The 60,948-nt window shown below is 42.3% G+C and overlaps 4 protein-coding genes across 11 annotated transcripts in view; 2 read left to right on the forward strand and 2 right to left on the reverse strand.

Moving 5' to 3' along the window:
- Positions 1-1,944, forward strand: part of mettl16 (methyltransferase 16, N6-methyladenosine) — a 31,444-nt gene extending 29,500 nt beyond the window's left edge. For all 4 annotated transcript variants that reach the window (XM_027280728.1, XM_027280727.1, XM_019259449.2 and 1 more), the window contains exons 9-10: positions 656-829; positions 1,011-1,944. In XM_027280728.1, coding sequence (XP_027136529.1) covers positions 656-829; positions 1,011-1,643 — 807 coding nt within the window. In that variant the 3' untranslated portion in view covers positions 1,644-1,944. The remainder of the gene's footprint in view (positions 1-655; positions 830-1,010) is intronic.
- Positions 1,945-3,913: 1,969 nt separating this feature from the next.
- mnta (MAX network transcriptional repressor a) lies at positions 3,914-19,381 on the forward strand. Of its 2 annotated transcripts, XM_010751293.3 has the most exons (6): positions 3,918-4,436; positions 8,376-8,970; positions 9,272-9,313; positions 9,574-9,685; positions 16,220-16,412; positions 16,497-19,381. In XM_010751293.3, the coding sequence occupies exons 1-6, from the start codon at positions 4,364-4,366 to the stop codon at positions 17,315-17,317; spliced, it is 1,836 nt and encodes a 611-aa protein (XP_010749595.1). In that variant the 5' UTR covers positions 3,918-4,363; the 3' UTR covers positions 17,318-19,381. The 2 variants fall into 2 exon arrangements, with proteins under 2 accessions (XP_019131929.1, XP_010749595.1); XM_019276384.2 differs by lacking the exon at positions 9,272-9,313 and having other exon boundaries at positions 3,914-4,436.
- A 1,295-nt stretch (positions 19,382-20,676) lies between these two features.
- LOC104935458 (septin-4) lies at positions 20,677-60,221 on the reverse strand. 4 transcript variants are annotated; one of them, XM_019276373.2, is made up of 12 exons: positions 59,851-60,221; positions 56,328-56,335; positions 27,264-27,360; positions 27,054-27,140; positions 26,826-26,949; positions 26,561-26,695; positions 25,650-25,767; positions 25,369-25,470; positions 24,570-24,666; positions 24,322-24,484; positions 23,929-24,028; positions 20,677-22,291 (listed from the first exon to the last, which is right to left on the reverse strand). In XM_019276373.2, exons 1-12 carry the CDS (start codon positions 59,900-59,902, stop codon positions 22,223-22,225), a joined length of 1,152 nt encoding a protein of 383 aa, XP_019131918.1. In that variant the 5' UTR covers positions 59,903-60,221; the 3' UTR covers positions 20,677-22,222. The 4 variants fall into 4 exon arrangements, with proteins under 4 accessions (XP_019131918.1, XP_027136332.1, XP_019131920.1 ...); XM_027280531.1 differs by lacking the exons at positions 56,328-56,335; positions 59,851-60,221 and adding an exon at positions 55,337-55,378; XM_019276375.2 differs by lacking the exons at positions 56,328-56,335; positions 59,851-60,221 and adding an exon at positions 41,421-41,524.
- Positions 27,367-30,379, reverse strand: LOC113746099 (homeobox protein MOX-2-like). Its single transcript, XM_027280532.1, has 2 exons — positions 28,894-30,379; positions 27,367-28,117 (listed from the first exon to the last, which is right to left on the reverse strand). Exons 1-2 carry the CDS (start codon positions 29,122-29,124, stop codon positions 27,740-27,742), a joined length of 609 nt encoding a protein of 202 aa, XP_027136333.1. The 5' UTR covers positions 29,125-30,379; the 3' UTR covers positions 27,367-27,739.
- Positions 60,222-60,948: the final 727 nt, after the last annotated feature.

The following is a 60,948-nucleotide window of genomic DNA, read 5'->3' on the forward strand; positions in this document are numbered from 1 at the left end:
AATCTGCACAGATTTTGATGCTTAGCTTCCAGTTTTTTTGTTTTTTACCAATGACTGGTGATTTCTTATGTTCTTATTTAACTGTTGCTCAGACCTAATTTCTAAAGTATGTGTGCTATTTTATCTGTTGTGTCAGTGTATACCCGTGACACTCATGACTATATTGGAAATGGAAGATATTGCCAGGGAGGGTCAGTGTTGAGGTAGAAAATCCCAGGTGCAAGCAAAGGCTATAAGACTTGACAGCTTTGTTTTCAAAAGAAGAGACCAAACGCAGATAAATGCTACACAGTTGAAGAGTTGATAAAAGTTTCTGGGATCTGAAATCAAAACCAAATATCATTGGCTATGGCTGGCCTTTTTCCAGATGTAGTATTTTGGACTACTTTTATCACTTTGTGGCTGAAAATGTAAACGATAACAAAACGGTGTGTGGTCTCTCACCCAGCTGCTTGGACTTCATTATCCCCCTAATATGTGACTTAAAAACACACAAAAGGTCAGTTGAACCCAATGAATAAGAGAAATGAATGAAAGAAAAGAAAGTAGTTGATTGATCTGTCAAACTAAAAAAAACTTTTATGTAGCAGTTTAGATTTCTGTCCCTGTGTTACAGATTGTTGGTTAATTTTCTCTTCTCCCTCTTTTATCTCAGTCTCCTCCCAGTAAGAAGCGTAAACTGGAGAAGACACGGAAGCCCCTGTCGTTCACACTACCGGAGGCGGGACTGAAGGAGCTCCAAGCCAAGGCCTTGACTTTAGGCCAGACTGCCCATGGTCCTGTGGACAGCATCGCTGCTCTGCTGGAGAAAACACTCACTGACCTGCGGGTAAGCTTTAGAACTGCACCAGCACAGTTTTACTCTTTCTCGCTGGTACTTAGATCTAGTCTCTGTCTGCTTCTCTGTGCCCCTTGACCTTAACAACACTGAGCTTTTGTGTTCAAACATCATACATCTCCAGTAAACTTCATCATTAGTCTGACTGTCTTGCATGTGTGTGGCTCTTTAGGTGCTGCACAAACGTGTCCCATGCAGGAAGCAGGAGCAGAGCCTCTTTCTAACTGCTGTGGAGAACACTTGGATCCACGGACGACAGAAGCGTCGTGAAGGGGCGCGTCATTTGCGAGAGCTTCCCAGGGCGCCTCAAGGAGTTGGAACCAGCTCTCAAACCACCGTGGCCACAACCCCAGCAACTCAAAACCAGCCTGCCTCCACGCAGAAGAGCAGCACGCTAGAGGACGGCCAAAACAAAACGACGCCTGCAGAGCAGGTTGGAAACAGCTCATCTTCAGATGTGACAAGTAAAGATGCAACACACAACCCAACTGGTGAACAGAAAGAGGTCTTAGAAAGTGTATCGGGTGACGATGTGGACATGGAGTCCTCTATCACCACAGAACCAGGGCAGGAAACTGGACCAAAGGATGAAACTGCTGCTGCTGCAAATGAGCCGCCCGCTAAGCGACCCCTGAGCCCCGGCACTGTCGAACACTTCCTGTTTAAGTGTCTGCTCAATGTGATGCTGGAGGAGGGCGACGCAGTGATTGAGATGCACTGGGTCGAGGGTCCGAATAAAGACCTGATGAACCAGCTGTGCACTTACCTGAAGAACATGCTTTTAAAGTCTGTCGCAAAGTCCTAAATGAAAAACAAAGAACAACATGTCCTTTTTTCTTTTTTAAAACAGTGTTTTCAGACGTGAAATGACAAGTAAAACTGTTATTTTTTTAGAGATGATTATGAAGTGGCTGTTTTGTTTTTGTTCATAACTACATACAGCTTTTGAGAAGTTTGGAAAATGTTCAGTTCACTGTGACTCCTGGAGATTTATTCTAGTCAGTAAATGAGTCTTGTACCTGGCAGTTTACCTTTAAGGTCAAACATTTATTGTACATCAGTATTTTGTTAAACGTTTACAATAAATGTAAATTTTTCTAACATCATGGTGTGCATTGAGTATTTTTGATGATACAGTACCTTTAATTGACCACATGAGAGCAGTGTTTCTTCAATGAGAGACTTCCTGTCAGGCTCTTTTGTATTAAGATTAAATCATTTAATTACTGCTTTATTAGACATCAGCTTTATTAATGGCTTCAGCTTGACAGTTGGCACGTCTTAAATTTACACACTGCCCACAGCCCGTGTCATTCAGGATGTTCCTGGAGCCCCCTCAGTCTTTCCTTTTTAGTATTGTAATGCACTATCATTACTGACATATTTCCTCACTGGAGTCAAGTGAATAACAGGAAAGAGACCTAAATAGCCAGGGCCATGTGGTATGTGTGTATACGTGCGTTTTCGATGTGTTGCAACTTGCAAGCAGACTTGTACTACGTGTATCTCAGTTTGGCCAGGACTTTGACTCCACTAGCCTGTGGGTGTGTGTGTGAGTCATGTGAGAGCAACATCAATATTAAAAACAGGCACTTGAACAGTGTCAGATTAAGCAGCGCTTCTCTCTTTGATGCTGTTTCACACATGTTTGTAGGTACTTATTTCAACATGCTTACAAATGGCATGATGCTTATAAAGAGGAAGTTTTATTCATAAGTAGACTGTGAACTTATAATTCAGTCTAGCTATTGTTAAATTGGTCTGTATTAAGAGAAATTACACAAATAAGTCAACTATAGCTGAAATGATTAGCTGATTAATCAACAGTGGCAGTTTATTGGCTCCTGAACTGTTTCACAGCATTATAAACTGAATATTTTTGGGTTTCACTGTTGGCCGGCCAAAAAAATAATAATAATTTTAAGATGTCACCTTGGCCTTTGGGAACCTGATCTGTCACAATTTTCTAACATTTTATAGAATGAATAAATAATACATTTGCTGAAAGATTAATATAAGATAGAAAAATCAATAGTGAAAATGAGTGCTTTAGATGAACATAACGTGTTTTGATAACAGTTTTTATTCTACTTATCCAAATACAAAAACTAAATAGTGAAGTTACTCATAATGCAGAGGGGGGCCATTATAATTATTAATGCAGTGCAATGTGCACATCACTTTTATGTCTCATGAGGTTTCAGGTTGGCTGAAGCCGTTGCCAGTTCATCACCGGGCAAACAACTAGTCACCTATAAACCCATGCATGGGGAAAACATGTAACCTCCACACAGAAAGATGCCAGCTTTATATGTGGATTCAAACCCAGAACCCTCAAGCTGTGAACCAACCACTGTACCTCTGTGCCACCCACTTTTATGTTGCTAATCTTTATTATACTACTGTATATACAAAGTAATCGCCCCACTAAGGGATCAATAAAGACTGATTATAACCTATAACTAGATATTTAAATCTGCATCTGCAAAGTAACTAGTAAGTGAAACAGTGAAGTAAAAAGTGCCACATTTCTATGTACAATTTAATGTAATAGTATAAGTACAGTAGCAGAAAATACTTAAGTAATTAGTTACTTAGAGTGTAGTTCTTGGGTAAATACTTTCTTACTGTCTATGTACTTGTAATCGACTGTGGATTGATTAATCGCGGGACTACTTCCGATATATTTTACATTCATTGACAGTTTAAGGCTTGGACGCGGGAGGGCTTGTTGTTCTTCACGCTGATTGGTGGCTGAACAATAACGAGATGTCAATATACTGTAGTCATGGTTACTTGTAAATTACAGAGAGAGAGAGAGAGAGAGAGCTCTCACTTTACTTTACACACCTGACAGATTGAGCCGGTGTAAAACACGTGTGTGTGTGTGTTGTGTATATATATATATATTATATATATATATATATATATATATATATATAATATCTATATATATATATATATACACACACACACACACACACAAGTTAAATAAAAAAGCTAACGTTTTAAGGGTAGTGTGGCTAAGGCGGTTGCTAAGCAACACATTACAGACGCTCGTGCTCGCCTGTAGCTAACTGTTTATTAACGGTCACTGTAGCGTCGGTTTTTACTTTTTAACTCTAACGGACGTGACTCGACAGTTTATAACACCGTTGTTAATCCCATCCAGCTCGTTTTATCTGTCTCTCTCTGTCTCTCCTCCGGGTTTTGTGGCGGCCTCTCTCCGCCGTGCAATGGGAGGGAGCGTGTCTGTCTGTCGGTGGGCGGTTACAAACGCTGCGTGATTCACAAACCTTATTTGTTCCCACTACTTTGAGCGCCATCTTGTTTGTAACTCTCCCTACGTAAGTGGTAGAGTTTCTGCTGAGGGGGTATCCGATTACCCGTTTTCCAGCTTCAGACTGGGAACCTCTCCCCTTGTAGTAACTCACTCCGTAGGGCGCATACTGCATACTCGCTTTATCCGCCTTTCCCCTCTTTTTGAAAAATCAAGCCACAGTGTTTTCCCCAACTTGGACAGAAATGAGCATCGAAACGCTTCTGGAGGCGGCCAAGTTTTTGGAATTGCAAGCCCAGCAACAACAGAAAGCACGTGGTAAGTTGGTATTTTATTTTAAATACAATTTACAGGTTTCCCAGCATTTGGTAACTATGGGATATTACATGTCAAATACTCAACAATTGGGTGAAACGTGTTTCTGAATTAGTTATCCCCTGACAAACCTCGTTTGTAGTTGATTATCAGCGCCGTTCATTAACTAATAACACTATAAAAACATTTTTTTTTTTGCTTTTAAATGAAACCATGGCCTGCTGTGGACGGTGTTTTAGTCAGTTCGTGACATTTTAGTTTTACTTTCACATTCATTTTTATGCACAGGCATGTTGTATCATTTCTCTAAACCTTTGCTTTGCTTTCATGTCACAGTTCACCTGCGTGTTAATTAACCCTGAATCATAGCTGTCCACACACATATCGGTGCTGCTGCAGTATCAGGGGGTGACTGCATTGAAACCTGCTGCATAGACACACGGTTGTTACAGTGGTTAAGCTGCACAGTAGCATCACTGTAAAGTTCACACACATTTTTTTTTTTTACCTTCACGCTTTTTGCTTGTCTTTGAAGTTTAACACTGACTGCACGCATTGCTGTGAGATATTTAGAATAAAAAACAAAACAAAACACGGAGCGTAAAGGGCGGTGGCGCAGGGAATGCCAAGCTCGCTTTACATAATGACCTGACATCGTCCGCTGGGGATCAAGTGACTCTCAGGCTTTCCCCCCTTTTACATGCATCTGTGCTCCTCAATCATCCACGATGCTTAAGCCATGTGTTGTGAAGCAGCACAGTGTGTCTACATGTTTCATGTGTTTTATGCATGTTACACACACACATACACACAAACTCCCCGAGCCTCTCAGACGCTCGTGGAAAGCTTTGAAACGTCTGTCGATGACGTGTACCATCCGACCACGCCTCCGTGTGTTAACAGCAGGAGGGAGTAGTGGGTAGTCACGCCCCTTTCACCACGTGCGTGCTTGGGCAACCCCTCCCCAAAGATTGTTTATGAAGAGGATGGGTCACTACGGTCTGCAGACTGGAGAGAGACAAACCTCCAGCTCTGCAAAGAGGGTTGTGAAATACGACATTTATGTCTGTAGACAAAGAAACGCAGTGTGTGATGTGCTATATTTATTGCTTAGTCTACCACGTGTCCCTTTTAAAGGTCCGTTGTGAGTATCTATTGGCAGGAATTGAATATAATATCCATGTGTATGTTTTCATTAGTGTATAATCATTTGAAATTCAGAATTATTGTGTTTTTGTTGTCTTAAAATGAGCTCCCTATATCTACAGTCCTCTTCCATGCAGCCATACAAAGCATTCAAACCAAACCCTGATCTAGATGTGACCTTTTTGTTTTTCCTACATGCTTGAAAAAAGAAGAGGGTGAGGCGTACGAGAGTATTAATTTGGTTACAATCTGCAACTTCTCTGCTACTGTAGGTGCCACTAAATCCATCCAAGAGTACCATTTTGTTTTTCCTGCAGTTTTCTGTGCATGTGTCAAATCTATTCTTTAGTATAGCATCCCCAAAAACTATATTAGTATTAGAACAAAATTGTGCTTTTGACATTAAAAAAAATAAACAATCATGGCATAGTGTCTCCTAAAATAAAATAAAATAAATACAAACCCAACAAGATAACAAGCAATGGTCACTCCGGTAGTCCAAAGTAATCAATGGGATTTTTTCACAGCAGCCATTTTGACACAAGATAGTAGGTAAACAGCAGTGTTACTAATTAAGCTTAATTAAGTTAGAATTTTTTTGCCACCAGTAAGAGAATATGCAACAATAAATCTCTGTCTATTCCATCGCCCTGTCAGGAGTATTGCTGTATGAATGCCTTCCCACTATGACTTTTTTTATTAATTTGGGACAATCCCCAAAATGTGCGCGTGGTCCCAAACCTGTTTACAATCCCTCCAGCATAAATTACGAACATCCACTCTTTAACATTTTGGAGCCATTTGTGATATTCAGAAAAAAGCTCAGAGTGAGAGCTCCTGTTTCCTTCTTCTCCCAGCTCCTCCCGCCATGCTGCATTGGGAGAGCAGTCCTCCTCCTCCCACCTCCTCCTCCTTTGCTACTGTAGAGCAGGTCACTGTGTGGAGAAAAGTAGGCCAGTGTTTCCAATGTGCTGCTGCAGTTATATAATGTCTATAGAAACCCTCTTGTTTTTATACGTGTTTCATAGGATTTCTCTCAGAAAAGACACTACTCGGTCACGTGTGTTTCTGCACCACAATATAAAATGATCACTCTTATAACAGAGCGTTTAATGTCCTCTGAAAGCTGCTGGCACCGTGCAGAACATCTTGTTCTTTTCTATTTTTTATTCACTTTGAAGGCAGAATTTTTCAGTGCAACGCGACTCGTGTGTAGAAACGAGGGACAGACTTGACTGTTCAATACGATACTATTAAATTGTTCTCCAGAGCTATTTAAAGCTGGAAATGTGCCAAAATGATTGTTACAAAGACAGATCATGTTCAGAAAGGTGCGTCACTGTCCCTATAGACATCTTCCTATGAACAACATTTGTTGCTTTGTTCTGCCATAGTTTGGCAAAGCTTCAGTGGAAGGTTTGTTTGTTTGTGTGTAAAAGCAGGATTATAATGTTCCTGAACTTTGAACTCTTAACTGTTGGACAAAAACAAAATGTAGCTAATCTGCGAGGGGACAAAATTCAGTAGTATCCACCACATAGGAACCTGAACCCAAATGACACCACGTACTGACTTCCCAACATTCAACCTGCTTTAAATCCTAGTATCTGATTACAAAGGCATACATCTGCCATAGTATTGTACACTACATCTCAGAAAGATAGATACTTTATTGATCCTGAGGCAGCATGAGACACACAGTAAACATTAAAATTATACCTCTAAAGATACATTTGAATTGAAATTTAATAGACAACTGTATAAAAAAATATAAAATATAGATTTTTTTATAGAAATAAGAAATATAGGTGTAAAAACTATATACAATTAAATTAGACTGTAGTAAATTAAGTCATTGTCTGTACAGAGGTAGCGCAAATTGAATCATGACTTGCAAAATGTTCAGAAAACACAGCGACTGAGTGTGAAATTGTCATTTTGTTTTGAGGCTGCAGTTAATTTGTGATGTTGAATTATTTTTGAGTTACTGAGAGGTGTTTCTAGTCCGTCCCATTTAGATCAGTGAGAAACAGAAACCTGCTGTGAGCTACTGACATCATGTCACATGACACGTTGCGTAATGAAGGTCAACAGTTTCTGAAGCTAAGACTTTACTGTGTCACACTTTTTACTGTAATTAGGATAATCAGGATGAATGTGGTAGGTAGCAGGCATTTGGTTGTGTTTTTTCTTTAATGTTATTTACCAAAGGATTGTTTTATATTCACAATACATAAGTCCATCCAGACAGTCGTAACTGAAACTAGGCCGTTTTTTTCCCTCTTAAATCAAGCTCACGGTTCTATTTTTGATTGTTTCTCTGTAATACAACTGAAATAAAGGGTGTTCATATTTTGTGGTTTGGTGTGGAGAAACATACACCAGTTGTTTTTGGTAAAAAGAAAGTAAAAAATTGAAAAACAAAAGAGGTGAGATAAACTACAAGGATAACAAAGCACGACCTGATGCTGTTCAAACCAACAAAATAAGTTTAACCAAAAGAAAATTAAATTACAAAGGCGACAGGTTCAATACAAACATGAGCTCCACACAAAAACACTAGCTTCTCCGACTGTCAGGCGGTTCTAACTCAAATAACGGGTATGGTCAAATTGAAGACTGGGGATTGGTAGGTCAGGGCAGGTGCCGCTCAAATCGTGGTCCTCCAGGTCTCCAAGACACGGGATGATGGTGGCCATTGCCTTCTCGGCTGGGACCACACACCTAGATTTGCATACAAAGTGTACATATAGAAACTGTTATTTGTTGTGTTAACTGGGGTCCTTTCCTCCACAGAGGATGAACTAAAGGAAAAGCAGCGTCTGGAGCAGTTGGCAGAGCAGAGGCACTCAGATGTGAAGTATAAGCCAACAATCCACATCAACAATGTTTGTAAAGCAGAGGATCTCCACACTGAGTGCCGCCAAGCGCCCATACCACCCTCTCTGCCTCTTCCCTCCATGCCCATCACCGTCATCCCCATCCCAGTGGTCACCCCCAACCCTACAGGCTCACCCACTCTGCCAGTCGCCACGCTCTCCCCTCCGGCAGCAGCACCACCTGCTGCTACTCTGCCACTCTCTCCACAACCCAAACCCGAACACCTGAACTCTGTGCTGACCGCTAACCACAAGCAGCTGATACAGAACCACCATCATCACCCACAGCTCATCGCCCAGACTAACACTAACACTAAACTACAGCAGCAGACACACCAGCAGCTGGTTCAACGCTACCCTGGTTCCATCGTCTCACCTCCCCAACAACACGCCTTACTCCCCCAGTCGGGCCCTGCTGTGCTCCAGCAGGCTCCTCTACAGAACGGTCCCATCAGCCGGGGGAGTCCTCCTGATGACGGCCGGCACTTAGACAACAAGAAGAGGCCTGGAGGGTGAGTCTGAACCTATTAACTTATTTACACTAAAACCTGCTAATTTTTGTCAATCATTACGTAAGTCTATAAAATATTGAAGTAGTTTTGAGCTGTAGCCTCCTAAAATCCCCACAAATCGTTTGTCCTGTGATGATTTGAAGTTACGTTATTGTTATTTCACTGCTAAAAGACTTTAAAATTGGACTTGCACTACCACTACAAAGGAAGAAAGTCCTTCTTTGGTTGATTTTGATTATTCGTGTCACCTTGCCCTTTTGGACACCAAATTCTTACTGTGCTCTCGTTTGTGCTCTTACAGGGCAGGCACAAGAGAGGCGCATAACAACCTTGAGAAAAACAGGTGGGTTCAACCTGTCTACCATAGAGAGAGAGAGAGAGAGAGAGATCTGAGGTTATTTGTATTGTTAATGTTGAATAATACTTCTCTAGTTACATAGTGTTTTTCCCGAGTAGCTTTGGTGCGCTTGTGGATTAATTTTAATGCTAAGCTTTTTTTTTTTTTTAGTCAGTAATTTTGCTGTGTAATGTAAAACAAAACAAACAGTGTCTCTGCCATTTCCTGCTGTCTCATATCTCCTCTCTGTGTCTTGTGTCTCTCAGACGGGCACACTTGAAAGAGTGCTTTGAGACGCTGAAGAAGAACATCCCCAACATAGACGAGAAGAAGACCTCCAATCTGAGTGTGCTAAGAAGTGCGCTGAGATACATTCAGGTAAGCTGCTGGTTTCTGAGGTTACGGCTAAGTACAGTCCATTTACATGGTTTGTAGCATCTTTTCCGCTCCTGGTGCATCTCTGTCTTCTTCTCCTCGCCTAAGCATAGATCTCCAAAGAGAGTATGCTAGCGTTGCTTAGCGCCAACAGCTGTTCTCAAATGTAAACAAGAGAGCCGTGGTGCTTTTTTTTAAATAGGCCATCTGATATATGATGTAGTCCATGTAACAGAAAAAAGGCAAATCGCTAATCTCCATAGTGCCAAGTCCATGTTTGCACAGAACGGATGAACACTGATGTTGGAAAAAGTATATATAAATATACATATGTATACAATGTATGCCAGAAAAGTGTTCAGAGCTGCTGTAACTGGCTGCCACCCACACAGCGACCATGGCAACAGAAGTTATGATATGGATATAAGATATATGTATAGAAGAACATGATCGGCTCGAGGTGGGTCAAGGACAACTTGTCTGTTCGACTGTGGCTTAACACTGGTATAAACTCAAGTCCAGCTTGCTAACAAGTGCTCAGCAAAGACCTATAGCTAAACATCTGTTCTATACTATAAACTGTATACTGCCAGACCTGAAACACTCGTGTTCAATTTATTGTATTCATCATTAAACAAAATATTCCAGCACCTAGCAACTGTCAGCACATAAACTTCAGCCTGCGTACTGTGTTTGTTAGATGTTTGTGAATCTGGTTAAGACTTGTTTGTACAGGTTTATTTACACTCATGAATACTATTGAACAATGGAGCCTCCGTTCTTTTGAAGCCACGCTACAATATGAGCCCGAGTGTCGGGTACAAGAGGAGGGGCATTTTGTAAAAAAGACATAACTAAACATGCTCCTTGTAATTATCAGGATTTGCATAAACAGTTCTGAATTTACTGAGATAGTGATGTCTGGGTCTATTTCTTTTCCACAGAGCTGTGGTTGTTTACATCGTGTAGTCACTTTTATTGTAGTAGAAAGGGTTCTTCTTCCAGGGCTGAAATTGATTTGAAAGAACACAAAGTACAACAACAGCGGATGTCTGGTCGACTTATCATTGTCTGTCCCATATAAACATTTACTACCAATAGTCAGACTAAAGAAGTTTTGAAAGCCTCTTGGGGAATATTTTCAGCATCATCGCTTGTATTCATTTAGCTTTTTCTTCTTCTGTCTGTAGATTTCTGTATTTTAGATCCTGCTTTTCTTTACTGAGGAATCTCTATCACATCTTCATTTGTACCATGTCAAAGAGACTCTGTTTAATATTAGAAGTGAGTGCCATGTCCAGAAGTGACTCACCATGTGTTTGAGTCACCGTGAGAGTATCCTGGTTGTAAACAGCTGGTGCGAGGGTCCACCACTGGCCTAGTTTAACTCTTTCAGACTGTGACGGTGCTGCCGAGCATGTCGAACAGTGTTTACCGTGGCTCGTTTTCCCCCTATAGATAGATACTGTTGGGTGGCAGTTTTAAATCTGAGAGTTCACCCATGGGCCTAAGTTACAACCCGAGAATGCCATATTGTCATATATTTGTATTTGTGCCATAATTATATTATACAGGTGCACAATGCAGCCAGTGTTTTATTGCATTTACATTTGTCTAGTGATGACTGGGGTTTGATGTTAAGCTTAAGTACAGAGTAACCGACCCTGTAGTTATTCGTATCTTTTATTATTTTATAACTGTGGTGCAAATGTAAATTTATGAGAAGACGATGTGCTGCTGATTTGATTCTGTGAGCAGCAGCAATTTGGTTATTCCTCTGTGCGCATGGATACTGAGGGAAACTAGGACAGCGTGGGTGCGGAGCTTGTCACCCAATCTCCCTCCCTCTGCCCCCTCACTTTGTGTGATTAAGCAGCACGGCGTCTGCCTTTCTTCTTACTCCCATCAACAGCTGAGCTGGACAAGAGATATGTTTAAAGCAAAAAGACGGAGGAGAGAAATCATAACTGCAGAAATGTCCAGCCTCATCATGTATTTCTTCAGTGGTCTGGTTGGTGTTAGACTCAAACTGGAGGTGATGGGAAGCCAAAATACGACAACAAACCCCCCCCCAACAACACGTGTATTCACTGTCATCTTGTCATGGGTGCTACAGTCGCATGTGCTGCCTGCGTACACCAGCTCTCTGCTTGAACGCTGCCTCCTCCCTCCCTTCCTTGTCCTTGCCCTCCTCTGGGCTGGCAGCAGAGAAACAGTCTGCACATAAAACACAGGAGAGCTTAGGAGGTTCAAATAAGAGGCTTTGGGCTTGGCATCACATTTTGTTTGATTTATCTCGCCTGTTATCTCAAGTGTCAGAGTCACTCGCTTAACCAGTGGCTATTTATTCAGGTTACACTTCCTCATACCAAGTGACTCAGCAAATCTAAGCAGAACATGGAGATTATTATTATTTATCTTTTTCTGAGCGTGACAGTGTGTTATCTATACGTGGAGTTTCACCTTAAATGTATTATACATCGTTCCTGAAGGCTTTTCCCCTGAGCCTGTAGTGGCGCTGTGAAAGCAGACACTGTAGAAAAAAAAATAAAAGCCTTGATGCGCTGGAGCTCCTCCTCTCTACTCCCCCTCCTTCCATCCTGCCTCTCTGAGCTTTTAAGGCCACATGAGCAGCAAGCACATGGCTAGCCTGAGCCGCGTGACGTCACCCCCCCATGCTGAGGCCCCCGCCCAGCACTGCAACAGGCAGGACTCGCCATACCACCAAGGCTTAGCTGGCAGCAGCAGGGAGGGAACACAGAGCGGTAAACACAGGGCTCGGTTTACTCCTTCGCTCGCGCTTCATTTCCCCACTCAAAGGCGACTGAACTTGTTCTTCCTCTTGCTCGTGCCCCCGAGTGCCGTGTAGAGGTGGAGGAATGTGGATTTAAAGATTTTTTAAAAGATTTTTGGCATGATAATAAAATGACATTTCAGTGTGCACATAATGGCTTCATTAAAAGCTTTGCCTTTAAACTGATTGCTTTGACATTTCCTTCATTTGGCTTTCTTGTCAGTTGAAGTCACTGCTCGTTTGTTAAGACCATGAACGTCTCAACAACTGTTAGATTTGCTGTAGTGTTTTTTTTTTTCTTGCAGTGTTTGTACTGTCGACTCTCAAGTCTGTAGCTACGATGAGGTAATTAGGTTAGTTATGACCAGCACAAGCTTGCACACAAGAAATGGTGGAGGGATTTCCCCCCCCTCCTCACACATAAGCCTTTTATTGTTGAAGTCAGGCACCACGTGAAGTTCTCCTGCTTGAAGGCACGATAAGACAAGGGTTTATGGTTGCCACACTGTCACAAGACCTCTATGCAGAAGCGTGATCAGTCAGCCAGGCCGAGCAGCATGTCTGCAACGTGGCCTCCCGGGCTCCTGGCTCTTTAAGAAAGCCCAGCCTTGTGCCGTCTGCTGCAAAAGTGAGTCAGTGAGTACAGCTTGTATTGCTCTCTTTCAATCCCCCGCTATCTGCCGCCCTCCCTCCCTCCCTCTCTCATTCTCCGTGGGGCCATGTGCTCGGCACTCGCATTGCTTGTGACAGCGCTCGAGCACTGTTTACCTTCCACACAGATACACACATAATGCAGCCTATCCCCTGTGCTGATCTAGATTTTCACAAGCAAACAAGGCCGAGGTGGAGCATTCTTCCTCTCTGGAAGGAGGAGGAGGACCTGGAGGCTTGTGTGGGTGGGGGTGCAGCCATGTGCAAAGAGACAAAAAGGTACTTGGCACCTTGTGTCCTACCAACCTGGTGGCATGATTACCAGGCTGATGAAAGCATGTGGTGACAGACTCGCTGATCAGGTTTGCGTAGTTAATCTCAGACTAAAGAGACGACACACAGCGGTTGCTCTCTCCGCCATCAGCACTGTAACAGGGAGAAGTTCAGTGGGTCTCAGTGTTTGTGGAGCGTTCTCGCTCTCTCCATGAGTCATAGTTTGTGGCACGCACAGTTGTGGCGCCACTCACGTAATGTTGCCTGCTAATACGCGAGGGTAAAAAGGGAGGCAGCCAGCCCTTTTTCGGTCCACGTGTCACATATTTTGTACACCATTACCATCTCATTCTGCCAGTCCTTTTGAGATAGGCGCCTCAGTGTTTGTGTCAGAAAATCGACCCCCACCCCCTCTGCAGGTGAATAATCGTTTTCATAATTACACCCAGCTTCAGTTTTACACTGTCGGGGGGAGAAAAAAAAAACTAAATTACACCTTTGGCACATACAGGTGTGTGTGTTGTCTTTTAGGTCCCCGGAGGAAACCTTAAGGAGGTTTTCAGCTGTTTCCATGACAACTAAAGATGGGGAGGGGCGGCATTTCAGTACCTCATGTGTTAGGACATAGGATACTCTACTACAGCTCTTCTGGTTGACAGAGAGTGGCTGCTGACACATCTGTGTCCAGATGTCCATGAGTGTAAGGAACACGTTGAGTCCTGTTCATCAGGCTCTGAAATTGAGTTTGTATTTATAACATTTAGACACAAGACAATGAAAATACAGTAACTTTATTGTTTGAACACCAATCTGTGACTTGGTGCAATACACTCAACTACCAACTTATACAAGTAATGAGACAAATAGCAGCCAGCAGTGATTCCTGCCTCTTCGTCTTTAACACTACTAAATGAATACTTTTATTCTAATTTGCTGTTTGTTCATATTCGTATTTGTATTTAACTAGGCCAACTTTACTATACCAATAAATCTGCTGCCCTGATATTACTTTATTGCAGATATATTGGTATCGGCAGTGGCTGTACCTCAGTATCTCTGCTTGGGTATTTATTATTCTGATAACTTTTTAATTTTACCAGCTACATTTTCACACAAATACCCACTACTCATTCACATGGGCTCTTTGCTTTAGTTTTATTGCGCCTTAGGGGGACTTGGTGTCTTTTTTGCATCATTTTCCAACATCAAGACCAGTACATATCACATAAGGCTAATGTAAAATGACAAAAATAAATTTTAATGACTTAAGACGAAACAGACAAGAAGCTGTTTTTGTATTTGACATTTCAGTAAGCTTTGCACAGAGAAATATCCTTCTGAAAAACCAAGAGAGTACTCTTATAGTTTGAGTACATTTCAAAGCCTGTACCTTTACTTCAATACTTTGCTAAAAGTAGAAGTACTGATACAGCTACCTTATTCAAGTATCTGTCTTCTAAATTAAACGTTCACCAAGTTAAACAGCTCATTTATGTGGATTTAAATGGGCTTTATTGTGTCCTTGTCCTATCTTACTTCTGTCAAACTAATATGGGAACAGGACTTCCTCTGAGTTTGCGTGAGTGACTGAAAACTCCCCCAGTGGGATGCAACCCAAGCCAGACTGCTTGGCCCGTGCATTTCTAATCCTGGATAAGGACTAGAGACAGGTGCTGAAGTACACAAGGCCCGCCTTTTGTCCCCCTTTGCTATTTCTGTACATACAGCATATATTGTAAAGTACATGCACAAGTCTAACAACTCAATCGCACGTCTACTCTCACACACACCTAAATGCACGGTGTCATGAACACTAACAGGAAGTCCACCCTTTGAGGAAATGGCTTTATGATCCTGAGTCATCAGGTTGATGGTAACAGATTTCACAGAGTGTCATTTCCCTGAGCCTCCAAGGCCAGAGCCTGAGCCGGATAGTTTAACCGAGATGAACCTGACATGCGATAAACGATGTGAAGTGTTGATGTCAAAACACTAATCCCCAACAGCATAACTCAGTCCTGTCCATACTGACTTCGCCAGCATTTATTCTATACAGGAATAAGTTCTTAATAGTTTATATGCACTGTGTTTCCTTTGTTATAGTTTTCATACATTTTCCTCCTGTTGCCGTGCACAGGGAAGTCCAGCTCAGTTTGTTTGGCTTTGCCTTATGTCAGCTGACGGGTTAGGGGGAAACTGGGTCACAGAGAGCCACTGCCTGGAAGCACCACCTACTTTCCATACTCGTCTCCTCCACCTCCTCCTTCCCTCCTGCTTCAGTGGCTCTGTTATTTTGCTCCCTGCACGCAGGCTCTTGTCGCAGGTTTATTTTTATATCATTATTTGTTGGGCCCTTTCCTTATTAATCGGTCATAAAGACATTGAGCATTAATGCATTCTTTACGCTGAAGTTTATTGGAGAGTTGTTTTTGACTAATACATTAATTAATAGACAATCTTTCTCTTCTGTTAGTTCTTGACTGGAGCTTAATATTTAACTGTCAGAGGTCTGGTTCACATGGTATCAGGTGGGGGAAGAACAGCATTTTTATTACAGATCACCTGTCTGCTCTGTAAATCACCTGCCTTTGTCAAGCTCTATTTGAGGTGAACGTAATCATTACAGTCTAATACAAAACCACCAACAAAGGCCGCAAACATTAGCATGGAGTTGAATCAACGCGTCCTTGACATATTGTCAACAAAAGCAAAGCTTCCCAAAGACAGGATTAATTGTGGGGTTGTTGTATTAGATTAGTACATGCAAACCTAATAAACTATCATGGAGTCACTTAGTTTTTTATTTTTTCTCCTCTCAGACATTGAAACGGAAAGAGAAGGAGTACGAACACGACATGGAGCGGCTGGCCAGAGAGAAGATAGCCACGCAGCAACGATTAGCAGAGCTGAAGAACGAGCTGAGCCAGTGGATGGATGTGATCGAGATCGACCGCGTTCTCCGTCAGACTGTACAGCCAGAGGAGGACCAGGCCTCGACCTCCACCGCCTCAGGTAGGCTGATAATCAGGTTGGGGTTACTGGAGGGCTGCTCCTGTGTGAATATGGAGTTAATTGTGCCCTTTGTTGGTGTTGCAGAAGGTGAAGACGTTATGGATGAAGACCTAGAAGATGAGACGGCGCCGAGAGCGCAGGCTGCCTTACCCACCGTGCCTCAAACCATGAAACCCGAGCTGCACAAGAATGCAACACCCACTCAGACCCCGACCCTGACACCCTCCACCACCACCACTACCTCCTTCATCACCCAACACATCTCTATCCAGCACAAAACTCCTCTGCACCAGCCTCAGCTCCAGCCACTGCCAGTGACGCTTCCACAGCCGGTGTCCAAGCCTGCAGCTCCACCCACACTCACAGCCACGGCATCCTGCACTCCCGCCACCCCCAGTCAGCCCCTGATCCCCACCCAGACACAAATGGTGACCATGCCCAGCCTACACCCCACAGTTATCGCCCACGCTTCAGTGTCCCATCCCTCAGTCATCCAAGCAGTCAATCACGTCATCCATGGTGGGGGTCCCAAACACATTGCACACCTGGCTCCCTCCACCACCACCAGCTCTGTCCAGTTAGCCCCCGGCCACCAACCCATCGGCCACATCACCGTGCACCCGGTGGCTCATCTGAGCCAGCATCTACCTGCCCTCTATCCCCAACCGGTGGCCGTCACACAACCAGCTGTCGTCGGTCACATCACCCACACCATAAACCACACCCACCCTCAGATGAATGGCACCGCGCCTGGCCAACCGGCTGCCACCATCGTTGGTAAACAGACAGCTGTGAGCACCCAAATGGTGGCCCACCACCCTCAGCTGGTGGGTCAGACGGTGCTCAATCCTGTGACAATGGTGACCATGCCCTCCTTCCCCATCAGCACTCTGAAGCTGGCCTGAACACTGCCAACAGGACCACCATGCTGGACGCGGAGACGCCCCCTCGATAGGGGAGAACCACAGGCCTCAGACCAGGTCATTGACGAGGCTACAGTGAGGGCAGGAGAGCTGCTGGACACCTCGCTGATCCACAAGAGTCTCACTATCATTCAGAAGCACTGCAGCTGATATAATCGCCGGGAACATTCCTCAGACAAAATGCAAACCTCTTTCAATACTAGTCAACCACAGCGACCTGGATGATCCTAAATTTAGGACGTGTCAGGCTGAATGTGGTTGATAATCATGTTGAGAGTGTGTGTGGCAGTGTACAGTGGGTAGGTGTGTCGTTTCAGACCTCCGTTGTTGCAGATAATGGAGCAGTTAGTCAATTTCACATGAGATTTACAGCTTCTTACAGGGAAATGTTGCGCTGCGTCCATGACAGCAGCCTGTTACAGTCTTAATGTAGGTTCCCGGGCTGGTAGCTTGTCTCCCCCGCTATCACTGTGACTGCTGTGGATTAACAAATATCAGATCATGTACTCGAGAGGCTACATTGGGTTTTGAGGGCTGTGGCAGTGTAGGATCAGAGTGCTCAACCCGCCATAACCACCAGCACATTAGGAATGTGATTTAGAGGAGCTCCTCCTCTCCATCAGAGGCACATGCTGCACGACTGAAGCGAAACCACGGACTGAACTCGCGCTCCTGAACCGGAGCTGCAGTCCTCAGTGATGGTGCATACAGCAATAGCTCCCTCTGCTGGATTATTGTGTTCAGTGTAACACTACTATCCCCATGACGATGAGTTTTGACAGGGTTTCGTTCCTGATCTCTAGTTTGTCCTTCAAACATACTCACGAGTGTACACTGAGCACAATTACAAAGTAGCGTTTTAGGATCAAGTTATGTTTTTGTCATAGCTGCTAATATATTTTAAAATATCTTTCGCCAAATAGAATCACTTTGTACATTGACATGCCTCTCCCCACACACATACACACACCACAACAGACAGTAGTGTGTGTTTAAACGTCTGAGATAAAACCTCAATGTCAAATCAGATGCTACACAGTGAACGGAGTTGAATGTGAATACATAAAAGGTCCATTAAATATAGTAAAGCGGGTTTCTATGGTGACTCAAAGGGCAAATGGTTGTAGGATGTGTGTTTGCATGCTGTGAATGAATTTGTTAATTCAGTGATCGTGTTTGAAAGTGAGGACCCATGACAGTGCTGTCTGTCTTTGTCAAGTTGCAGTAGGGATGTACAAACGCTCTGTCATTCATAATTTCGGGTTGGGATCACTATGAAGTGATTTCTGCCACAAATTCAATCATTGTCTGTGTTTCTTTTCTTTTCTTTTTTCTCCAAAGTTAGCACTGTGAACATTTCTATTAGTTTCAATGAGCAGCAGACCTGCAGTTAATCATAGCACTTGCTAAAATGGCAACATGCTGTGCTCTCCTAATTTAATCTGAATGTACTGACCTGTGAAAGGATGTTTAGTATCGCACTCATCAGAAGTTAAGAAGCCCTTTTTTAAAAAAACAAAAAATAAATAAATGTGACTACTTTCAGTATCACGTGTAAGTAAAGTGTAACATTTAAAACCAACTTTGTATTTTAAGATTTACTGTTGCTTGTTTCATCTGGAGAATAACTTCTGTTCAGTGTAAAATTGACAATATAGATGTTTTTTTTTCTGGGACCATGTACAGTGCTGTATATCAGGGGGTGACGACTACACAGACCTCTTCCCACATTGATATCACATTTGGCCACTTTGGAAAGTATTCACCCTTTATTTTTTTATGTATTTTGTTCTGACACAGTATGATTATTTTATGCAAATTATCCTTATCAAATGCATTCTGAAATCATATTGTAACAAAACAAAAAGTGTAAAAATGGACAGGGATTCAGATACTTAAAGAAGCAACAATATACTCGTCTGTTTTCCCTATGGAGAAAGTTTAAGTTGTGTATATAGCCTGTAAATGTTGGGCTGCATTTAGATCTAACTGTATCATGTAAAAATTTATAAAAAAAAAGATACTTAATAAATTGTATTATGTTTACAAATGACCCTTGTTTATTGCTTTTAACCAAATGGTACAAACTCTAATTTATATTGCAGAAATACAAAAATGAAGAACAGTAAAATGGAGGTTTTTATGGTTATTTAGAGTAGATATTTTACTTATTTTCATGAGTTCAGAGAAGACTGAAGTGATGATCACAAGTTGACTATTAATTGACTATTTGTTGAAGCTCTACTGTTTTAATTTAATATTTTCTCTAACTAGAAACCATAGACAATGTCACACATAAGCTCAGTTTGGCAAATTGGGTACACCTGGCTTAAACTCAGTGAGGTAATATTTTGTTCACACCATTTTAATGGTACAGTAAATATTACAAACACATCTCTGTATGACACAATACAGTTCAACAGCTAAAAATTTAAAGAAGAACCAGTAAAGTGTCAGCAACTGTTGACTCGTGTTACAATGGCTAAAAAGCAAATCTATTTTATTGCTAATGATACAATACAGATTTGAGAAGAAGAATTAAAAAGGTTTATCTGAACAAGGAAATGTTCGACAAAAGCTAGTAACTAGTACTTAACTACTGCCGTTACCTAGCAACACACAGTGTGTGCCTTCAAGTCAAAACTCTGGAAATAAAAGTCTGGGTACACCTAGCTAAAACTAATAATGCTGAGACAAGCTGCCACCTTATAAATCACCTTAGAGCGTTATTTGCCGTAATACTTGATGAGAAAGATGTTTAATTTGCTAATTAGTATAAAAAACAGGCTAGCAGAAATAAAAAAATATGAGTAAGAATTGACTTACAGGTTTTTTTTTTCATGTAGCTTCATCTGTGGCCTCTGATGGCGTTAGATAACCGTCCTCAGTTTATTCACACTGAAATATGTGCACATTGCTGCAATACAGATTTGCTTTGGGAAGAACAAACACGTTTATCTAAACATGTCATGGGAGACAGCCGTTACCTAGCAACACATGACGGGGGCGGGGCTACACAAGTGCCTGCCAGACAAAACTCGGGGAATAAACAAATCTAGGCCAGATTAAAATCAAGGCACAAAGTTTTTACAGCATAAAGCAAAACCCAGTGTCTGATGGAGACATGAAATTATACTTGTATTTTATTACAATATTAGAATTTGTACATATTGTCCTCCCCATACGCATTTCATTTATAAATTTATTACATAAATATACTCCAAAAAGTAGAATAACAAAAGACAAATTTAATATAAAACAAATTCAGAAACAAAAGTAATACCTGACTCCAGGACAAAAGCTCGAGGAATGTATTTTTTTATATACATAACAAAGGTCACACAACATGGCAGAGTCATTTAATTTCCAAAAAAGGGGGGTTCATACTTGGAACATAAAAATAATTAGCAAGAGGATCAAGTTTATACAATAATTTGGATCATTACTCTTGGCTTTGACTTTTTTTTTTTTTTTCCAAAACAATTTTCTCCATGTCAGTACAAAAAAGAAATTCACACTAAAGGAAAATTCAAAATTTAGGACAGGTTTGTCATTGTTGGCTTTGGTTATAAGATAAACATTAAGGTTAGCACACATCCAACTTATGAAGGTATAATTATAACCAACCAAAATCGAAAAAAAAAAGCCCACCTCTTCTCAATATATTTTCCAACAATTAAGTAGCTACATATTTCCATTGCCTTAATAATAACCCGGTGATCACTTAATTGATCTGCAAATCGAGTAACCTTCACAACAACACATGCAAAAATAAATACACCACATGGCGACCCTTCCCTCGGACACTCACCTCATGCAAACTTATGGGTCCTGTCTTATCAAAGGTGTCATCAGCTCTCACATGTGAACTGTGGATGGTCATGATCAGCCCTCATGAGATGAACTGACTTTGACACAACTCTGTTTTTGGGGAATCCTCCAAACAATAAAGCTTTGTCATGTAAAAAGTTAGACTATTTTTAAATGTCGATATGGCAATCGGTAAGCATTGCAGTGAGTTAAGACTGGCCAACATTGAGCGGTGCCACTAACATCCATGCTGTCAGGCAGCAGAGGTGGCGACTATGATAAACATGCAGACGAGCCGATAAAAAATAAGTTTAAATGGATCAAAACAATCACTCACATAAAGATTAAACTGACAGGAAGCTCAGCTGAAGGGAAACAATCATCCATACATGTCTATCAGTGTAGAAGGGTGTCGTTAAATAAAACCAGAAACACATACGAGATAAACAGTAGAACAAATGTTTGTGAGTGTAATATAGAAAATTAAATTATTACAGTATATATGCATGTTGACCTATAGAGATAGTAAAAATAAACACTTGCACCAGAAAAATGTGCTTAAAATATCTGAACAGGTCAGCACATGTAGACCTTATATCAGACCTTATGTAAAAAAAATAAAATAAAACAACATAAAACAACCCTGTGATCAAGTGGCTAAATGAAGTTCAGATATTGAAAAATCACTCTGCTTACCATTACAGACAACTAAACAAACCCTCAAACTAGAGATGAGTTATTCAAACCGACAACAAACCTTTTTAATTAGTTTAAAGTTTTGACAGAGGAGAAAACAGTAGAGTGGAGGGTCGAAGTGTTTTGCAGCCGTGGTTTTAAATAATGAGGGAGACTCTGGAGAGGATAAAGGGAGTCGTCGAGCTGCAAATGTCAGAACATCTTACCACCTCCTCGCAGGTCCCTGATCCATGTGTAACGTGCTATTGATGAGGTTGAGTGGTGTTTGGGTGGGCACGTAGGGATGTCAATGTCCTAGAGAGGAATAAAGGTTTCCTGGGTGTTTCTTTTTTTTATTTTTTATCCCAGTTAAAGAGAGAGAGTGTGACTGTTGTCCTTATGTTAATAGGCGTCTTTCTGAGCGTGCATTTGATCCTGGATCCTCTGCAGCATGTCCTGCATCCGCCGCAGCTGTGAAGAGAGAGGACACAAGTGTTAGTTAATCCCACGGCGCAGCTAATTATGTACACACAACAACAAATCAATAACACTCGGGGGATCAGTTTGTTTTCTCTTGATCACGTGACCTGTGCTGAATGGACTAAAGCTCCTCCACCTTCACTACACAGTATTTAATATTAGAAAATCAGCTTTTCAGGATATGAATATATAGACATAACAGTTTCCTGGAGAACTATTAATCACTTGGAGTTCTTTAGTTTTAGGGAGATCAAACTGAAATACTTGTTGTTTTAGATTGATCGTTGATTGAACATTTGTTAGAAACACTGAAAGCGCTCATGTTAAGAGTCTACATTCGTGTTGGGGTGTGATTGTGCTTTTTGTCGCACACTAGGTGTCAAATTCTCAAAATATTCTCCTTTCTGCACTTTGCCAACACACAGATTCTGTAAAGGTTATTGTCATTATCGATGACCCTGACAACTGACATCAGGAAACAGCACCCACTGTTGTCCAAACAACATCCAAACACCCCAGAATATTCATTTTAATATATTTTAAAACAAGACAAGCAACAAAATGTCACATTTAAGAAGCTGGAACCATGAAATTTGATGATCAAAATAGCGGCAGATTAAGTTTCTGTCAATCGACTCGTAGATTAATCGACTAATTGTTGCATGTTTAACCACTTTCTAATGTTGGTAACACACACACAACAACAACAAACAAAAAAACAACTGAGAAGAAATTATCTCTTTATTGCTCAAAATAAAACAGCTTTAGTTGGGGAAAGGAACCGATGTATCATCTGCTCAGTTTATGCCTGATCAGTTCATCTTTAGTTACCTTAACTGGAAAGTAATCACAGTGGCTGGGCTCAAACTGTATGTGAAAAAATTTAAATATTAGGAATCTAAAATCTAACTATCTAATGGTATTTCCTCTATTTTTTCTGTTGAATTTCCTGACAGAGAAACAATTTATATTATATTTCCTAATACTTTTATTTAGCCCTTAAACATAATTATTGATGCATTTTAACAATATTAGTATGTTAGCTTAGGTGTTTGCACTGCACGTTTAACCTGCCATGGAACAAGTTGTACTAACACAGGGTTCATATTATGAAACTTAGGGTGTTTAGCCTGGGAATTTTTGGGAACAATGACCTCCAAGGATTTTCACTTCAGCTTCAGGTTAAAAGTGTAATGTCATCATGACACCACGAGTATTTAACATATTCAGAGATTCCAACAGGATGTAACTCTAGCTTTATGAGTACGTGCATGTATGAAATAGACCCAATCATGCCTTCAGTGCATGATTTTTATTCCTACCCACAACTCAAAGGTCCAAAGGACGTGCAGGGACAGAGGAGGCGAGGTTTGAATGTCTAATTACACCAGTTCATGTTTTGTGAGGCTACTCATTGTCAGTCCCAGAAAACATGACCCGAGTGTGCGTCAAAGAATACTTCTGTGAGCTACAGACACTCAGAGGGCTTCATCGCCTTTATGATCTGAGTGTGTCTCTGGGTTGGGCTGAGGGTCTGAGTGCTCGTGGTGGTCAGAATTGTGTTCAGACGCTGAGTGCTCGTGATCATGTTGGTGGTGCGAGTCCAGTTTGTGGTCGCGATGCCGTACCTCCTCGTCTTTCTCTCGGATGAGCTTTTCTGTGTCGTTGTCCGCCACTCCAGGCACCATGGGGATGGGGAAGTCTGTGCCGCTCTCCCTGGTTAGTTTACTGCAGAGAGATACACGTTGTCGAGAAGTTCAACTTTTAACGTTTGAAGTTTGTTTTTTGGAAAAGGCTCAAAATTACTGTTGACTTTACTATTTTTTATCACAAGAGGTGAGGCTAAAATGCTTGGTGAACATGAATATATATAAACATACTTTGCATCTGTGGAGATATTAGTGTCCAGACATCAATATCAGACCCCAGGTCAAGTCTACTTTTTACAATCATCATCACTAGCTCAAAAACTATCATCTCCACAACATGCAGAGTAGTCTTCATCAGACACTTGAGCGTACTTGCGGTTGCGTTCCTTCACAACCATGCGGGTCATGCTCTGGATGCAATGGGCTCTGTAGTTCTCATAGTGAGTCTCCCGGGTCACGTCCTTCAGATCTTGCATATGCGTGCGAACGAGCATGTTCCTCAGCTTCACGAAATCACAATGCGCCGAGTTCTCCACTGCAAACCACAACTTGAGGATCAGTTTCAACAATATATATCAAGCATTCTTCAAAAACTTGTGATGTGAGGAGGTCGGGCTTACCCTCTACGATGCCCCAGGGGTAGAGACGGCCTCGCACCCTCTTCCCTTTGGCCTCCACCACCGTGTTGCTGCCAATTACTGCAAAGGGGATGCTTTCCTTGTTGGGAGAACAGAAAGGATCATGAAATTAAAACAGTGTTTGGCAGTGGAGGGTGTAGATGATTGTTGAGGAAGGAGCAGAGAGTGGTGCATTGCAGACGTGTTTGTTGTTGTTATTGTGCACATTTCTGCTGGCTCTCATTTGAATCTATACATGATATTTTCTAATCATAAATAACTTCCTTAATTTCTAATCCTTCTTATTCATTATGTAAATCCATCCATCTTTTATTCCCTTTCTTCATTTCTCTGCTGCAGCTAACACAGTGCTCTTATCAGAGGCTACTCAAGGACAGAGAGATGTACTGGCATTCTGACAGTGGCCTTGCTGTCAGCTTATGATGCCAGCAGAGCAAAGAACGGTTGATTCATCACGACTGTGCAGTCAGTTGTGGACAGACTGCCAAGGTCTTTTATTATATGGTCTGTATATTCATTTTCACTTCATTCAGTTAACTGGATAATCTTTTGTGGGCTCAAAACAAGCTGTTTTGTAAATTTAAATCCTGCTAAATAAAAAATAAATGTGTCACGGTACACTTTCTATAAGTGTTATGTCTAATGGCTTAAATGATCCATGTGAGCACCCAGGTTTCCAGATGCAAAACCCCCTTATTCATACACAGCAGGCGAAACGAAAAAATAAATAAAGAACACTAGAAAGACAAAACAAACGACACCTGACAGCTCTGACTCTCACCTTCAACTCGGTATCCTGCTGTTTAAATTCTTCATCTTCGTCAGAGTCACAGTCGGGGAACTGGTATATCTTGATACCGTACTGCTCAATCTCTTCTCGGATCTATGGGGAAACACACAAAGGAGAAAGTCCAGAGTGAATATATGAATTTTAACTGTAAGAGTGCCAAGAATTTGATCGGTAGTGATATAAGTGGAGTTTATTTGTTCACTAAGAATCTGATAAATGAGTTGTGTGAGTATCTGCTTTGAAGCTACAGTTTCATTTATATACAGACTTGCCTTGATTTTCTTTTTCTTGACCTCAGTGGGGGTGAGTGTGTCTGCTTTGGCCAAGATGGGGACAATGTTCACCTTCTCATGCAGAGCTTTCATGAATTCCACATCCAAAGGCCGGAGGCTGGAAGAAATACGAAACATATGTACGCATTGAGTACAAAGAGGCACGATACTACCCTCAAGGGAGCACAGAGAGCACCATCTGATTATTTGCAGATTACAGATGAAGCCTATGGTTTTGAGGTGATATTTTGAACTGTTAGATATTTTGTCTGTCAGTAAGAGATGTTGTGATCACGAGTAATTTATCTTGGTGATGTTTGTCTATCAGTAAACATGCTCGTCTTTAGCAGACTGATTCGGTATATGAACATACTATTTAAGACACACAATGATGTCTCTGATCAGGATTGCTCTTTAAGTGACCTCTCGGGGTGGAGTAATGCCTGAAGCTCATCAACAGAGGGCGCAGTCTCTCCATCACTGTGGCTTTAATAGTGCACTGCAGCATTACTCTGGGTTTATGGTGTGTTTGTTCTTTAATGGGCACGGTGAAACGGAAAACAGTGCATGTGCACAAATGCGGTGAAAAGTACAACATCAGCACTCGGCACAAACAATTGATTAGAGCGAAAGCGCTGCAGCTGATGTAAATTCACCCGAAGGCAGCTGAGAACTGCTTTAACTCTCAGCAGGAGCTCGCTGCATAAACAATTCATAGAGCTGAATGCACTGCAAGTAAATACTGGTGCACTGCTAGATATTTACTATAAATCTCAGTGAGTCAGGTGGATGTGTATGAGCCTGCAAGTTGCTGTGATATACTGTAATGTAGGTAAAGTAAACGAGCACAGACAGGGGTTAATATCCCCCATTATTTGGAGACTAACTAGAGCACTGCAGATCTGTCATACCCGTGACCAAACGGTGAGATGAAATAAAGGCAGCAGTGTACGCGGTTGTCCTGGATGTTCTTGCGGTTGAGGCCACTCTCGTCCCTGAAATATTGCTCAAACTGCTGGTCGATGTAGTCAGCCACCGACTTCCAGCTAAAACAGAAACACAGAGGGACATTCAGGCTCTGAAGAAAGGCTAAAATGGGGTTATCCAAGCTGTATTCTGTGAAGATTCACAGCTTCATATTGGTATTTTATTTATTAAAGGATGCCTGACACGTACCATTCAGTGTTGTTTACAGCATCCCCAAACCCAGGGGTGTCCACGATGGTGAGCTTCAGTTTGACACCCTTCTCTTCTATATCCACTGTGTGTTTGGTGATTTCTACTGTCTGCGTTATTCGCTCTAGGGAGAGGACACAAACAGACCTCTGTTTTAATATCAGTTATCACATACCGTAGGACAAATATTTATCAAATCAAACTTTTCGAAAGCTGTGGGAATCTTACCTTCTGCATTGAGCAGCTTCCTATCTTTGTAAAGATCTGTGAGAAAGAGACTGTTGACCAGGGTGGACTTTCCCAGGCCAGACTCGCCTTCAAACAAAGAACAACAAAGAGAAAAAGGAACGAGGTTTAAGACTTTGTGAGAAGAAATCTCTTCAAAGTAAAAGGTGGGTTTAAGATCAAATTTCTGCTAACGTGCAAACAAGGATTTACCTGCCACCATAAGCGTGAAGTCAAATCCCTTCTTGACGGACTTGCGGTGCACCTGGTTTGGCAGAGTTGCAAAACCCACGTATTCCTTGTCCTGGTCCTAAAGAGTGCACACAGGGGTGAAATAATACATCAGAGAAGCGTGCATTGCCATGTAAGCATGACTGTTATCAGTCACTGTAAAAATCTGGTTGTCCTTTTCAAAGAATTTTAACTTTCCCACAGTTTTGACACAACAGCAAAACAAAAGCAAAAAGCAACGCTACCATCACTGAACCACAATCACAGCCTGCTCCACCAGAAGAAAATAAGCACGACTCAACTTTTTTTCCCTTTACCACATGAAACAACCTGTTAGTTTGAGACTTTTACACAATCTTGCACAAACTCTGTCACATCCTATGAACTGTATTCATCAGTCTGAACATGACCTGTTCAACACACCGCAGCACAGTAACAACATTAGCTCGAAAGCAGAGCTAAACCACACAGATCTCGTTTCCCCTCTCTCCGGGTTTCTTGGCCGGGCCTCCTTGCGTTACCTCGTTATTGTCGTACGGGTCAAACCGACCCCAGGGACTCTTGGGTCGGGTGGGACTGATGGGGGATGACAGGTCAAACTCCACACTCCTGCTCTGTGGTAAACTGGGGTCTGAACCTGAATCCGACTGCGCTCTACCCGCCACAGGGGGCCGCAAATATGATGGGGTGTGGGGGCGGTCTTCGCCCTCAGCTTCCCTGTCTGCAACGTGAGGCTCGTGGCCATGATGGTGGTGGTGGTGGTGGCTGTGCCCTCCTGGGTGGTGAGGGTCTTGCATAATGTTCTCCACCTCTGAGTCGTCTGATTGGCTCGAATGCTAGAGAGGCGCCATGGTTGAACGGGATGAATGAGGCAAAAGATAGAGGATGGAGAGGCAGAGACGGGCAGGGGAAAGGGATAGAGATCCAGAGGGCAGAAAATGCACTTTTAGAGACGGTCCTATTTTATTTTGACGTGAAAGTGCTTAACTGGTTATAATACATGTTGACAAGCCTGCCAATAAACACTGTAAGGTGCAGTTCAGCTGGTAATCACTCTCTCTCTCATAATTAATGAGGATAGATCACGTTAGAGGTGATAATAATGCCAGGCATCTTGAACTTGTCATCACTTAATGAGCTAATGTGACGCCTTCTTTATGGTTGTAATCAAAGGACAAGGACTATTTAAGGCTTTAGCTACATAATTTTCACACCTGGCTGCCACAAGACCGAAATATAAAATAACAGTGAAGCTTTGCCTGAAAGACGATACGCAGCTGAAGTGGAGGCTGCTGTGCATATTCTGGACTCTAGTTACAACCCAGTCCCACAGACTATAGTCTCCCTGCTAGTCGAGCACAAAGATAAATAATGCACTGGCCCTCCGAAAGCAAATGAGGCCATTTGAATTCAGTACAGGACACGTGAACTATGTTCATGCACTATACATTAGCTGAGGGGTACAGGGGATTTCTGTGGGAGGAAAAATTAAGATACTTTTGGTCTGAATGAAAAATACATGTTGCTTTTTGGATAAAGAGACAGTCGAGGCTCAGCTGACCAAACCATGAACCATGACTGAGTTCAGGAGGCTTCGGGGTGTCACTGGTACCTGTTCAGCATCGTGGTCCCTGCTGTGAGGGACCATAGGTGAGGCAGGGAAGGAGCCCTGCTCGTCTGATGAAGAGTGAACCTCGTGGTCACTGTCCTCCATTGCAACTGGGGCTACAGTGCACGCTGCAATCTCCAACAAGAAGGGAGCAACACATGGAGGAATGAAGGAGGGTGCGTCATGTGAGGAGAGGAAGGAGAGCGGGGCCGCCATGAGGAAATCACGGCACATGTGGTTCAAGAGCCACAGAGCAACGTGACAAGAGGAGTGAATGTGTACAGGCAAGACAATGAGGAAGATGAAGAAAAAAAAAATCAAATGATTAAATAAGGCCAAAGTTACAACATATGAAACAAGAACATACCATTTACCGCAGGAAATGGTATGATTAGTCGACTGGTTGCTTGAGTAACCAGAGAGATGATTGAGTGATCCATAATGACATTTTAAGGGCAGCTGTTTCTACAGTCTTCCAGTATAATGTTGACCCAATCTGGCCTCTTGCCATCACAGCACATCCACCAGTGCCAGCAGACAGGATGATCTTCTCCAGCTATTGAAAGTTTGATGAAAATTCATGCACTGGAAATACTTAAAGTCTAATGCTAATTTTCCAGTTTGTGTTCAGCCAGAGTTAAATAATCTTCTCATGCTGAGTCTGGTTTATGCCCTCCGTCCTTGGCATACACTTTTAATTATACCGGGATTTAGAGCTTTAGGGCAGAGGAGCGATTGATAGTTTCACAGTTTAGGAAATCAGTGACCTGCTTTCCTGTGCTACAACCAAAGCACAGAGATCAATGTCCAACATGTTGCATCCTGTGACCTACATAGAAGAGACGGTCGATGGCAAAGCTTTGACAACTTTCAAACAGAAATGCTAACAAGTTTATCTCTCAGTTTAATACTTTCTGCTTGATTTTGGTTTTAAAAAGTTTCTCAGACTGAGCTGATTGACAGAACCGGGTCTCTGACAAAATTGGACAGAATCTCTTGCTACGACATGCAGAAACACTAAACTTCTCCCCTTTAGAAAAGCTACATCACAAACTCACAAACCAAACCCACCCTCCGTCTACACAGAGCCTCACCTCCTCTCTTGCAGTGCCTCACCTGTGGTACCCTTTATCAGCGCGCAAACCCTCTTCTTCTGGCCTCTGTGTATACTGCTCTTCATGCCCACTCCACCAGGCAGCAGGAAGCAGAGACCAGAAGCTCCAGCATTTATATGCCTCCATCCCAGAGGACGCAGCGCCCTTCAGCCCCATCGAGCCACTCAGTGCCCTGGGGGAACTGATCAGCAGCATTGAAGCCCTGCACGTCACCAATCCACACACCTAGTACAAACTCTAATGCTGAATCGACTCTTCTGTGTTGGTACATTAACCCTTGCAACTTGTAGCAGTGGAGCACTTCATCAGAAATGATTCAGAAAAATTTTGCACCAGAGCATTCGCCACACATCAGCATGAGGCAGAGAGATAAGAAAACACCGAGCAAATAAACCATGTTCACACTGAATTTATAGACTGCAACCTGTGCATCCATGAACAACTTGAGCTGCTTAACACCCCTTTATAATCACAAATTATGTATTAAACATTACTCGGTATAATAATGATAATGAGTTCACTAAGTAAGCTAATAAATGTATTAATGATTAATGATTACATTAAGCATTAAGCAGATGTCCTCATTTATATGCAAATGATGTAGAAAGTTGCTCCAAAATGTAATCACACTACTGAAACAGCACCATGATGACAGAAAAAACATTCACACACTTTTGATAAATGCTTATCAGTCCATCCATTTTCTGTAACTGCTTATCCTCATCAGGGTCACGGTGGGGCTGGAGCCAATTTAGGGCGAGAAGCAGGACACAATCTGGACAAGTCACCAGTTCATCACAGGGCACATAGAGACAAACAAGCGTTCACACTCACATTTGCATCGACGGGCAATTTAGAGCCATCATTGTGCCGCACGCTTATCAGTCCTACCTGTTTTTCCAGATATAACAATAAGTGCACATTAAATTACATATATATATATTGTATAATATGTTACCTTCTCGAGGAGTGCGTGTATACTTTTCACTAAGTGTATCCACTCTCCTTCAGTGGCATTCCTGAATGCTGACCTTACATTTTGAGCTTTCTCCTCTAAGCCACACACACTATCTGGTTACACTGTCTTTAAGTCTAATCGACGAGGCAGGTAGTAGATTTGCTTTCCAATAAGCACTCTAAAGCAGCTTTGTATAGCAAACTTTTCCCTCTGCCACTGGACTAGCCAGGCAGTCACTCCAGGATATTATTAGTTTTGATATTAAAGTCCTCTGGAAAAAAAAATCCAGTTACAGCTGAAAAGCTTTTAAGCAATTGGAGAAGAGAATGAATTTCATTGTAAATGGGATCTTTCTTCTTATACATGCCAGCCTGGCTGAGCAGGTAGCCAAAAGCACTTAAAATTTCTCTTGAGCTACATATTCGATATCGTGACAGTCAGCTGGAAGACAAAGTAGAAAGAAAATGTAATGGATCTCACGAGAGAGCAGGCGAACAGAGATGAAAATGTTTGTTGTGGAGCGTTGACATCATCATCTCGTCAGACTGTCCAATCAGAGCGATTCCTCAGCACACAGATGTGTGACTCCCATTCCCTCCTTCAGGAAAAATGGATATGGGAGTTTTATTACGTTTAAGTACTCTCTAACGGAGAAGAAAGATTTGATCAGATTTTACTGTGTGCACTTTTTCCACATGCAAACATTTCCACTAGACCTGATCCTAAAATTATTATGCCATTTGAGTTTCTCCTGTCACGCAGAAGAAGCAGCACTTGATCGCAGCTTGAATTCAACGCCAGTTAATTGCTCATTTGCGTCACTCGCTGAACTCCAGTTTTCCACAGATCCACTGCAATTCAGGTGGAAGCCTGACAGCGTCTCTAACTCAGAGACACAGAAACAACAATGAAAATCATTTGCACTATCTGACAACAGCTGTGTGTTTGAGATCAGCAAAAACACCCTCTTACGGGTCTTACAGGCAAACTAAGGAGGCCATTTCCAGACCACAGCCAATAGAAAACCAATACCAGGTCGTCATGTGTAGAACAGATAAATCAATATATATTGAAACATATGATTGACTAATGATACATACATCAATCCAGCTCTGGTGAGCCATACAGACAGAAGAGCCACATTAGTAATGGATCCTGATACAGTCACCACTTTAAGGTTTAAGGCTTATTGTCATTTGCATGCTTACACATGAAACGAAAAGAGTATGTTGTACCCAGCAATAGTCTAAAATACTATAAAATAAATAAAAATACATTATTCCTTTCAAAATAAGAGCAGAAATCTACAGAGTTAGCACCAACAGACATGACATCTCTTTTACAACAAAAAACACACGTCCTATAGAAATGTCCTTATTCTGCGATATCACACGCATGATATAAAAACTAGAATAAAACCTAATGAGCTCTGACATCAATTTCTCGCATTTCCATGAGGCTACCACACAGCTACTCCCACTGGAACGAGTCACAGCTGAGACCTGAACCAATTACAATTTCCATAACTGGCCAAAGTGACATTTCAGTTCCTCTTGAGGGTCGGTCCACTGGGACTAATAAGCAACCTTTATCATCAGCGATAAAACCATGCAGTGTTTGTCAGCGATGAAACAGAATAAATAAGCCTCAGACCAGGTGAAAAAAAACAAAACAGAGTGTGGCAGAAAAAAATTGTGACTGGAGGCCATGGAGAGAGACACGTGACTGGAAATGCCTCACGCAAGCTGAAAACACAAACATCAGAGCTACTTTGTGACAAATGAGCCTTTATATACAACAGGACGACTCAGGCACACTTAGCTCTAAAGACTTCCTCACATTACTTACAATATGACACATTCACTCACCAATAAGCGAAACAGGGAAATTAAACAAAGGTATGTGGACGGGAACATTAAGCCTTTGGTAATGACATTGTATTTGACTTTGTCAACAGCTGCTTCTTTGGCATTTCCTGCAATACATGTGTCGATGCCTCTTTAAAGGACTCACACAGCTTGGGCCCAATCTAAGATCTGTACTCTAAGGGGAGCTCCAGGCCTGGAATGTCCTGTTTGTCATGTGAATTGAGTAAAGTGAGGCTAAAGCAACAATTTGACCGCTGAGTTTATTGCATATACAGCGCAGACGAAAGGGCTCCAATCATTTTAATGAAATTTAATAAGCGGTCTGAGGGGGAAAATGACAGGTTGATGCATGACTTCAGAAACAAATGATAGCCCAGGTCAAAGCTTATCAAAGAGACCTCTGTAAGAGATGTAACCTCTTGAGTGGGACATATTTTTACGATGGGACTACGATGGATAGCCTGTGTAGTCCCTGAGAAACAATTGAAGGACATGAAACCCAATTCAACATAAACAAGTTGTGTGGTTAACTACGCCGCTTTGTTGCTGTTGGATGGTGATAGTGGGTTTGGCTGCCCAAGTGCTGATGGATGATGATTTGTTGCATGAAACACAACTCTCGGGGGGGAGAGCCCACTTCACAATTCTCCCTGTATGACATGGGAAATGCAATCAGAAGCTGCCAGAAGTCATAAAGAGACTACACAGCATGTTGTTATTGACCTCCTATGATGAAAGCAGTATCAGCACAGGGGGAAATCCAGCTGACAGAGTCGTTTATAATGCAGCTAAAAGTATTGCAATGCTATTGAATCATATTTATTTGGCAGGCGACACCCGTGTTGGCAGGAACATTTACTTCACCGTGTGCTGATGAAGCGTGGGTTGCACTTTGCCAATTGTCTGTGCTCCTGTTGAGTTTCTAGAAAACAACATCTAATCTAAATGTGGCTATTCGACGGCTTTGAAACAACGCTCTATGTTTATTCCTCTTTAGTGAATGTTGTGGAATGCACAGGCTGAATACCAGTGAGGTTTCCCCTTGTGGCGCGGCCAGTAGCAGGTGGTTGAAGTGAGCCATGTGCGCTCTGTGTGAATGCTGTGGTTGTTTGGATAGTTATAGCAGAGCTCTGTGTGAGGCTGGCTCGGTACACAGAGAGAGAGAGGGAGAGAGAGAGAGAGAGAGAGAGGGAGAGAGAGAGGGAGAGACAGAAATAGTCCTCCTCTCACCACACACTCCCACAGTTATAGAGCTGATGCAAATGTCCACGTGACCAAAAAACTCAACAGAAAACACGATTCAGACATACAGCTTCTCTTTGTTTCGCTTTAAAAAGATGCCAGCTGGTGTCCGAAAGGTGTGTGCATCTCTACCTTGAATATATACCTGTCAGTCAAAACTATCTCTTAATGCATTAAGCTGTCACACCTGATCAATACCTGTGTGTTTAATATCTTAGAGATGGACAGCAGGGAAAGCTCAGAAACTCCACTATATACTGTAGTCATATGAAAAAGCAGTCATCCCAGTAGCTTAGCAGGCAATTTTATGATAAATGCACAAAAGCACAAAGCTTGGTCACATGCGTCCAGCTCATGTGGACACATGTATGCTCTATATGCGGAAAACCTGCAGCCACTCACGATAAACTGTGCTGAGAGGTTAAGATGAACAGAGCAAATCACACACAGTGAGATACACTTAATTGCAGGGTCAGGAAGGAGGAAAGCAACAAGCACATACCTCTGTGTCACTGTTTGTTTCTGAATTTGCTGCCATATTATCCCTTCAGAACCAGATGTATTCCTTCCAGACAGCCACAGAAGAGACAGAAAGCAGTCAGAAGAAAGGCCCTTGGAAGATCCTCAGACTGTCACTTTTTTTAGTTTCGGGACACCCCGTGTTACATAAGCACACCTATTTTCCGTGCTTCGCCAATCAGATAGCATCCAGTTTTCTTTTCCAGTCCCCCCATTCACTCAACTTGGACTGGACTTTTTTTTGTTTGTTTGTTTAAAAACAGGTACACCTTCTCTGCCACTCTGCATCTGGAGTGTGTCAGTATAGCCCCACCCTGCTCTCGAGTTTTGTCCAATCTGCAGCTGATATGCAGATGAGCTGCAGCTGAAGTGCGGTGTAGCTCGTGTCTGCTGCAGAGCCGTCCTGACTTCAGAAGAGGTGATGCTCTGTGGGGAGCTGTGGGGAGATTCAACAACATCTGCCTTGTCGCCTCGCTACAAGCCTGTCGTGGCCTCATTCTTAAAGACACACATGATCACACACACGCACTTAAAACCTTTGTCTCTAACACACACACACACAAGATGATTCACAAATTAATTAAAACTGTAATATCAGTGTAGAAACATGAATCTATTACAGATTCGAGCGTCAGAGGAGGACAACAGCTTCTTACAATGGCTGTCACATCCAACCCAGACCTCCCAGCTGGTGGTGCCAGGGCCAGAGTGGCACAAGAGGAATCAGTGTGTGTGTGTGTGTGTGTGTGTATGAGTGTGTGAGTGTGTGTGTGTCCATGGTGGTGATGAGAGGTGACTTGTGGCCTACATGCTACAAATAATCTTTTTATTTAATACCCTCTCTCTCTCTCTCTTACACACGCACAATTAAGTGGGCCACAGCACAAAGCTTTTCCATTAATCTCGATGAATCTCTGTGCTTTGCACGTCTTATAATACTCACTCATTCTTGAGGAATTAGGATTTTGTGATTAAGTTATTGCTTGGGGTTTTGTACAGAAGTAAATGGGCTCATTGAGTCTGCGACTGTGACAGTCCCAGTGACTTACCATAGCCTGACACTGTCTAAACCACAAAGACTAGATGTAGTTTGAAATGCTCGGCTTGTGTCCAGGCTGAGATCTGATCTTCAGCATTCAGAGCTGAACACGAGAAAGAAGTGGAGAGCGAAAACAGCGAGGCCCGAATTCAGCTGAGAATTCATTTTGGGAGGAAGAACTGAACGTAACATGATCCCAATCTTAATAGTTCTCACTGCAAAGTGTGCCAACTTATACAACAGTAATAACTACCATAAGTAGTAGACAGAGAGTAACACAAATAGAATCAGGTCAACAGACATGCCAGTCTAACAAACCACACACCGGGCAAATCTCACTAAATCCCATTTTAATGTGACACATGTACACAATTGGCCTAAATGAGAGGGTGCTGAGAAGAAAAAGAAAAGTAGGCTGACAGACAGGAGACGTTACTTCCTGTGAGGAAAGATGGTGTCTGGGGACGTGACTTCAGGTCTGCTTTAATCCTCTTGGGCTGGGGGTGATTATCATGGAGCGTCTGAAAGGGCTGACACTGCCCAAGGGATGGATGGCTTTAGATATACAATCTCAGGCTGCACGCACACACACATATACATACATACATTGACTTACATGATGCACACACACACACACACACACGCACACAAGGGTCAGACACATCAGACATGACATCAAAGTGCTGTCTACGGTGCTGCGAGGATCACGTAATTAAAATGTCTGTTTGTCCCTGTTTACATTGTGAGGTCGCCTGGCTTTGGTCCAGCAGGGCTGGAATGAGCTCTTTGATAAAAGCTACTGCACACAGAGCAGCTTCTGCAGTCAGCAAACACGGCTATTCAACGATGTCCAAGACTGCGGGCCAACAAACAAGAGAGGAGTCTGATCTATTAATTGCATCTGGACAGAGCAAGACTGTGTGTCTGTGTGTCTGTATACGTCTATGAAGCAAAATGCAATTCACTTATTGCAGAGGATGCAGCGTTGGCACTGTGCCCCATGGGAATACACAGTGGAGGGAGGGCAGTGCCACCTGCTGCTCATGACAGGAAACAGCCTGACTTTAATGTGGACGTGCACACAGGCCTTTGTGTGTGTTGTATGAGAATGCATCATTAGTCTTTCATCACATGTGTAATGTAAAAACCTGTTTCAAACTGTTTTTTGATATGAATTTGCATGGACATGTTTTATATGATCATTTTGACATGATGTGTTTCTGCCTTCAACTAAACCCTGAAATATTGGTTTTGTACTGCCGACAGCAGTTTTGCAGACAGTTTTGTAAACTGTGCTGTGTACACACTGTACAGACCAGCTTTCTTTCAACTCAAGTCATGTCACAGTCATGTGACCTTCTCTCCAGTGGGGTCTTCTCAACAGAGAAAGAAAGAAAACCTGTGTGAGTTAGAGGCAGGGAGGAAATATGCAGAAAATATGCATTGGATGTACATTTTCTGCTCGGCTGTCTGGGAAACTGAATAAAAACGTCTTAACTGTATGGTCACAAGCAGTGGACGCTGACGCCCTCTGAAGCAGATTATCCACCACCTCTGCAGGAACATAAATATTGTTCCACAATAGCGAGGAACGAGGAGACGCTGGATCCGCTGAACTTACACTTCCTACACTTCCTCCTCCATTCAATTAAGGCTCTTTATCTGACACAGAGAGATTCCTGTTGGAAAGCGGCTAAAGCATTTACTCACTTTGTTTTTTCCCCCTTAAAAAAGGTGGCGTAGTGCGACAAAGGCTCTTGGGAATGGGGGGAGAGGTGTTTCCGCTGGATGACTTAAAGAATGGGAGAGGCTTTTCAAGATTGAGGAATTCCTTTGTTCATTTTAATTCATTTTAATCATACCCTATATTACAATCAGCACCGGTTTAGTAGGGGACATAGCTGGTATGTTCACGAGATGCCAGATTAATGTGTCGTGCGTGTGGTCAGGCGCTGTCACCTGTGGCTATGTCCACAGAGCCACACAGACTCACTCCAGCTCTGCTGGCAGAGAGTGTGATTTCCAGCTGTCTTAAAATCTGTTTAAGCAATTTTTTTTGTTGCTGTTTTACAAATTACTCTTGAGAATGGAGAGCTGCACAACAAATGCACAAAGAGGGAAAACAGCATAAAATAAGGCAATTATGGCGATATGAACTGCATTCTCAATTTGTGGTGTTTGCACTGCGCTGTTTTTAATCTTTTGCAACAGTTTAAGAAGTCTGAAGTGCATCATTAGCAGACGCACGGATGGCATAATGTAACCAGCAGGCTAATTTAAAATATCAAGCAGATTTAGAGCTTATCAAAATCAGCAGACATGAGGTGCTGAAATTACAGAACCCGCAGCAAAGGGTCTGGTTTCCCCTGAAGCCAAAAATGTTATTTTATTCCACCTCTGGCAGAGACATGGATGTTTTAATGAACAGTATTTGCTATGCAAACCAGGAATTGTTATGTCTATTTGTTTCCACTGAATTGTGGCTGAATTATGAAGAAACCACAGAACAAATTGCACGACTTGGATCCAATCTAGAAAGGCGCTATTAATATTTATTTAGGGTTATGAGCTGCACTCAAAGAGAGCCAAAAAGCGGACAGCAGACAAAACAAGCCCCAACATCTGCTAGGTGGTGAACTCCATTTGCCCTGGTGAAAGGAAGTCAGCGGGTTGTTGTGTGGCCGTGCTTCTGCAACGCTGAATTCCAGCCCGTCTAACTCCCACATTACATGAGCACAAAACCACCTTGTATGATTGTTGGCTCAGGCTGGGCCTTATCAAAATGCTACCGAAGAGGGTGAAGTCTGAAGTCGGAGCCACAGATCTTGCTGAAACAGTGCTGGCATTGTGTCTTGAGCAGATTCAATAAGAGAAATTACATCAGCGTCTGAAATGGGTTTCCTGTCTTACCAAAAGGTACCAATCGAGTGGAAACAAACACAAAGTAGTTTAAACTATTTTCACATTCATTACTTTCGCAACAGTAGATTAAGAAACCGCAGTCGGCAGTCCGCAGGGCAGGCGATGTTGGAGGTTGACTGGTTGTTACATCATGTGTAATATGCATAAAAAAAGTTGAAATAAAGTGTAAATTTGCACTACAGGCACAACATGCCTGCAAGAACTAGCAGCGTTACCACATTAACGTTATCGACCCCGTTTGTCAAATTTGAGCTTGGTCTCCTGAAGCATGTTTGTCTTAAAATGCAAACATATGCTTTTGTTGATAGAGTTATTTCTCAAATTGATCCAAATAAGATGAATTTATTGTGCAACAAAAACTAGCAACTGTATGCACACTTTAAGACTCTGTTATCGTTTCTGCAACTAGAAGCTCCATCTCGAACAATTCCTCTGCAGAATAAGACGGCTGTGACTCAGCAGTAGGAGCAGGTCATCCACCAGTGATCCCTGACTCTACCGTCCGCATGTCAAAGAAACACTTAACCCTAAATTGATCTTGATGGTCAGGCAACTGTCTTGCATGGCGGCTTGCTGCCATCAGTGTGTGTGCGTGAAGTGATGAATGAGAGGCAAAATGTAGCTCGCTTTGGATAAAAGCACTTTTTTTAAATGCAGTCCATTTATCAAGAGCTGCCACATGTAAAATATTTTATAAAGATTTCTTATGTATAGATAACAAACAGCACCTGTTTCTCCATGTTTTTCTTTGTACTATAAGTTCTCCCGCACCGCCGGCCTCCTGAGGGCATTTCCATTAACACATCATCTTATAATGTCGTTCTCGAGAGTGCAGCGAGATGTGTGGAAGGGTTTGATTAAGTGTTCGTTGAGCTCAGTGTAGATAGCCGCTATTTTTAAATGTTTTATCAGGTCTCATTCAGGCTTAACATTTGCCCTGATCATTAGGTTATACAAAATGTTCTGCTGCTGCTGCAGGGATATAGGATTTACTGTGCTGAGCTGACAATGGTAAAATGTGCTGGCCAGCAAATATAAGATCACACATCACTGAACACATTTTCATCCCATAATGTCCTTTCAAAGGACCCCCTCCATCCTCCATCCCCACATCTGTTATAACTCAGACTGTCTCTTGGGACCAGATTTCAAAGATGAGGTGGAGGAAAGATTTACGATACACAGTATTGCAGATAATCTCTCCGATACCACAATGTGCTTTGCTAATATACTGACCAAAAAAAGAGGTAACATGACGCTGCACAAACAGGTTTCAGACTGCTGTGTCACTGTCACAAATGCTGTTGTGTGTGTTTGACCGCAGACCACAATGTAACACACTCAGATACGCAGATGGTCAGTACATGTACACTCTTGGTACAGCAATTACAGAGTAAGCAAGTTCTCTCTTAGACTAAACAGCAAAAGTGTTACTTCAAGTGAGAATAAACAGATATTTGAACGTGTTAAATTCTTATAAAGTAGCTGCACAGATTTGCATCTTTTGGTCTGAAGACTTCCATAAATAAAGCCTGGACTTACTAAGGAGATAAATATACAATAGGTCACCATTTCTTCCCCAAATAAACATCATTATCATCATCTGGATCCAATATTTGTCAAGTGCAAAGCCGCTTTGGTTTCCCTGCCACCCCTCCTGGGCCATCTCAGGTCATCTCCCTGCTGATTGAGCTGTTTATCTCATACGGTTGTTATACCCCTACAGGCATCGTTGACTGACAGGCAGCAGCTCCCAAACTGAGCCTACGTGACCCTGTGATTGACACTCCAGACACCACATGAGGAATCCCTGCGTGCTCAGGATTATGAAGCTGATAGAGAGGTTAGCTGTAGGGGGGGCTCAGGCGCTTATAAAAAGCTCATCGCTGTTTGAGTGCAAAGCCCTGCTCGAGGAACATGGCTCTTACATCTGGGCTTCACCTGTGAGTGAAACAACTCGAGCTGATTTCTCACCATGTGGCCACAACAGTCTCTGCTCTCCTATGTATGAAGCAGCCCGTTTGAAGTCTGCTCGAGTGTTTAAAAAGTTAACATTTACATTTAGACGACTCTTCTGCGTGACTTCTCTGCACATTCCCAACAAGAATTTGGTATGCGTCCGCCTGTGACTTGTACCCTCAACAGATGGCATTGGTGACTTCTGGGGTGGTGCCTGGGCTCAAACATGAACTACACATAATTGTCCTCTTCCTCCTTCTCTTTCCATCTGCTCTCCTCCTCCCAGATATAATCTGCTTCTCTAATCTTGATGCCCAAACACACCAAGAGCCACAACACACAAACACAAAGAGCTTGGAAACCTCAACACCCACATACACATGGACGCCTTGCCAACTGACTCATCTGTGATGCCAGTGACTCTAGCACATGCAGCTCGAACATACGTTGTGCTTACTAATGTGCAACCTTCATATGGGATTTACACTCCTCTGCTGCGTGTTTGACTAATGTTACGTACTAAGCAGCTGGAATAAGACCATAGGAACATCTGCCTTCCAGGTTCAGCCCCATTCAGATGGAAAAAGCCCCACCGCATACTCCTCTCCATCCTTTTTGACCTGAGTAATACTGCCACCAAAAAAATATCACAAGACATGCACATTGCAGATGAAGTACACAGAGAAATTTTCCTATTAAAGACGACCCCTGACTGGTTTGGAGGACACAGGGATGAGAGAAACAAACATAAACTCCCAGTCAGAGCATCAGACAGTCTACATCATTGTCAAAAACAAGAAGCCGGAATGATGAAAACACAGCCGGTGTGTCTGCCGAGAGGTTGTCTGTGACAGACAGTGTAGCCGAGCTCACTTCTCATCACAATGCAGACGACATGCTACACTTACCATTCTGCAGATGGCCAAGACACACACACATGCACACACACGACCCAGTAGAGGACTGCTCCAGGTCTGTAAAGGACGAAACCTTTTGCGCCTCCGCCTCCAGCAGAACTACACAGTCAGATTAATAACGTAATGCTGCACACTGACACACGCTGCATCCCAGGCTTGACTGGCTGGTGCTACCGCAAAAAGGAGCAGCGATAGTGGGGAAAGGAGAACAAGGAGAGGACTGCTTTGAGTGTGACGGTCAGACAGAAGGAGGGAAAGAAGAGCTCGATGTAGATCAGGCGTACAGACAGACTTCAGGTGGGAGATCAAACACCAGTCACAGCACAGAAAATCAATAAACTCTAATAATCTTAATATTTAAGTGCCAAACACAAAAGAAGGCATTTAACTCTGCAGTGTTCTGTCTGAGGTCTTTAACACCACAAAACACACACTTAACATGTTTTATAGCATTGCTACTTTCACAATTTCATTAAACCTACAGTTTATAAATCTAACTTTGCTACTTTCAGCTGCAAAACATGATTAAATACATTGGATGTTGCCCTAAATGTGCACTTCGTACCACTTTATTTTCTCTCAAGTCATCCCAAAACCACTGTAGACATTTTCTATGTTTAACTGAAAACAAAAAATAAACCCAAGGTCACTGCGGTGGGATTATAACTAGAAACCTTTGCAACCAGTGAAGCGTACTCTGGTTTAAAATCTGTGGAGAGGGCTGTCACCTCCTGTTTTGTTTAGGTAACTCCTGTCCTGGCTGGAGTGTGTTTGGGTACATTCAGTGGGGCATGATAATATTTATCTAAGCTGTTCATAGTCTGCTCCCTCATTACACATGAACAGAATTACAGTGGGTGAGTTTGACAGCCTTTGATGGTGTCAAAAGTTAGTGCTTCTACCGCCTTTTAAGCTCAAACTTGTCACTAGACTTGTAGTGATGAGTGAGCGACAACCTTTTATTCTTTCATTCGCTTTTGTGACCTCAGTCATGCTACAATATTCACCATCACCATTTCCACCGAGCTTTGCTGTTCAGTTATCTATGAACCAAAGAAAGAGCAGTGCAAGTGCACGGGCGAGTTGTTAAAAGAGTACTGCTGCAGATTTTTGGAGAGAGATTCTTGAATCCAAATCAAAGAGCGTGAAATTATGTATAGCACATGGCGTGCGTCACTAGGACTCACAACTCAAGTGAATTAGGTGTCAAAAGAGTGTCAAAAGGAAATGGCACCGACTCGGTGACGCGTGGCTTCCTGTAGGGTCTTACACGGTGTGAGGTTTAACCCAACACACAGGGCCAACAAAAAGAGTTATAACATGTGCTGTACATTGTCATAATTATGTTATGTCATTATAGAGTTAATCTATGTTGTTGTGTTGAAGTTAACATGTATAACAACCTGCTGCAGCACCATCTTCCAAAGCAAAGAGCGGTTGCTCAACCAGAGACCCGTTAAGGCCGCCAACTTTAATTTGGAAATACTGTGTTTCAACATTTGATTCAACCTGCGCAAAATGTACCGAGAGACTGAGTTTTATACGGGAATTTTTGCAGATGTGAAAACACTTGAGCAATAAATGTCAGACAGTAGCTTAGCCTTATATTACGTGCTACTTGCCTGCCAATGGTAAGTCAATAACTGTCATGGTCTGTGGAAAAAAACGAGAAGAAAAGCATAAAACAATCTCAAAGTCGTCCTCGATCTTAAAGTGGGTCACTGCACCATCAGATGGGTCCTGTGTGCAGTTGAGTAGATCCAGGACTTAGTGCAGTAAAAGGTAGGAAATACCAGAGTATGCATGGATAAATGGTTAACAGTGCATCTACTGTGCAAATGAATTTCTTACAGAAAATAATGCCTTCATGCATATTTTCTTCTTCTGGTCTGTGTGGTTTTCTCTCGTTTCTGTAGTTGGAGGTAAACTTTCTCTTGCATTCATGAGATGCTTTAATTTAGCAGCCAAGACCAAACGCACAAGCCTGGCATGGCTGCACAGTTTGGTGATAAAGTGAATTTTAACCTGGGCCATAAATAACTCTGTTGGCACAGAGACGTTGATAAATGGCACAGAGAGCTTCTCTGGGAGAGACTTTCTCAACTCATCTGGGACTGTAGGAAGCTTCTTTCTTTTAAGGGAGCTGCAGTCATAAACACAGGGTGATGTACTCCACTGTTAAAACAGCCTTGGGGTCATGGTGGCTGCTGGAACTGCAGGCACTCGACCACCACCATGTCACAACGTGACAGTGATGTGGAGAGAAGGATGTGGGTGAAGGGCACAATAGGAGGGATTAACAATACACTGACAGGAAGATGGCAATAGATGGAGAGAAAAAAAGCTGTGGGCAGTACAGAGACTGATGCACAGAGATCCAGACGCCCAGAATCAAATAACATCTAAACTACCCACGAGGGTTGTTGTTTTTTTTTCTTCTTCTTTGGCTCTGTTCACTCTATCCTTCGCAGGCATGACCCCAAAAGGACAAAAATGATCAGCTTGATTATGAAGTGCCGTCATAAAGTTCACATTCCTGCATTTCACTGAACCCTGCTCAATTAGGAAAAGTTAAATCTGGATATGACGGCCATAAAAATGGGTTAACTGTACATAGCAGAGGCCCTCTGGCACTGTGTTACTGCATATCTTACAGAAGCGCTCACTGTGGCACTCAAAAAATCTTTCCACCAGATGTTCATAGTATAATCTCCATAAACCAAAAATAGCAGATTTATGTTATACAGAGGCGAAGCACACACTCAAGAACAGAACAGATTACGGTCACTTCACAATAAACTATGTAACGGACAACAAACACACAGATAATAAAGTCAAGGGTGTCCAAGTGAAACACTATTTAACCCTTCAACTGTTGGATTAGATGTGGATTAAAATCTGTGTCGGTCATGATGTAGTTACAAACTGGGTGAACAGTTAGTGCCATAATCTGGTCAGGGCTCACACAGACCATCTGTGACTGAGGAATAAGCAGTCCAGTGTTGATATTTGCTTGAATAAGTGTGTGATAGTTGGCCATGTGTGGCTTTGAGTTAAACTGTAAACTCCAGATGTGTTTGACTGTGTGTTTATGTTCACTGACACGTCGCTGTGTGTCTATTTATCTGTCTGTGCGAGTGGACAGATTGCTGACAAAGCACCGTCTAGCCAGCAGCTGTGCCGCGCTAATAACAATAATCCAATCAGACACATCTGTAATGTAAAGAAAGCCACAACTATGTCAGAGGAGAAATAAATGAAATGCCATCTAACCACTAATGTCACAAGGAACAAGGAATTATATGGTGGTTTCTGTGTCTGTGAGTATTTTAATATCCATTATTGAAAGTACATTTACCAGATTTAGCAAATTATGAAATGAAGAATTTCATAAAAACACACAACCTACATATTAGCATATAGAAAATATACTAATAAATATTATTTATATTTATTCCGTGGCATTGGGAAGCCAATGCAGAAGTGCCAAAGAATGTAATTCCTCAAGCGTCCACTTGAGGCTGGCTACAGAATGAGTCAATCTCCATAAGCCCCCATGTTAAAACAATCCAATAATCCAACATCACAGCAGAAATAAACATGTTTACAGCCTGGTACAAAAAGCTGTTTTAGTCTCAAAATGAGTATTCAAACAACAACACATGCATGCAATCATAAGATAAAAATGTGACTGAGAGGTGTTCGTATGGGTGCAGATCCACCCGTGAGCACACCTGGCTGTGTTCCTGGGTGGGGAGCCAGTGTTGGATTGGTGTCCTTGTCACTGCACTATGGTATACTGCTAATAGTTTGATGGTGGTGGCATCAGTTTACAAAGATTTACAGAGGCGCTGACACACACCTCCAAAATGTGCAGTTTCATAGATCAGGCTATATGCTGACCTGTGGTAATGATATCTGATTGCACTGGAGCAGGGCTGATTTTTCCAACATTTCTTTATTCTCAGTGGAAGTGGTGATTTCTAAGCCACTAGCTTTAATCTATTATGTCCACTAATAAGGCTGGCAGAGTTAAGGAGTGCAACTACATCATGCAGATTCAAAATATCGACATCTGTCATTTTCTTACTTCTTAAACACAAACTTAGGCTAAAGACATTTCGGAGGCAGATTTCTCCTACTATGTAATGTCCACTCATCCTGAAGCCTCTAGCTTTAGTGAAGCACTGTACTTGAGCAGAAAAACACATGCCATGGGTAAAGTACTTTCCACTGTGTGAAGCATATAAAAAGCCCAAAGCAGTGACCAAACGTAGGCAGCAAAACCAAACAGCTCGCACTTTCTGAACGGAAACCTGTTGCAGCAGGGTTGGACACCCCTACCTCACAGTACATGAAAAGAAATGTGAAACATGCATCATTTCTGGGAGGGACTATTCCTTTTTCGTTGCCTTCCACTAGTTGGGAGCAGGAATCTGATTGCTGACCCTAGTCTGAATTCTCAGGCTAACTCTATTAATAGCCCAGACACCAGTGAGCGAAAGACTCCTAAGTCAGCAGCCAGAGCTTGCTCACCAGGCCCTGCTTTAGTCTGGCTCTGGATGGACCAGGCTGTTGATTAGAAAGAAAAACAAAGCTCCTGATTTGGCTTCTCAACCCATTTAAGTTAGTCATCCTTCAGAGTTTTACAGGGGGGAAAAAAGTACAACGCAGCTAAAAATAAGTCCAAACATGGCAAAGATGTTGAATTTCAGCTGATGCCCGTCATTTTAAAATACCAATATCTGGACTTGCGTTGAGATTGGACCTGTGTCTCTTTAAGCAGAATGGTATGCTTACAACATGACAATGCACTTCAACATTTTGCTCTAATGCTGCAGAGAAGGGGGCACCCCTTTTGGCACGAATCCCAGGGAAACTGGGCAGCGATGTCCAGAGAGAGAGACACTTGCAACACCATAACCAGACTGCTCATTCAGAGTGGGGAAACTTTTGTCTCTACTAACTGAAATCAGAAACATATTCAGAGAGTATTGGTGTACTGCGGCTCCAACACCAACAAGAGCTGGTTGTAAATCAGTCAAAAACTCAGCTAAATACAGCAAAAGATTAATAGCTTCTGACGGCCTTTGGAGATATGCTTTTAGACGTGCCAAACATCCATCATGCTATGACTGTGTTTTTACGGTGACTTGAAATTTACCGTACAGACTTTGTGACTTTGTGTCACACAGGAATTCCTACTGATAGACTTTGTTTGTGTGAGGTTTTCTTTCTATAAAGCATCGGGGGAATGGTATACATTGTCTTGGGATGTTATACAATGCCAAGATATGTTTTTCAAGACCCACTCGTGCTGTAGTTTCCCCAGTGAAAACAATGTTATAACTTTAAAGTGGCTAACTGGAAATGGCCACAGCTGTCATTTTAGATAAACATGGTCTCAGAGCTACATCTTACTGTCCGCCTACAAAGTTTCTCCTTGTTGTCTTAGAACCAAAATCGGCTTCCAGTGCTACTTAACTTTGACTGAAATACACACAGTCTCTATGTCATGTGGCACCTCTGAGACTCATTATAACAGCCCAAATGAGATGTTACCCTGTGCCACTCACCGATTACAAGGTCACATATTTTAAAACACAGATTTTTAAATGTCCTCAGCGTGTGTTTTGTAATTCGATCCAACTCATCATCAAAGGTTAAACACATTCCACCTCCCTCAGGGTGCTCCTAAAATATGTCACATTCCTCGCAAACATAAATATCACAAACAGGCGGCTGGTAGTCTGCTGTGGCAGCGGTTAACAGGTGGAGTGAAAGGGCAAGGACACCGATGGTGTTTATTTACTGCCCAGTGGTCTGCTCTGTGGTGGGAGACTACAGGAGCCCGGAGGGGTCTTTCAAACCTTTTAAATTATGGGTCTGTTTTTAAATCAAGAGCCTTTCGCTTGACTCTAACTGTGCCTGGAAGGGCCACTCATACACACTGTGTTCAATATCAATAATGAAACAAACTGTAGCACTGCACTGTCTCTCAATCTGTCTTAGTTTACAAGCACTTTGCAGCTGAGCGAAGAAGCTGCCACTCCTGGGACCTCCAGTAGTTCAACTATTATCCGTCACCTATTCAACAGCCAGTCAGAAACTAAAGTGTGCTTTTATCCCAGCTTCCCCTCTGCCAACAAAAAAATATATATATATTTTAGTTTCTGTTCTTTCCCCTGGCATCTCAAGGAAGCAGACAGTTCCAGGTCAACATATCATTTGGATGAACAAACTATTTTGAAGGTGTGGGCACAGTGGTGTAGCGGTGTCTGGAGGAGTGGGTATACTCTGAATTTATGACTCTTAAAGCAGCGTGTTTAACAAACAAGTGTTACATTAACATAAGACTGTCTTTCTATATGAATCTGCATTGATTTACAGACTAATGAGGTCACTCAAAGACAGTGTTCAGTTAAAAATTGACATTGACTCACAAAGTCAAGCTTGGGTCAAGTCCAGCAGGTGTACACGCACAGCAGTTAACACTACGTGAGCTATTTGGGAGCTTGTCTGTGGCTGAAAATACAGTTTCACCGCGAACATTATTCTGACCTTGGAGGGATTTTATGTTAAATTGATTTGACTCATTTAGCTGGAAAAAAATGCGGTCACCCTGACAACACAGATCTTGTAAAAGTTATTTTAGGACAAATAATAACGTATTTGGCTCTTTGTCTCTTCAGTTTCTGTTTTTTTGTTTGTTTTGTTTTTTTACAGTGATTCTTAAAAATATCCCCGGAGGAGTGAGCGTGACCCCTTTCTTTTGTGCAGACGTTTTATGGAGAGCTGCTGTAAAAACCTTGTTTCCTGAGTCTTTGTCAAAATGTTTCATTAAAAAAAAAACCCAATAAAAACAAATAGCAGTGAGAGTTGGAGTAGGGACTGAATAAGCACTGGCGGTGTTTATCGCCTCATGAGGAGTTGCCTGTGGTAACCTGGTAATCTGCTAAAACTACCGGATGTTTTTCTTGTTTCCTTTCAATGACCAGCAGCCTAAAAAGAGACTGGAAGAGGTTTTCCAGCAGTAAAAATAAGGAAGTCATTAGGTGCTCATGGCGCTTAAATACTAAGGCCGGCTCTATAAAGCAGTCAGTAATGGGCATCCATGTCCTCTTAACCTTCAAGGATCATATGTGCACACACAAACACACGATAAAATAGACACCTGTAATTAAAACCACCTCACACAGAGCAGTTAGTATGTGGTTTCCTGCCAGTCAGAGGTTTAGAAACACTATATTTTAGCAATTTTGGTTAAATCTCAAGCAATATCATTGTAGATTTATTGTGGGTACCCCTAAATTAAGAAATAGAAATAGAAGAACAAATATGAGGGACGGAGGAAGTATTTTTGACTTTTTATTTGATTGTAAAATATCAAGATTTGATTGGAAACTGTTGGTACATTGATCGATCTTCGGTCGATTTAAGTGTTTTTAACACAGCCTTAATTAGTTGACATTTCCAGTGCATCCGCCTTTGATAAGCAGTAATTGAACATTGAACATTACCTTCATGTGTCAGTCAGTCTACCCTCTAATCATTAAGGGCAAAAATGTCCTTTACAATGTAATATCTTTTTCTGCTTTTTTTTACATAAATCTCTTAAACAACTTAAAAACTACCAAACATTCAATCATTTTGAGGATTTAACCCTTTGATTACTTGTTAATTGTGGAAAAAATGAGAAAATAACTCATTAGTCGTGTTTTTTCATTAATAACAACAGTAACATCAAGTAATCAGACTGACATTAAAGGGTTAAAATCCTCAAAACGATTGAATGTTTGGTAGTTTTGAGCAGGGATGAAGCTGTTTAGTTGAGAATTTCAGCAGAAAAAAAGAAAATAAATGTTTTTATGGCAGTTTTTTGGGAGTGGACATTTTTGACTTAAGAGGTTAGTACATTTCTGTCACAGTGCTCTATTGATCTATTAGAAAAATGACAATTTGAATTCCAAAATGTGTCAGGAGACATTGTGTCGTATGCACTAAAACAGGCAAAATGATGACCAGATAAAGAGGAAAAATTTACTCAAATGGACAAAAATGTCCATAGTGACGTTTTTTTTCTTCTATTTTTAAACATGTTTGTTATTTTAGGATCAGAGACTTGCTACTTGGCAGTGAAGGTGGAGACATGTGGATGTAAAGAGGGATGCTGGTGTGGTTTGAGCTCCTGGATAATAGAGAGGTCAACATGCCACAGGGATGTGAGTGCAGGTTAAAGAGAGAGGTCCTGAAATCCAGAGGGAGTGAATACTATTTTAGACAAATGTGGGGAGCTCCTTTTTTTACACGGGAAGACAAGGAGGTGAAAAAAGTAGTTTCAAAAAGAGGGAGCACATAAAAGGGGAGAGAGGTGAAGGGGAAAAGGGGGAGCAGGCTCTAGGGATCGAGTGAGGCAGGAGCCACATGTCTCCTCTTTGATCCTTCAATGAGATGCACATGTTGCGGTGTTCACCAAGTTCGTATGATCCCGATTCTCACAGAGGCAAACTTCAGACACTTCCGTCCCAAATCCTAACACTTGCAACACTGCTGTTTGAGTTACTTCATATGTCAAAGCATTTACCACAATACAGAAGAGTCATTCAGACTATCTTTGGACTCAAGATGACCAGGATCACGAGTATAATGTCAGAGAAGGGACACGAAACCGAGCCTAAACATGTCATGAGATGATCTTTGACAGTGTTGGTCATATATACTGCAGTTGTACTAGTGTTTTTTAAATGACAGTGTCAAAAATAGGCTCCCACATTTACATGCCAGAAAAGATGAAGGCAGAAGTATCAGTATCAGATCACGTCTGATTCACAGTATCATTTCGACATAATCTGCTACTTTCTGTCTTTCAAATTCACGGGCAAATCTCCTGCAATGCTGAGTCATCTCCAACTCAACACGACTGCATACATAAGTGAACTCAATCTGTTACCGGATCATGATATGAAGCAGAAAATAGCACTCAATATTTTGACTTATAAAACTCCAGAAAGTATTCACATTAAAAGCACTCAAGGTAGTAAATATTTACTGAATGGTGGCGTGCTGGTGCTGTGGTTATTTTAGTGTCTGGTTTCAAATGGGCACACACACACACACACACACACACACACACAGGCTCAGACTCTGATGTGATACATGGAGGAAGGAAAAATTCACACACTGTGCTGATGGTCAATAAAAGTGCACCTGGTCTCTACACTGTTTACTCATGCTGGGTGAGCAGCTACTCCTCGTGTATTTGTTTGTATAGTGCCTATCTGTCTGCTGCAGTTGGGGTCTCCTGCTTATGTTGGCCGCAATGTCACGGCCACCACTGATTAAACAGCTGCCTGATTGATTCGCTCACACTGATTTCCTCTCACTCCCATCTCGCTAAACCACTTCCTAAATCGTGCTTACAGTAACATTCTCTAAATGTTGTGGTTGTGTCTTAAACGGCCAGCCTCCTCTCTCCTCCATCTATCATCGTGTCGCAGCATGCTAACACATTCCACACTTCACTTACACCCGAGTGTTTAAATGTGATACCGCCATCGGTATAAGTATCTGTTTTGTCTGTCTGTGTGTGGCTGCTGATCCGTGCCTGCTGGTGCTGATACTAGAAGATTATAGTAGGTTGAGCTATCAAACTGGAACCTTTGCTGCCATTTTGTATCTTAAATATGGGCATGCTGGGTGCCATGCTTCCTAAACAGAATAGGATCTGGTCTGTCCTGCATCACCGTGAGCTCTCTTATCTGTTGTGATTTTTTTTCTTTACAGCAGTGTATCAATTTTCATGCTTTTCATCACTGCTTACACTTTCTTCTATTTCCACACAGTGGTTTTGGGTCAGATCCTGATGATAGGCGGCTCATGTCCACTGGCTGAACTAAGATAGAGCATTCGTGTTCTCCAGGGGCGTTAAGCATCCTTTACTACATCCCCTCTCCACTGAGAAGATCTGCACCATCTCTCATGCTCTTCCTTTCGGCTTGCCTGGCATTTCCTCTCACTGTCTTGCAGCACGGTGGGAGCATCTGGAAGTGTTTCCCTGAGGGGAGTGGAGGCTGCTGCAGCCAAGGACCGTGCTGGTTATGGACATGCAGAACTGTCATCTCCATCTCACCCATGGCCACCATTGGAAGATGTCAACCCCATGTAATATTTAAACCTTAAGTACCAAAAATAACTAAAAGGCTGAAGGCGTCAGTGAACTGCTACTGCTGATGGATGTTGGGCATGATGTGGAAAAAGAGTTTTCATTTGAAAAACATATAAATGATGATCTCGTGGGCTCAAATTGTGAAGTTCATCGCATAATTTCTACATTTCAGACAGGTCAGATGTTTTCCCTATGACCATTTGTGAGTGTGCATGTTGTCCCGCCATTAGTTATCTGCCTGGTGTGTAGCTGTGTCTTCACAGTGCCTTCATTTAGAATAAACTTTAGAAGCACAAAGATTAGATCAAGGCATCTTGGCACCCGGCCCAGTCCATCCGTCCTAACGAACATCAGTCTGGTTGATACACTGTGCCTGTATGGAGTTTCACTGCAACACACAACTTATGAGAAGCTGCGGTGAGAGAAAACTCCACAAGGTATACTGTAGTTCAGAAGTGAGACATTTTCTACAACACTGACAGAGCTTTCCCATATCTGCTTCATCGCACTGTAGCTTTGACGTGACAGTATGACAGTGAAACTGGAGAAGAAGTCCTTCATTAAACTTTAATTAAATGCATTCATGGTTACTGAGTCTGTTGCTGGTTGGTAACTTGACATCTTTAGGTCTAAGGAAACTTGGGCGTTAACTGCTGTCGTTTTCCAAAGCTTTTTTCCTTTAATAAGCTCCACAGTAGCAGCAATGGAAAAAAATGTGTCACCATCTAAGTGCGAGTAAGCCTAATAAACCATGAACCGATCCAAAAATGCTAAATGTGAATATTTGTGCTAATGTGTGAGCTGAGCTTCACCCTGTTAGGGTGAATTTTCCCCTCATGCTACCCCTTCTAGTCACCAAATACTAGATTATGGCTTTACGCCTGCATGAACAAGACACACATATGCTAAACTTAGCACATTTTCAATCGGCTGATCCCAGAAGGTTTACACAAGACTGTACTCCAAACCACAGATTGAAAAACTGGAGGAATTTAAATGGGGGTTAGAGGTTAGAGATGAATGCTGGAAATACTATAATTGCGCAATGTGAACATGGAGTCGGAGTTTGCCAAAAAAATGACAACAGTCGCACTAGAGATGTAAATTTAATGTGTGATAACAAACTGTGCAGTCAGCTCCACAGCTACATCACCGACTGTCAACAGTGTAGAGAACATGCAGTACTTAAATGGACAGCTCAAGTCTCTCAAACAAAGACAACAGAGAGTCTTTTCCTGTCATTAATCATAGTGGACTACATTCATAACTGCTGCCATAACCTCAACACCTGCAACACTTCCTACCAGAAAGCTAATCATCCCTGGGTTGGTAGAGCACGTTGGCACTCTCTCTGAAGTTACCATAGCATTTCATGCATTGTTAGCTGAGTGCTGGGACCTCAGTGGTGGGGGCCATGGGAACTGGGCTGAGATTATTTATAGCGAGTGGGGGGGCTTGGCAGGGGCCACTTCTATGAGGTTTTAGAGGAATGTCTAAGGTCGCCCTCTGACCAAAACTGTTGCAGAGTGCTGAGGCTGGAGGTTGGAAGGCTAGCTCGGGCTGACGTGGGACATCTGCGGAGACGAAGGCACGAGCCAATTAGCTCAAGGGTCTGGTGAGCAGGCCCAGCAGGGACAGGAAGGAAGCGGCGAGCATAGGAAGTTAGAATGTCAAGAGGAGGACCAAATAGGGCAATTCAGCAAGCCAATTCAAAGCTAACCATTTACAAAAATGAGGTATTACGTTCAACAGCAGTCTTGGAGCAGATATTCCAGAGCGGTCTGCAGAGGAATGCATTCAAGGAGAGGGAACGGATAGTTTACATAGCCAAAAATCACATCCTTGCTGCGGAAACTGTTCAATCTTATAACATACTGTACTGTATGCGTAGATAAAAACGGAACATTTGTTGTGTATCTAAGAATAAACTCCACAATAATCTTAAGGCTGATAGGTAGGTGTAAACGCTAATGGTGGCTCTGCTCTGTTCAAGCGTCACAGTGAGCCATGACAGTGTGTCAGTGAGCCAGCATGCACAATGGCTAATCGGTCATTGATTTTATTAATTACACCTGTGTTTTCCCCAGTGTTGCTCATCAAAAGTTTCCTGTTGTGACACATCAAAATGTCTTCCTATTAAGTTGCATTATATTAGTTATAATGTATGGTGTTGCACGCTCCATCAACAAAAAGTTGCAAACATTTCCTTCTGTATTGTGTTGGAAATCCTAGATGATTACATCCTACATTAACCTGCATAATTCATAATGACTGAAAGGTAGTACTGCGCCTCTTCCTGTGGAAAAACTGACTGTTGATGAAAGAAGACTGAACACATGATGGCATCTGATGTTCACAACAAATCCCTCTTTAAGCACTCATCTTTCACCGCCTCTTTATTGTTGTCTTACAGCGGCCTCATATTCACTCAAGTGTTGCGTGCCTGCTCCCTAACCCGATTGTTTGCCCTCGCATCAAACTAGAAACAGCCCAGAGGACCGCCTGTCAGGAACAAACCCACAGGCCAAAAAAGCCCGGCCGCTGGAGCTTCAGCGTCTGCATCACTGCTGAGTCGTCACTACATGCTCAGAGACTGAAGCCCACACACTTTACCTAGCGGAGACTTAAACAGAGTGATGGGTCAGGTTTCACCGATGAGTGATACGCCACCCTCTCTCACTGAAGGGCTCACAGAGTAAAGTGGCACTATTGTCGGTGTGTGTATTCACTGAGATAATGCAATGCATGATAGAGTTACTGCACAGGCAGGAACATAAAGTTAACATTAGGATGCACAAAGACACGTGACTAGATCTGTGTGAAAGTGCAGAGAGAAGGTGTAATTAACTACAACTTTAATATGTCGCTTGCTTCCTCGTCTAACACATAATGTCGGTGTTGAACTATGAAGTTAATCAGGTCGTGTTTCACGCCCATCCTTTGACATTTCCATGGATTATAACTTGCAATCTTTTGCTCACAATAATATGTACTGTATGTTCTTTTTCAACAATGAAGTGTCAATCAGTGGAACGAACGGGTGTGGTGCAGCATCTCCAGAGTCTGCCATTCCAGTTTGCAAATGAATGCAACGAGCGTGCGCTCACTAGCTGTGGCAGCAAATGAGAAAAACAGACACAGCTATGGGGGAAACAGAGGAAAGGAGAGGGGGGGAAAAAAGGCATCCACTGCAGTAGCTATGAAGCTAATGGTGCTAATAAAGCCCAAGTATAGACTGCCTACACTTTGGCTGCAGTGGCAAGCAGCAATTGAAGGCACAGGAAGCTAATGGCTAGTTGAGTAAAAGCCACAGAGGAATGCACCGTGGTGAATGTGTGTGTGTGTGTGTGCATGTGTGGAGAGACAACCGTCTCAACAGAGACAACCGTCCTCTCCTCTGCTTCTCTGACCACAGCTGGCAATGCCCAAGAACAGTGACGTCACTCTGCGTGTGTGTGTGTGTGTGTGTGTGTGTGTGTGTGTGGTTATGCGGCATTTTTAGGCTAACAAAAGGAAGCCACAGCCACTCTCTTGCTCCACCACACCCCAGAGCCCTGTGTGGTTTACAGCGACAGGGTGTGGGCGAAGGGGTAGGGCACTTCAATTATGTTAACCTGGACTCAATGATTGCTTTGCAGAGGAGAGATATATTGTGCTCATTGAGTATCACACAATGGGTGTGGTTTGACGAGAAGAAACTAAATTTATGCAGACTTGGACATCTGCTTATTTAATCACATACCCAGCAGCGAGAGGTTTGCCAAACCATCATGAGAGTAACCAGTGAGTGCCGTCACCCAGCCAGCAGCCAGCGGCAGCAGCCTCTGGGCCTCGGACAGATGTTGACAGCTTCCTCACAAGGTGTTCCCTCTGTCAGCATACCCTGCAGCTTTGTCACATAGGCTTGGAATGTTGCTGAGGAAGGAACCAGAGTTTGTCACACCCATACAGATCCACTCCTCTCTCCACCCGCCTGTGAACAGTTTGGGCTTGAAAACAAACACGCCCCCCTCTTTCTCTTTTTCATCCCCACTCAAGCCTGGGCCAAACACAGCTGAGGGGCTACACAGTGACATGGAGAAGAAGGAAGGGGGGGGAGGTTTTGACACTGGGGTGACAGACCACTGACTACTGGAAAGGTGATAACAAATGAACACCATCGCTCTGAAACTGTGAACTGCTGACTGCTGAAGGCTGATCAAGCTGTCAGCTAAGGGGGGGAAAAAAGCCAAATTTAACCACTGAAAGGTCGAGTGAAACTCGGATGAAAGCAGCAGGTTCACAAACAAAGCTGGCGCGCACACACCGCGGATTCTCACCATGCGAGACAAGGAACAAGAAAATCTGGGCTTCATGAACACACCTATTCTTAAACTGCTAGTCCTGTTTTCAAGTCAAACCCTGAAGCACATGAGCTCGGAGAAGTCACCACAAAAATCAGATGCTTATCACGCACATTATAAAATATTTCCTCGATCAATCAGCCTATGGTTTCAGCAAACCTCACAGTCTATCGACTCCTCTGCTCGTTTAAATCTAATCAAACTGATTTCAAATGAACCCAAACTGCACAAAGGCCAGCTTGAATAGAAGTGGCTATCAGGGGTAAAATGGGCTGACATCAACAAGCCACATTGTCTTCCTCTTGGTGAGATAATTGAGGCTAAATCTCCCTTCACCAATGACCTACTTCATCTTCAGCAGCAGGATCGAGGAAAACTCTGGTTTCTTACCTCATCGTCTGGTCAGCGGAGGACGATTGAGCAGCATCGAATGGAGGTCAGACACATGAGGAGAGAAACAGAAACAAATTATTGTCAACATGATGGAAATATATCAATCAACATTTATTGTGTGAACTTATCAACGGTGACATGCTGAGGTATCTCGGATTAAATCTAATCATACTTGACTCTTGAATTATGCAGTTTCTGAATCTGCCTGACATAATTTGGTTTTTCAAAAAAAAAAGGGAGACCCTACAACTTGTTTAGACTCGTCTCATAAAACAGGTTCTGCATCATGGACATGCACATTTCTCCCTGAGGCAAACCATCTATGCTTTATCAAAAATACACTAAGCAGACTTATTTATAGCCAAATACTTCACTCATCAGACATCCCACCAAAAAGTCTTTCTTCTGCACATCTCTACATCTTTTATTTGGCTCCACACTGATACTTTTCAAAGCTGTCTACACATATGACGAGCTCATTTCTGATTAGAAGGTGTTGAGATTTTGGACAACATTAGCACAGCTGTGTGTGTGCACGTACTGTACGTCTGTGCAAAGTTTCAGTGATGATGTTGCAAAAGTATCTGAGTAAAAGACTGCATGAGATTTTGTCTTCAAAGGCTGAGTGTGCTTGTGTTCATGAATAAATTGGTGCAGTGGATCTTGGTAGGTTTTCAGATTTACAGTGGGCGATTACAGCATCAGACTTTTTACTGAAAACAAAGAAAATAGATTACAAACCAGACATAAATTATCACTGGGTGATAAATTTGGAAAATGACCATTGGCACACAGACAAAACACCGTTCTGGCCTCTGTAATAATTAGTTGAGAGCAGATGCCTGTCCAAATTATTCATGATGTTTGCAATTTACTGATCCTCTCAGATCTTAAGAGGCAAAACAATCCTCTTTACTTCAAACTGTCTGTCCTGAGGAACTTACTGGCAGCGTTACAAATATTGATTCACTACTTTAAACTCAGGACCATCACTGCCTGTAAGCTCACAGAGCAGACTGCAGAGAAACACAGGTCAGGGGACTGAAATTTCATGATAGCCTCCGCCACCTTTTACACCTAGTTCAGGAACGGCAGAAATGTTACGGCTGACAGGCTCTGCTTTAGTAGTGCCTGCATATGGACGATATATAATGCATGAGCTGCACATTGCTACAGAATTGGCATCTGTATGCATCACTCCAGGATGACATGCAAATAAGACTCCTGTGTGCTGTTGACACCGCAAACAAATGAACAGATAAATTAAACATTTGCAACCGCAGCCCTCCAAAAAATGTCTGCGGATCCAAAGCATCTTATTACAGAGACGCAGAACGTGTGATCAGCGTTAAATTCCTGCGCTGTACTATAATCGCCACTCGCTCGACTTGTTAATTTTTTCTTGTGGTTCATCTCTTGACCTACATGCCAAGGTCCTCCACCAGCCAGTGATGCTGTCAGCGCAGCCACAGGCAGCAGAGATGGTAACATCTCTCCACAAGGCTTTCCCTGAGGAATGTTAGCCACTGCTGACTGTGCCACCCATCCACACCACTTACTTTCCTACTGGGAGCCTTTTACACTTTGTTTTCAAGCAAGTCTGAGCCGATGTGAGGGTTTGGTTTTGTTAGAAAAGGGACGTGTTGCTTTATTTGTTAAATGGGTTAAAGGCTTTTAATAAAGCAGGCCTAGATTCTGCTTCCACGCGGGTCAGTTCATCTAAAAATGGAGCTTTATGTTAAAGTTTGCAAGGTTTTCAATCCCCTGACTGACGACGAGTCAACTGAGATATCACCACGGAGATGGAGATACTATTTTCCAGTGAGGTGAAATAATCATTTGAAACACGCGCGACGTGGAAAAACTAACATTTGAACTTATCACCAAGATGTCAAATCTGAAGTAGCTGCACAAAAAATGAATTGACAGATATGCTAAAGGTGAATCTCAGGGCGTACAGTAACAGAGAAAAGATGGCACGACTAACCACACAAGAAATAAACGTTGAAACAGACAATATAGATTTAAAATAGGTCTGTTTTGTGGTTTCTGGTTAAACCAGTGCAGTAATATATACTGTTATATTTAGATCTATTTATGTACTTTAGTCGTATATCTATCAGCACAGCAGTAGTGAGTGAGTAAAGGAGAACATTTGGACACATTCACCACAGATTTTTGCACTTTTTTCTGTTTGTGATTAAATATAAATCATCAGATTTGAGGAGCAGCAAGAGATTCAACACTATCTCTGCCCACAATCTGCATAAGAGCCATCATCACCTCCCACTTTCTCCTCCTCTCCATCTTTGTCTCCAGCTCCACCACCACCACAAGGCAACACTTTGAACACGCCAGATGTTTCAGCGTGACTGTGTGACTGCATTCTACAGTACCTCCACATCACGAGACTCATGTGCCTGAAAATACCTTCTTAGCCCAGAGCGGGAGCTCAAATGAGCTGATTTCAGACATGGTGTCTGATACAGTTTGAAACAGGAATCTCTCTTTGGTGCCACTGGACAGGCAACCTGGACTAAGTATGGAGCAGAGCTAGACTCTGTCAATCCTCATCAGGGTCCAATCCCAGCTGGCATTGGGTGAGAGGTGTGGTACACCCTGGACTAGTCGCCAGTTCATCTCAGGGCACATAGAGACAAACAACCATTCACACTCTTCATCCACACCTACAGGCAATTTAGAGTCGCTGATTAACCTGTTAAGTCTTTGTAATGAGAGGAGAACCTGCAAACTCCAGTCAAGGTTCGAACCACAAACCTTCTCGCCCACTAGTGCTAGACTCTATATCAGATGATATTGGCTTAATCCAGACACATCGGTGTAAGAAAATGTGATTTACACAGTTGGTTTTCATGTCTAAAATGTCTTTTTAAGTGCATATCATGATCCTCATTTAATTAATTTTGTCTAATTTGTGTCTTAAATGTGTTAAATATTGACATCAGAGTCTGATTCACACACTCAGTACTGCTCAGGGCTGTAGTATGGTGAGCGAGGCAGTGAAAATGTCCCATTGCCTCCAGTCTTGTCACAACAAACTGCCTCTTTTTTTTTTCTTTTTTTTTACATTTTATTTTATCAATGTGAACCAGCTACATATCCAGAAATAGTTCATTGTGGTCAGTCTTGGTACCACTCTTGCATAACTGGAGAATTACAGTGTGCTGCTGCTGCTGCTGTGTCCCGTGTGCAGCTCGGTGCCAGGCTTTTCAGGGATTTGCGTTTAGCAGAACGAAGTGTACCCTCGGTTCACTTAGAGTGTAATTCATAACATCTATTTTTAAAAACAAACACACTCTTATCCTCGAGTAGAGCTGCAGACAAAACGGGGTCCAGGTATCAGGACAGCGGCGTTGATGTGTCTTAAGGATTGTAAGCCCCGTATGTCAGTGGATACAAACACCGTTTGAAGGGTCGATGTCTTTAATGTTGACTCACTCCCAGGTACAAAATCATTCACGACACCGGAGAAATTCAAGGCTCAGATGCTGCTACTCACCGTGGTTGAACATTGCGGACCTGAACCGGTTGTTGCTGGACGAATTTTCCATCTCTCAAAGTTTCAAGACCTCCTCCTCCTCCTTCTGCTCCTTCTGCTTCTTCTGCTACTCCTTCTTCTCCTTCTTCTCCTTCTTCTCCTTCGGTATTTCCGTAATGTCCTCTCTCAATCTCAACACAACTGCGGTGAGATGTCAGTGTGTCTGTGTGTTGTGTTTGACCGGACAAACCCGTCCCCCTTGTGTTTGTGTGTGTGTGTGTGTGTGTGTGTGCTGCTTTTACACACACACTGTCTTCACACACACACACACACGAGCCAGCCAGGCCGGGTGACGTCACGAGACATCCGCCGCTGCAGCAGCATCGGCGTCGGAATGAAAACAATCGCACGTGGATGAGATGGGAGAAGGGTCACGTGCACCTGCAAGGAAATTAAATAAAAACAAAATTAAATAAATAAATAAATAAAAGCACCGTGTCTCAGGAAGAGAGCTGTGGTCAGGTGAGTGTTAGTATGAGAGGGACGGGACATGAATAGAAATAAAATCAAATGTTTTTGAAGATGAATCACTGATTTTTACACACTTTAAATTATGACTATGGTCAGAATATTATGATTTATCAGTTTATCATTAAGGTTACAAGATGGCAAGGTAGCTAACATGCTACAATATTATCAACATTAATTATTTTTTATTAGTAGTACTAAATGTAGTACTAGCACCAGGAGTATATATTTACTTAAGTACTTCAGCTGATCCAGTCTTTATGCTTGATAGATAGATAGATAGATAGATAGATAGATAGATAGATAGATAGATAGATAGATAGATAGATAGATAGATAGATACTGTTATATGTATTACAACAACACATAACAGGCATACCATATACAGTATACAAAAGGCATGAAGTAAGTTTAAAGTGGCTGCAGTATAAATGGAATTAAAGTCTAAGAGAAGGAAGAACATATAGTCCCATCCATGTAAAAATATACAAATATATCCACTATATTTCTCTGACAACTGTATTTACTGCTTTATTTGAATTTTTATCTAAAAAATATTAGAAAATATTTATACTACACGTTTTTCCTGTT

This window comes from Larimichthys crocea, chromosome VII, assembly GCF_000972845.2.
Source record: "Larimichthys crocea isolate SSNF chromosome VII, L_crocea_2.0, whole genome shotgun sequence".
In the NCBI taxonomy this organism is placed as follows: Eukaryota; Metazoa; Chordata; class Actinopteri; family Sciaenidae; genus Larimichthys; species Larimichthys crocea.

What these genes read in the sequence shown, in the direction of transcription:
- mnta (XM_010751293.3), top strand. Translation starts at nt 4,364, where the DNA reads ATGAGCATCGAAACGCTTCTGGAGGCGGCCAAGTTTTTGGAATTGCAA. An exon ending in AACAAGAAGAGGCCTGGAGG is followed by an intron (nt 8,971 to 9,271) that starts GTGAGTCTGAAC and finishes GTGCTCTTACAG; the next exon opens with GGCAGGCACAAGAGAGGCGC. An exon ending in GTGCGCTGAGATACATTCAG is followed by an intron (nt 9,686 to 16,219) that starts GTAAGCTGCTGG and finishes TTCTCCTCTCAG; the next exon opens with ACATTGAAACGGAAAGAGAA.
- LOC104935458 (XM_019276373.2), bottom strand. Translation starts at nt 59,902, where the DNA reads ATGGAAAATTCGTCCAGCAACAACCGGTTCAGGTCCGCAATGTTCAAC. An exon ending in GCTGTAAACAACACTGAATG is followed by an intron (nt 26,696 to 26,825) that starts GTACGTGTCAGG and finishes TTTCTGTTTTAG; the next exon opens with CTGGAAGTCGGTGGCTGACT. An exon ending in CCCCTGGGGCATCGTAGAGG is followed by an intron (nt 24,485 to 24,569) that starts GTAAGCCCGACC and finishes TGTGGTTTGCAG; the next exon opens with TGGAGAACTCGGCGCATTGT.
- LOC113746099 (XM_027280532.1), bottom strand. Translation starts at nt 29,124, where the DNA reads ATGTGCCGTGATTTCCTCATGGCGGCCCCGCTCTCCTTCCTCTCCTCA. An exon ending in GGGACCACGATGCTGAACAG is followed by an intron (nt 28,118 to 28,893) that starts GTACCAGTGACA and finishes GCGCCTCTCTAG; the next exon opens with CATTCGAGCCAATCAGACGA.